At 39.2% G+C, this 72053-nt stretch overlaps 2 protein-coding genes across 3 annotated transcripts; both read left to right on the top strand.

Moving 5' to 3' along the window:
- The first annotated feature begins 11908 nt into the window (after nt 1–11908).
- Nucleotides 11909–21847, top strand: Ca3 (carbonic anhydrase 3). Of its 2 annotated transcripts, XM_028765934.1 has the most exons (8): nt 11909–12096; nt 12533–12634; nt 13286–13483; nt 15792–15910; nt 17228–17320; nt 18109–18171; nt 18953–19108; nt 20455–21847. In XM_028765934.1, the coding sequence occupies exons 2-8, from the start codon at nt 12601–12603 to the stop codon at nt 20572–20574; spliced, it is 783 nt and encodes a 260-aa protein (XP_028621767.1). In that variant the 5' UTR covers nt 11909–12096; nt 12533–12600; the 3' UTR covers nt 20575–21847. The 2 variants fall into 2 exon arrangements, with proteins under 2 accessions (XP_028621767.1, XP_028621773.1); XM_028765940.1 differs by lacking the exon at nt 11909–12096 and having other exon boundaries at nt 12509–12634.
- Nucleotides 21848–34674: 12827 nt separating this feature from the next.
- On the top strand, nt 34675–49331 carry LOC114621297 (carbonic anhydrase 2). Its single transcript, XM_028767530.1, has 7 exons — nt 34675–35173; nt 36208–36405; nt 42861–42979; nt 43400–43492; nt 44510–44572; nt 45724–45879; nt 48554–49331. The coding sequence occupies exons 1-7, from the start codon at nt 35140–35142 to the stop codon at nt 48671–48673; spliced, it is 783 nt and encodes a 260-aa protein (XP_028623363.1). The 5' UTR covers nt 34675–35139; the 3' UTR covers nt 48674–49331.
- The last annotated feature ends 22722 nt before the right edge of the window (nt 49332–72053 follow it).

Below are 72053 nucleotides of genomic sequence, written 5' to 3'. Positions count from 1 at the left end.
GCCTGCATGGAAGCAGACATGGTGCGAACTCATAGCTTAAGAATTCTACATCTGTATATACAGACAGAAGGAAAAGAGAGACATGGAGTAGTCGACTTAGAGATTTTGAAGCCTCCCAAAATGAACCTTCAGTGATACAATTTCTCCAACAAGGCTATATACCCCCAATCCCTGCCAAATATCCTCACTCCCTAATGACCAAGTATTAAAGTATATAAAATATATTAGCCTATAGGGGTCACTCTTATTAAAACCACTACAGATGTTTTTATATTTGTGTCTGTTATGAGACCTCTTTGCATCTTAATATGTGGTATTCATCATATGTATATTCAGTGGATTGGCCTTTCTTGAATCTACACTGTTCTTACCCACATTCTCATGATGAACATGTACACAATTCATTGTTGTTCATAAAGGCTCTTTTAAGTTCATCAAATATTGTTATAAATAGTTCTAGAATTTAATTCTATCTTTAAGATAAAAGTAACACATATTACCCAGAAATCAAAGGGAAAAAATATATCCTCAGTCTCAAAAGATGGCACAAACTAATCTACTTTTAAGAGACATTTTAAAACTAACTTTTGAATTGATTTTTTTGCAGATTTTATGTTGTTTCTTAAATTCTCTAGTTCTTGATAATATATCTTATTGACATATGAAAATTGTGTATATTACAAGGATATAATGTATCATATTACATACTTTGTTTTCTTATTTCTGTGATAAAATATTCTGATCAAAAATAATTTGGAGGGGTTAGAGATTTAGCTCAGTGGTAGAGCATTTGCCTAGCCAGTGCAAGGCCCTGGGTTCAGTCCTCAGCTCTGAGAAAAAGTTTATTTGGATTATACATCCCAATCTCAGTCCTTTACTCTAGGAACCCAGGCAGGAGCTGAACCACAGGCCATAAAGGAATGTGGCTTACTGACTTGTCCTTTTGGTTTGCTCATCATTTCTTATATAACCCAGAACCACCTACCCAAGAATGGCATTGCCCCCACTGAGGTGGGCCCTCCCAGATCAATCATTAATCAAAAAAGAAAAAAAATCCCACAGACTTGCCTATAGGCCAGTCTTTCCCAGGATATTCTCAAATGAGGTCCTCTTCCTAGATGACCTAAACTTGCATCAAGGTGACAAAAATTTAAAATTAGCCAGCACATACACATATACAGTGATAACCACAGCATAGCATTTCTACATGGTTACTTCTTTTGTCCCATTTGACCAACAGCATCCCATATCTCTCTCATTCAGCAGTTCTCTATTTCTGTCAGTTTAGATATCTGGGCTTCCTAATATAACTGACTCCACTCACTGTTGCTGTAAGTAGTAAGATTTCTTTTTCTTTTTCTTTCTTTCTTTCTTTCTTTCTTTTTTTTTGGTAAAGGCTGCATAATTTGCTCTCTCTCTCTCTCTCTCTCTCTCTCTCTCTCTCTCTCTCTCTGTATGTGTGTGTGTTTGTGCTCATATATATGCATATGTATAACCATTTTTTTCCATTCCTTTATCAAAGGATATTTATGTTAGTTATCCTGTAGGATAATTAAAGAGAGATACTCTTTTATTTCCTTCTATAAAAGACCTTGAAAAATCCAAAAAGGCTTAAGTACTAAAATTTCAACAAAGGTAAAACATAAAGATTGTTCTAGAATCCGAAGTACTTTTATAAAAATTCAGTTTTGAAATTATGCCAATTTTTATTTGTTTTTAGGAAATTGGCCAGGTGACTATTTCTTTCTCTCATCACCTTGGTAGCACAGTCACTGTTATTGGTTGCAGAGTCCTGAGTCCTAGTCAACAATGACCATTACTCATTCTTTCAGTCAGATATCAAGGTGGGAAGTCTTTGACTTAAGCCAAAGATGAAAAATTTGACCAGCTGTGCCTCTCTGCCTCATGTCTGACCCTTGTGTGAAAGAAAGCATAGGCTAGGAAAATGCTGTGAGTCTGAATACAATGGAATGAATACAATTTTGGAAATGCCTTGTGCATCAGCCTGGCTGTGAGCAAGGAATTCTTATGTGAACTTCTGCCCGCAAAGCTAGCCAGGTTCATCCATCTCATCAGAGCAGAACTTTCTTCATGAATTGTTTGATTTTTGTACCTGGAACTTTCAGAAAAGAAGGATTTCTTTAAGGTCAATAACAAATGACTATGTACATGAAACTAAAAACCTTTGATTTGATCAGAATTACCACTCTTGAGTACTGAAGCTCTGATAGAGTCCAGTGGGATAAACTGTCCTCAAGGTTAATGTCAACAGAACCTCAGCATTTAATGAGGGCTAATGGAAGGAAATAGCAGGACAGAGCTGCTTCAAGCCAGCCCAGGACACTCTGATCTCTGCAGCAGGGTATCTCCCTTCACTTCAAATCCCAAAAGTTCAGTTTGTCTGATTGATACTTTCTTGGCTCTCAAGTGTGTGTATGATTTCCAATTGTCCCATTTGCTGACATTTATAAATATTACCTCACAGTAATTAGGTGCTCTATCCTATGGAATGTGACAGAGTGTGTTTGTTTTTCTGAGCCTCATTAGTCCTGCCTGTCTGTCTTAAGGATGGAGACTCACTTTTGCATGCCACATAAGTACTTCTCATTCAGTTCTGCTCCTTTACCAGTAGGGCATTCTGGTAAGTTAACATCATAAAAATATAAGAACCAGCTTTTGTTTCTGTCAATTTCTATTATATTTCAAGGTCAAAATATATTAGTATAAGAAAAAAATTAGGTTCAACTTTAAATTTCTCAAAGTCCTCGTAATTCACAATACCTCTGACATAAAAAATAAACAAACTAAGAAAACACATTCTAGTACAGCTAATTCAGATATGGAACTATTATTCCAAAGATTACAAATTATAGTCCCACACTGTATTGGCTCCAAGAAAATATTTATTCTCTCATGTAACAAAACACGTATTTTAGGTATTTCCATCCATAGAGACTTATTTGGAGAATTCATGTCAGTAAATATTCATGCTGTAGTGTTTTTTACCATCACAAGAACATGATACTGTATCTTTGAGATGTGGTGAACTGGACAGCTCAAAGAAGCTGAATAATTAATGGCCAGTGATGCTGCTTGCTCTCATAGTAGATTCTCTTGGTCCCAGTGTTCTCTACACTTAAGTATATGCTACGGTTATCTTGGTGACTATATAGCTTAACCCCATAATGTTCCACAGTTGCATTTTCTTTACATTTGCATTTGTCTAATTGATACTTTCTTGGCTCTCAAGTGTGTATATGATTTCCAATTGTCCCACTTGCTGACATTTATAAATATTACCTCACAGTAATTAGGTGCTCTATCCTACGGAATGTGACAGAGTGTGTTTGTTTACATTTTCTTTACAGTGATACTTTTTGACAAATAAGTGTCTGGTTTGAGGAAATTCACTTAGAGACTTCATATATGTTTAGTTATTTAAATATCAAATACCAAATCATTTGCTAATCTATAGTTAAGATTTCAGTTGCCTATAATTTATAGCCATTGTTAATATGATATTGTGGTAATTAATTTCTCAGAAAAACATTATAGGTTTGGAGAAAACTAAACCGAATAAAGCAAAATAATGAAAGTTATTTATAAGAATAAAATATATTATTTTCCCAATATATGCTTCTTTTTATGTGTAGGTAAAATTTAAAATGTCCAAATAGACTGTGGCTCAGGGTAGCTGGAAGAAAAACACCCAAATGTCCACTCTAGCCAGATGGACCTGGAAGAAATCACCCACGCGCCCTCTGTGGGAACCTATATGGTGGAGACATGGGAGAGAAAATAAAGGTGAATTCATACACTGTGGGGAAAAGTGAAAATGGAGACTCAGTGGCTACAAGGCAGGCATGAAGAGACTGAGCAACTTTCCAAGGCCATGGTGATGTCTGGCCCAGGCTGTCACCAAAGGCCATGTATGTATCTGTGGTCTTGCTGTAGCCAAGGTTTTTGTTGATGTTTATTATGGGGCTGTAGCTCATACATGGGCATGGGTCCTGTTGGGCTGAGTTGTGGATCCTGCATGTCTGCCACCCTAGGCAGCTGGAACCGCTGCTCGGAAAGCAGAAGCAGAATTTGACTGAGTTCACCTCACGCGATGTCGAGTGAATGCTGGGCTATGAGAAGCCACTGGGCTCTGCCTGAGTGTGGAGAGGTCTCTGCCTGAAGTCCCCCGAGGGCAGAGCTCCTGGGTTGGGGGTCTCCGGGCCTAAGTGGCTAGATGGGGAGACAAGTGGTCTTTGTCCTTGGGCTCCCAGATGCCTTTGGGGGCTGTGGAAGAACTGAGACATGGGGGCATATGGGCTGGACTGGCCCGCACCCAAGAGGGGCGAGAGGGGGAAGCTCCAGCAGCACCCCGCGGGTATTGAAGCGACTCACTTGGTTAGTCATGGCTGGCTCAGGTAGCTTGCTTGAGCTGGCAGGCCTGCGTGGCTGGAATGCAGAAAGGTCCCCCACCGGAGATTAAATTGTGGCTCAGTAATCAAAGGACCCCTCCACGGTTTTCCATGACAAGTCCCAATGACATAAGGAAGTTCATGGTTTTAAAGGGTTTATTGCTATGGCAAAAAGTAGATGAATCTGTACCCCATGTCTTCAGGGTGGGCCTGAGGTTAAATTTGTAAGGAGGAGGTTCTGGGAAGGAATGCTTAATTTACTGAGCTCTCTAACATTCAGATATCTTATTAATATGGAGATCTCCTGAGGCTCTGTGGCCTGTAGTCACACCCTCTACCTATGGAGGGGCTGGTAGGGGTGTTGTCTTATGTGACTGAAAAGCACTGATCAATGGAGTTCTTCAGCCTCATTTCAGAAGCCTGGAGTCTGGGAGCATAGTGGAACGTATGTCGTCCCTTGCAGGGATACTTGTTGGATCCCCAGCCATCTCTAGCCAGTGTTCCACCAGAAACCAAGCTATCCTTTCACAGTACCACAATTCCTCTTTTTTCTTTTTTAAAAAGGAGAGGTGTCACTGGAGTGACTGTGTCATTTGTAGTGAAAATTTTGGATGAGGAAGTCAAAAGAAAACACTACACAGACTGTAGGGGGTAGCACAATTAAGTCATAGGATAAGGAGAGTTGATGGTGGGGCAAGGTATCATTGTCATGGGTTGTACAGTTTGAGGGTAATAACATCTGATTAATCTAGATAGACATTATGTTTTCCTTACTAACACATAAGTTTCTCTAAGTTTAGTAGCTGTTTGACTTTGGCAAGAGAGTTCATCTGTAACCAGAAGGTCTAGGTCTGTCTTCTGTAGGACTCAGTATGTGTCTCTGGATTTCAGTGTGTGTCTTAGGAGTCTTCAGTCAGGTGAAGTGTCTGGAAGAAAGCAGCTTGGTGTCCCAGGCAGGTTCCAGAAGATGGCATTGTCACTGATGGATCTGTGGGAGCACCTGTAGATTGATCACAACAGGGGAGCAGCACCCTGGCAGGGGGATGTCTGCCAAGGGTGAGTAGCAAGCATTAGGCTACTTGGCAACAAGAACATCATGGTCTGTTGTCATGATCTTAGAAAAGCAAGGGTGTTTGAGGAAATGTAATCCTGGAAGGCACCTTTGAGTCTGTTTTGGATGGCTGAGGAAGAAGAACATCATGTTAATTATATATCTGTGATAGCCAGCAATAATTTGTCTGTAAAAGGCCTGACTAAAGGCCATGGAGATGTTCCTGGTCTAGGCTACTGCCTGAGGCTTTGTCTATATCTAAGCAACTGTCTCCACCCTTCACCTTTGGCTGGAGAGCTAGCCTGCCTCTCATCTGCAGTGGCCAAGAGAGAGAGATGCCCTTTCCTTCCTTATCCTTCAACCTCACCACCTGGAACAGGCAGGAGGGATGGCCAGTGGGTCATGAGAGCTGGTTCACTTCTCACTGGCTACATCACCTAGGGTGAGTAGACCCTAACGTGCTTGGGAAGCACAGTAGGGTTAGCCCTGGTAGCCTGTGGGGCATAAGAGCTGAAGGGCTGACCATCTCAGTTACCACATAGACCCAGATTCACAGCTCTGTGTTGGCCTACCCCAATATCTACCCCATCTATGAACTGCTGAGTTGAATGAAGGGGCTGGTTCTACAGATCCAAAACTGCAGGATCTCATTGACACAGGACAACAGCAGGGTAACTGAGAGGAGTCCTAGTGAGGATCCAGTATGATAGTGTGACAGAAACAGAGACCTTGAACCAGACCAATGACTCATTGCAAAAAACATTTGCAAGTAAAGATGTGTGCACAAAAGTATATACTGTGGGACTCACTGTGACACACTACAGTTTCCACAATGCAGTATTTTCGTTTTTTATTTGTTTTCATTTGGTGGGTTTGAAGAGTAGAGGTCAGATATGAAGGTAGGAGATGAGTTGGATTGAGGTACATAATACGGAATTCATTAAGAATCAATATAAAGTTTCAAAATGTATAAATAACTTTCTTAAGTCAATGAAATATAATTAACCAAACCATAACTTAGTCTTACAGGCATAGAGAATAGTAATACATAATTGGTAGTATTTTCAAAGAATTTGGTTATAGTTAGATTGAAATTACTTTCTTTTCTTGTGGAACATAAGATAAAAATTTATCTTAAAAGGAAGAAGAAAAATGGAGATATACTGCATAACATTTCTATAGAAACTATTTTTACTCTTACAATATTAATGTTTCTCAAATTAGTAGTCAGCATTGTTCATTTGGATAAGCAGGATAAATAGTAATAAGATACATTATCCCAATTTAAAAGTCCTGTTACTGTTGGTTCTTAAATTTTAGAAAAAAATGAATGATGACATTTTAGAGTGGTCAGTGAAGATTATTTTTTGCCCTTTCACAAGAAAGGTGAAGAAATTCAGTCTTCAACAGTCTGATGTCTGTAATATACTGTTGTGTTTTGAGGCAGTTTGCCTGCCAACGCTTTCTGATCTGGGAGCTTGATCCCCAGTGTGATAGTGCTGGGTGACAGAACCTTTAAGAAGTGTAAACTAGGAGAAGGTGATTTAGTCCTAGGGCTCTATGCTTATGCATGGGCTAATGCTGCCTCTTGAGAATGGGTCAGGTTTCATAGGGCTAGACTAGTTCTCTAGAGGATGGTTGTTTGTGGTGAGTCTGGCACACACATAAACAACTGTTTTGTGTGCACTGTTCATCATTTCCACATGTCCTCCTCTACCCAGATTCTGTCTTTCCAAGGGCTTGTCTGGAGCCAAGTCTTTGCAGAAGTCTTTTCTTAAGCCTCTGAAATGCCAGCTCTAGATTTGGGGCTCACCCAGGTATGTCTTGCAGAATGACATTTACAATTTAAAAGCCAATCCTTTAATACTTAACTTCTTTAAATATGTATTCAATTAAATTCATAACATTAGAGTAAGAATTAATGTAACATGTTAATTTTTAAGTGTAAATGCATTACACTGTTTGCTGTTTGGAAACCCAGAGAAGGATGAGTACTATTCTGAGAAGGCATCTAACAGTCTGAGAGTCACAATACTTTATATTGTGAAGTACACAAAGAATACCATCAGGGAAATTAAGATAACTTTCTTCTAGCTCCTATAGAAATGAGGTTGGTGTATTTTTCTTTCCAAGAAACAAAGTACTTTACATGACAGTAGATACAATATTCTTTCTTCTTCCCAAGCGTGAGTCATTACAACACCAAGTGCCTTAGCCTTGAGTTAGAATGGCAGCTGGAAGCAAAAGAAGGTTGGTTTAATGCATCGTTGATCTAATACATGACAAGACCATGACATTTTTATGCACACGACACAAGTCTACATAATTGCTGATATAAACCTTTTAAAACTGTAAGATATAGAAAAATGAAGGAATAGCTGAGCCAAAGGAAACTGTATGAAAAGGTACACAGCAAGGAAGAATAAATGTCTTATGGGAAGAGTAAAAGAGGCTCTATAGATGCAATGAAGGGTGAGTCAAGAGCATACACACCATGCTTTTGAAAACATCTGAAACTGAATTAAGGGTATGCATTTCACTGGGAAAGTCTGATCATCAATTAGCATGACAAATTTTAAACCTTGTAAGGTGAGTTTTAAGTATTATTGGAGTGCTGACAATTTCATTGAGCTCTGATAGATTGATGCATTTTGTACATAATTGGCTCTCTGTGGATGAAATTTTTGCTATGGTTCCTGTGGTATAGAGGGCCAGAGCATAATGACTCCAAGTAGTGCAAGACAGTTTGTAGGAAAGGGTAAATGCTGTGAGTATCAACTTTTATTTCATATATTCAAGATATATGTTTAATGTAATGATGTCTATGGGTTAGCACCTACACTTTGCATCATGCAAGGAAGGCACTCGCTGTTTATGGCCAACAAGATGACTTTGCTGAGAGATGTTAAATTTACTGAACAAGGAAAGACACTAAATTTGATGAGTGCTCATTCTAGTATCCTAAGTTGTTTGTTGGCATTCCTTCTATGCTCTGCCCAACAGTTACCTAGTAACAGCCAGGTAGGCCTAACTTGCAACAAAAATAAAAAAACAAACACCAAAAAAAACCCAAAAAACAGTTTTGTCTCTCTTTCTCTCTCCCTCTCCCTCTCCCTCTCCCTCTCCCTCTCCCTCTCCCTCTCCGTCTCTCTCTGTCTCTCTCTCTCTGTGTGTGTCTCTCTCTGTCTCTGTGTCTCTCTCTCTCTGTTTTTCTCTGTCTCCTTTCTTCCTCTGCCTCTACTCTCTTCTCAACTCCTCTTTCCATGCCCCTAAATAAACTCTGATATGAATAAACTCTAATAAACTCAAATATTAGACCAATCATATGGCTGGTACCTCTGTGGGGGGGGGGATGGGCCCACTGAGGCACACCCCCCACATATCATACTGTGCTCTACAAAACATATGCCTGACTCTAGAAAACATAACCTTGTTTTTATAAAAACACATCAAGGTTAACTGCCTTATGTATTGTCACATAAGTATCAAAAGAACCTTGTAGTTGGCAATGTTACCTCCATTTCCCATAGGAGGTACCTTGGACCAAACAAAAATATAGACAAGCAGCCACCTAAATCCTTCTGAAAAATCACAATCAAACAAAAAAATAACACAAAACAAAAGTCTATCTGTTACATTCTATAAATAAACATCATCATTAAGTTATTAGAAACAAGTCTTGATGATACATGTTTGATCCTAGGAAAACAAATAATGAAGTTCAATCATTTTCCTATATTTAATATTCCTTAATTTAATATACTATATCTATTATATATACTATATATAATGTATCATATAATATACTATATCTGTATATTTAATATACTATATTTATGCTATTAAAGTAACAATTTATGTTTGAAAGAAACCGATTTGATTTTATGGACCTTGATGATCAGCTCTTACTGAGTGGATCTGGGAGGATTTCATCCTGGGACTCATGCTCCCACTTTCCAGTAAAGTGATCAGCCTGACATATGCCAGCTAGGGTAGACATTCAGGCAGCTCTCCTCCAGCCTTGCCAAAAACAGTGGCCAAATATAAGACCAGATCCAAATTCCTCAGCTGTCACTAGCAGCAAACTCAGGAATCAAGCCTGTCATTTTCTATAGCATACCCTTAGCCAAACTTCAACTGACACTGAAGAGGGGGAAAGCCAAAGTCAGGCTGTCCACCACAGTCAGATAGCCTTATGAAAATTTTAATTTTTGCATTTCTCTCCTAGAACTTACTCTATAAAAATTCTATAAAGTAAATGTTAGTAAAAACTTATGTTCCAAAATAAAATATTTGAGCTGAATTATAAAACTACTTCAAATTCTAATTAATGCTTTTCTCTTTTAGCAATGTAATACAAATCTAAATGTTATCACTTTTAATATTTTACATTCAGTTTAATAATATGATCTAATTGACTTGCCAAGGGCACTCCTTTGCCTACCTTTTTCCTTTCTTCCCCCGATCTCTTTTCTGTTTGCATATATTCATTTGGGGAAAAAAATCCAGAAAATTTCCTACTGCACCAACTTTCCAATGATGCAGCTGGGAGAATGGGAGGAGATAATTAGTAGTAGCTCTTTTATTTTTCTCCTGCATGTGTTCTCTTAACCGTTCTTATTCAAGTCAACTCCAAAAGCCTAAAAGTCTTGTTCCCAATTTAGAAGTGTCTTTTTCTTTGTAGATAGGCAATTTTGAGATTTATAGTTAAGTAAACTACTCAGTACCATGAAGATGATAATTTGCTGGTAGGGTTTTTTTTTTGAAAAATTTATTTGCAGATGAGTTCAGATGAAGTTTCTTTCTTCCTTCCTTCCTTCCTTCCTTCCTTCCTTCCTTCCTTCCTTCCTTCCTTTCTTTCTTTCTTTCTTTCTTTCTTTCTTTCTTTCTTTCTTTCTTTCTTTTCCTTCCTTCCTTCCTTCCTTCCTTCCTTCCTTCCTTCCTTCCTTCCTTCTTTCTTTCTTTCTTTGAGACAGGGCCTTATTATGTAGCCTTGGCTGCTCTTGAACTCACTATGTAGACCAAGCTGGCTAGGAACTCACAGAGACATGTTTGTCTTGTTCACTCCTGATCCTGGGACTAAAGACATGAGCCACCGCTCCTGGTTTTTATTTACACAGTTATTCTAAATTACATTAAATTATCATTTTCACTATTTTTATCCAAAGTACTGTTTTCAAACTTGTATTCACAATTGTTGCAAATTCTACCTAGTGTCTTTTTTTAATATGCTCCACTATGTACATTGTTAAGGTGCAAATAAAGCATTTAAAGAGATACTCTGGGCATAAACAGCAGTAGCATTATGAATTACTAGATTGCATTTATAATTCATTGCTTTTTTGTTACTCAGTATCAAATAAATCCTGGTAACTATAAGACTTAGCTATCAGTCCCCTGACCATCCAGGTCAGAGAAAAGTTCACGTCACACTTGAGAGCCTGGGATGAGACTATGGCTCACTCACACTAACAATCATGTAGCTGCAACTTTAAAGCACCTCTATTAATCTCACACACAGCAGCAGCCATCACGGGGAACTCGAAGCTCGGGCATGCATGGCACCTTAACTTAGAGCTAAGGGTACTTGTTTCTCTGTGTTTGGTTGGATCTTCCAGACTGAGAGTTCCTGATTCCACAGTGCTACTGTGTGGATCAAGTGATCCATGGTCACAAAAATACCCTAGAGACTGACTCCCCTGGCGTCCAGGTTCTGAGTGTGGTCAGTCATTCCACATACCTAGCCGATGAGCTGTCTTTGCCATGATCAGAGATTTCCTTCTCAGGTTTTGTTACCGGCAGGGAAAAGTAAAATGGAAAAGTCATTTTTAGAAAAGTAAAAGTTAGAAGAAAATGTTTGCAGAAATCTTGTTCAAGACATTTCCAAGATGTGGTGTACCTTTCTAGTCTCAAGATATTCTTGCCTAAACGAGATTTTTTTTTCATGATAGATGCATAGAATTGCAAACATCTATTATAGGCTTCTTTCATGTGAGCCATAACCAGATACTTCTAATTATACCTTTGTCATGCACAAGTGGGATATGCCAGTTTTAGTCTCCGTTTATGTGGTTTATTGTATTACAAAACACATTAGGATTGAGAGAAAAGACATGAGTCTCCCGCCCCCCCCCCCCAACCGCTTTCATAGACCGTTTGTTTCCTCCCCCCACCCCTTGTCTCTAAATATATCTTCGAGAGTGAAATTTTTATGTAGCATAACTCATTTTGACGGTACCCTTTCAAAGCTTCGGGTATCCTTAGTGTCCTGAGATGAACAGAGCATAGCTCCCAGTGTGGCTCTGTTCCAGACTGCTGCTGAGTGAGGCTGGGGTGCAAAGTCCCTTCCTAGCCCAGGATGCAGTGCTGTTCTCAGAGTCCTACTAGACAAACTAAGCCAGGCTGGATGTGAAGCCTAGGCAGTCTACCTCAGAGCCTTATCCCTTTAAGGATATTGGGACTGGAAAGCATTCAGTCCCAGACTCCTCCTCATTTCTATTCCCAGGATTTTACACATTTTCCGCAGGGGAATCACGCACTAGTCAGAAGATCAGAGGAGCTCTTTCCATCCTAACGGTATCCTGTGGGGAAAGGAACCCCAGCGTCCAGAGACCATAATAGGTCCTCCATTCTGAGGTAAACGTCTTCTGAGAGGCTGTAAGAGCCGCGGGTGCAACTTTTAGTTGCTAAAAAACACACAGGACAGCAGCCTGAGCGAGCTGCTCCTCCAGACCCCCAAGTGCATAAAAACTGGAGGGAACCAGGACTACCAAAGGGAGCTCTTAGAAAGCTCAGCTGCTTGGTAGCCTGCAAAGGGAACAGAGGAAGGAGCCAGGGCTCTGGTGAGAGCCAAGGGAGCCTTCCAGTTCTCCTCCATTCCCCCTCTGTGCCTCCCTGCCCCCTCCTGCCACCCTCTCACCCGGACAGCTGTCCAGCTCTTGTAATTCATTGGCTTCCCCAGCCCCGCCTTCCGAGTACCACCCCAACCCAGTTTAGCCCCCTGCCTCACCCGCTGACCTAATAAGGCCATGCACACTGCAGGAGACCTATATAAAAGTGGGGACTCTTGCAGACCTTGCCGGACAACAGGAGCAAGAAAAAGCAGGAGCTGTCCAGCGCTAAGAAACACGAAAGGTGACCATGGCTAAGGAGTGGGGCTACGCCAGCCACAATGGTGAGTGGGGCCAGGACACTATGGAGTGTGCCTGCATTGCACAGGTGTGCAGACAGGAATAGTTAAGAACTGGCATATGCTAAGAGCTTTCTGGTGTCCCATTCTGCTGGTCTTTTTAAAAGGGACTCACTGTTTTCTTTTCCACGGAGGAACCTGAAGCTCAGAGACACACTCACTGTAACTAGCTTAAGGTCCGATGATGCGTTTCAGAAGTCACTCAGCCAGAAGTCAGGTCCAGTTGAATCTTATTTTATGAAACTGATCAATGAGTACTTGGCCTCTCTGAGCTTGGGGTCCTGTAACAATCTTTGGTTTGATCAAGTCAGCTTTGGGAAAAAGAAGAAAAATATCTCTTTCAACCTACAAAGTACTCCAAAAATATGTGATCTGTGATTCATTTCAAATATAAGCTTTTCTGGCTACATGATTCTCAAGCTAGGGGAGGGAATGCAGAGATTGAAATTCCCTTTGAGCATAGGTAAGCAAGGTTCTAAATAGGTTTGAAATCAAAGTGCTGTATTTCTCAATCTGAACTCAAGACCTTTCTGTAATCACGATTTGGCTTCTGTATACTTTGCTGGCATAGTTCACTTGATAGAGGCCTTGGGCTGTACTATTAAATGAATAAATTCTCTTTCATTTATGTCCTAGGTCCCGAGCACTGGCATGAACTTTATCCAATTGCCAAAGGGGACAATCAGTCCCCCATTGAACTGCATACTAAAGACATCAAGCATGATCCTTCTCTGCAGCCCTGGTCAGCATCTTATGATCCTGGCTCTGCTAAGACCATCCTGAACAACGGGAAGACCTGCAGAGTTGTGTTTGATGATACTTACGACAGGTCCAGTAAGTATAGCACTGGGTCATGTGGGTGTTTTCAGTGTCTAATGGCAAGATGTCATTTGTGATACAGTAACAGAATTATGGGAAGAGGGAGTTCATCCCTGAAATGGAGATGACTTTAGACTTGGCTCTAGTTGAGAAGAACTATATTCACACAATGAAGAGGAATGTCACACCCACTTGTTGCTGCAAAATGGCCATATGCCCAAGCTAAAAGTTAGCAAAACACCCCGGAGACAGAGTATGGATCAGGAGAGGAAGGCAGGGAGCCCATGTGGACTTTCTGACCACTGAGAGACAACATTCTTATGGTTCCTGATGGTATGAAGAACAAGCTCTCCCACTCTGCAAGAAATAAAATGGCCCTCTCTTCTCTGGTGGCTGGTAGGAGGTTTAAGGCAGAACCACTGTGTGAGTTAAAGTGGCCTGGTCTCAGTAAGTATCTCACTGGTGTAAACCCAAAGAGTCTTTGTAGTGAGTGTTTCTGATGTATATCACCACTTTTTCTTGGGTCAATGTTAGTGTGGAATTGAAAAATTCATGGAAGTGTTTTTTTTAACCTACATTAGTAACCAATCTGTGAAATAAAATAAGACTAATTTGAAATACTTGAATATTTTAATACTAATTTGAAATAATTTGAAATTTCAGAAAGGCTCAGCGGCTCACACCTATAATCCCAATACTAAAGAGGCAGAGACATGAGGATTGCCACAAATATGAGGCAAACCTGGTGCTCCAAGGGAGTTCCAGGCCAGCTTGGCCCATAGACTGAAACTGTCTCTAAAAAATGCAAGCTTTATTTCAGGAAACAAGTCTAAGTGAGAATTAGTCTTCACAATTAAAAATGCAATTTCCTAGAACCACATTCCTCATTAAGCTAAAATATCCTTTGTGGATAAAGATAAATAATCATTCTGGTAATGTCATAAGAAATAATGATAGTAAAAAAAAAAGAAAAGAAAAAAGAAATAATGATAGTGACAGACAACTCCTACCTTCCAGGGTAGGAAGAGGGCTTGCTATTTCTTGAGCAATTGCTACACATTACTCTTTGCCAGTTTTTCTTTGACTTAAAAGCTGAAGTGTCATTTAGAAGAAAAAAAACAAACAATAACAAGAAAAAAAAATTAAAGTATCACTCACCAAGCAGAAACACAAGAGATAGCATTTTTAAAAGAAAAATAGTTGAATGCTAGAGATTTAATAATTAGAAAATAAATAGATCAATAATAAATAACAATAAACTCAACTAATAATTACTAATAAATTAAAAATAATTAGTAAGTAAATTAGAGTCCTACCCAAATCCTAACTATTCCCAGTAATTGGACAGGAAACTACAAAAATTCAAACTATTTCCTTCCTATATGACCGAGCTGGTTCAAGCCTAAAATTATTGCTTAAATCTGTACTGTGGGATTTCCTGTGTCACTGAGAGAAATCAAACCTTTCTAAAATAGCTGCCATTAAAGTGCTATTTGCATTGAATGTACCTTGCTATATCTTAATTTTAGGGTTTCTGTACCATTTTTTATCATCCTTGGGAAGATATCTGAACCTTTAAATTACTCTTTAGGCAGAAGGAATTGAGACCAAATTACATGGGAGATTAAGATAAGTGCTTTAGAAACCCAAACTAATGCCCAAAGATGACCATACATAGCCGTCCACCTTTACTAGCTTCCTGGGACATTTCTGAACTTTTGTCCTATCTGATTTGAGTAGACACAGTCTAAAGCAGATGTGCATGAGAGTTCTCATTTGTCATCTAAGGAAAAACACAACGAAAAGTGGGACTTGAAACAGAAATTCCTGCCTGCTCCATGACCCCTGACAGGGGCACAGTGAGATGAGCTTGAATCTCCGTTACTCCTCACAGCGGCTCACAGACTGTGGAATTATTATCACCTTCTCAGAGATTCAAAGACCAGTTCAGAGAAGTTGAGCATCTTGCCTGAGATCACACAACTATGAGAGTGTGACCTCATAATGGTACCTAAATCCTGTCAAGTGTGTGGCTCTTCCCAACAGTACTACACTGCTAACCTGTTCTCAGGGCCGTTATAGTACCTATGCTGCTTTATTATTTTTTTAAAGTGTTAAAATGACAAGAAAGCAAACAAAAATAAGAGAGAAAATTTTTACTTTGATATATTGTGGCTTCAAGTTACAAACACTGTGGGGATGGTTCCATGTTCTCAGATGGAGACATCTTTTACCTGAAGAGTCTTCTGTAGAGTGCTTGCTTCAGACAGGGCTCTGCAGTGGCAGACTGAACTCACCAGTCACCTTGTTATCTTACTCACAGTGCTGAGGGGTGGTCCTCTCTCTGGACCCTACCGACTTCGCCAATTCCATCTTCACTGGGGCTCCTCTGATGATCATGGCTCTGAGCACACAGTGGATGGAGTGAAGTATGCTGCTGAGGTAAGAGGAACTGCCCAATTCACTCTGGGTCTCTAATAGTTAAAATGAGAAAATTAGAAACAACTACACAACTCTTTCTGCTTCAAGCCTCTCACTGAAGATATTTTAGCTTTAACATCAAATGAAGCCATCAAATATCCTAAGACAGAGAAAAGTCAACAAGGGGGTTAGCATCCTCTGTGAATATTCTTCAGATTACACTGAGAAATGGGTCATAAACTTGCCTAGAACCAGAACAATAAAGAAGCAAATTCATGTGAAGCACCTATATGCATTAGCTCATTTGATTCCCACTACAACCTTATGTACTATGTTACAGACAGACAACTGACCCACATCAGAGTTATATAACAGAGGCAGAATGGTTGTGCCTGGTGTTCTTTGTATACGCTAGCTTCAGGTACCACTTTTGTGACTATATATAGTGCTTCAAAACAGCATTGAGTAATTACAAACAGTTCTTACTCTCTGTTTGCTTAAGGAAGTATGCTTATAGTGTATGAATCTCATTTAAGGCAATAATTTGCAAATGGAATAAGACAGGTCTCCTCTGTTTTCACTAGGAAGCCAAGTCTGTTTAGCATTGAGGAGAAGTGAACATATTTCTTTTTTTCTGCAAAAATGTTATATTCTTTTCCAAGGCAGATAATAATGAGCACTGGGATGAGACAGAAAATGTGGCTGTGGCAGCACACTGTATCTGATCCGTAGGGGCATCACTGGCTACCTAACTGTTGGTTAAGTAAACTCAAACTCCAAGTGCTGACCAGGGCTGGCCATGTTGGCTTCCAAATCAGAAGAGATCAGGCACATTTAGGGGGCTATAGCTGTTACTCTACAGCCAATCTAGAGAGCTAGGATAGAGAGAAATTATTAGGAATGTCTTTACTTATCCTCCACCACTTGGGAAAGTTCAGGTTATTTTTTCCAAATGTAGAAAAGGCTTTGAGTGCAATATTGGGGTCTAGAATTATCAAACATTTTTTGAACTTGACTATAACATTTTAGCAGCTATGAGCTATTCTCTTGCTATTGTAAGTTGCTCAATATGAACAACATGATTGTTTAAGCTGTGCTCACATCCTAAATTAAGATAAGCCAGACACTGGAGCTCTATCTAATTGGAGACAGGGGCTTCCATACATTTTTTATCTGAACTATTGAAATGTCATCTAAGTATTGCTTATTAATATTTAGAATTTCTTCAACTTCCATGAAGGTGTTCAGCAGCAACCTTGAGACTGCACACTTTTGGGTCTCTTGTGCCCATGTCCATGTTGAAGGATGTATCTAACAGCCTGTGTTTGGTGGTTGCAGCTTCACCTGGTTCACTGGAATCCAAAGTATAACACCTTCGGAGAGGCTCTGAAGCAGCCTGATGGAGTTGCTGTGATTGGTATTTTTCTGAAGGTGAAGTAGACAGGATACTAATTTTTTTGTCATTCAGAATGCAGTCCCTTAATAATGTTTAGGAGACCATGTGTTTCATTCTTCGCTTGTATTTGAGGCATGTATGAGGGCAGAGCAAAGCTTCCAAAGGCAAGAGCAAAGGCTGACCTGTGTTCATTTTCCTTCTCCACTTCTCTATTTCCATCACATTGGAAACCAGAAAGCCAGTGCTGGGAACTTGTGTGATGCCAAGTGCCTGGCTAGACCTCTCCTTGGTTTAAGGAGGCCACCATCCACAGGGTCTCAGGCAAGGGCGGCAGAAGGAATGTGTGTGTTGTTCAGCCAACCTCGGTTTAAAGTGGACTTGGTGTCATTAACACATGAACTTCATGGTAACCCAATCTGAATTTCAAGCCAGCAGTGAAAATCCTTTTCTTTTTTCATTCCAAATGACCTAGTTTGTTCTAGGTTCTGAATTCTCTGACTGTGAGAGGAAAGACAGTGAGTTTGGCTGTGGATACGAAGTCCATCCTGGCTTTTACTCTTTTAAAGAATGGGATGACTTTGCAGAGAGTCAAGGACTAACATGTAATTTTGTGGTTTTACACTTCAGAGAACTGAAATCCAAATTTAGATCAGAAAATATATACTCTACAATCTTTCAGAATGAATAAACTTATATTTGTCTTAGTCTGAGAATATGGAAGACATAAATACTGATTACATGTGGATGGGTCAAATCAGTTATTAAGATGATCTTCAATTATGGTGGAGGGGAAAATATCTCATTGGATGTCATTTTCTTACAGATAGGACGGGAGAAAGGCGAGTTCCAGATTTTCCTTGATGCCCTGGACAAAATAAAGACTAAGGTAAGGGCGAATCATTTTCCCTCTGCAAACCTAAGACAATATGAATTGTCATTTTGATTTTCAGATAGAGCCTGTCACTGTCTGAGGATACCCTATGTTTGCTTACAAAAGTAAATGTTGTGGCATTTTTTAGTGCTGAGACCTTAGAGCACTGTCGTAGCTGTTATTTCAGTTGTCAGTCAGCTTGTTAGCTAAGGACTTTCTCTAGGAAGAAAGTGAGAGGTTCCGGGGTCTCCTTTCCCCTTTCCTACTACGCTGGGCACAGGATCTCTGAGGTTCTCCAGGCCAGCCACGTTCACTGTTTCAATCCTGGTATCATCCTTTCCTGGTAGTCCCACATATTTTAAATATTAACAATAAACTCTTGTAACTAATAGACACATTTTAGTTGTCTTTTAGATTATTCTAAGGGGCTGTTTTTAGGTATAATATTAGATGTAAGTATTCTAAGCATGGAATGTGTTAGAGTCAAAGTCTTCACATCAAACTTCCAAGAAGTAATTCTATTCCAGTCTGAGTCTCCTCTGGGAGAAAGGGCAGACTCTCAGCCTCACCCTCCGTGTAAACAAGGAATAAAATATTGCATTGACTATGACAGGTAAAGTTGGAACACCAAGCAGATGCCTTTCCTTCTGTGGTTTACTAGCCAAGGGTTTGAACCTGTTCAAATATCTGCTTTCGCTTTCGCTATTGAAATCAGTTCTCACGAATGAATAGCTGACGCCTCTAGGGGGCGCTTGGTGTAAGTGCCCGCTTAAAGAGCCTGCTTGGTGTCTTCCAGGGCAAGGAGGCTCCTTTTACGCACTTCGACCCATCGTGCCTGTTCCCTGCTTGCCGGGACTATTGGACCTACCATGGCTCCTTCACCACGCCACCCTGCGAGGAGTGCATTGTGTGGCTGCTGCTGAAGGAGCCCATGACTGTGAGCTCAGACCAGGTGAGCCCATCTGCAGAGCACTGCATGTGAACTGTGGACTACAGATGATGTGGTCCTTAGTTGTCTCACAGTTTGGCCTGTAGAAATACCCTCAGCTTGTTCAGTTCAGTTCAAGGAAGCTTCCCAAGGGTAGTCAGACAACGCAATCCCATAAGAGCCAGTGGGATCCTGAACACATATTCATCAGTACGGGAGTGAAGGCTAGCCAGGAGACTGAGTAGCAAATTTAGGCATGAAAAGGAGAAAGGTGCAGAAATGATTTAGCAAGACACCCTTTGAGAGATGTTGCTATTTCTCTAGTTTTGTGCCAAAAAAGAAAGTGAGGCTCAAAAACAAAACTATTTCTTCACAAGGGCAACCAAGTGCAAAATCTTATCCCAGGCCGAACCTGTCTACTCCAAGAACCCTGAACTTCTCTTTTCACCCCTACCTTACTTCCGTTTATATAAAGAATGTGCTCACAATATTTACAAGACATGACTTCAAGGAAAGCTAACTGGGTGTGGCCATGGAGAACACAGTTAAAGAAGTGAACCCCACAGAGCTCACAGCTTGGAACAGAATGTCTCACAGTAAAATCAGCTTATGAGCCTGACTCCTTGGCTTAAGAAAGCAAATTGTATGTTTCTTTCAGGATGGACCCAAGAATAAAGCCACACTTAAAAAAAGAAATCAAGATTCAGCTTTAACAATCTTGTTAATTAGTATAAAGATTTTAAAAGTAGAATGAAAATTTTTAAAGGGGGAAAGCTAAAAGAAAATTTAATACTGAAGCATAATACATTTTAACATTAACAATATACCTACGATGTTCGGAGGACAAGTTACAGCCCTTTAGCTTGTGGGTTCTGGGCCTCGAACACAGATTGTCAGACTTGGCCATAAGCACCTTTGCACACTGAACCATCTCAACTACCAAGGCATAATACTTTTATGAGATTTCCCTATGTTCTGATCCTTTATGGAAAATAAAATAGCTCACAGTTTTATATATAGCCCAATTTTAATTTCTTTCTAATCCTTTAAAATTTAATTCCATAAATACTTGACTTGATTATAAAGTGGGAGCCTACTGAAGTTTTTCTTCCTTGCAGTTCTATGGTAAATCCTCATCCCCTTCTATGTAAAGTGTATATATATTTCATGCTGAACCCTTAATTTAAAACCGAAGAGAAATTCGGGTGGGGAAGGCGTTATTCAGGGAGCAGGGGATTCTGGATGTAAGAAAATGTCTATGCTATGAACTGGTGCTTGCAAACTCAAGACCTATCCCTGGAGCCTGGTTTGTGGTTTGCGGGGCCGGGTTAGAAAGCCTGTGGTTTCTAACTGTTTGCTTCCCCTTGCAGATGGCCAAGCTGCGCAGCCTATTTGCCAGTGCAGAGAATGAGCCCCCGGTGCCTCTGGTGGGGAATTGGCGCCCTCCTCAGCCGGTCAAGGGCAGAGTAGTGAAGGCTTCCTTCAAGTAAGGCTCTGAGCTTGCCCTCTTCAAGAAAGCAATTCTGCCACTGAAGAACCTGTTTGACTCCTCCTGGTGCTCCCTGCTCTAAGCTATTCTACAGTACCCAGAGGAAGAAGAGAAGCAATCACATGAAACTGCAGTACCTTTTGACACGATCTAACCCAAAAGCATGAATTTCATACCTAACCTTTCTAATAACCACCTTTTCTAAAAAAACCTTAGTATTTCTAGTATTAATTCAGTGAAGAAGAAATATATGAAATAGTGGTTTATTGAGAACACTAAATTTCTCAGAATCACAGCACTCAAAATTTTCAGGCTGAGTTACTGATACTACAGAAATGATGGGTCTGTTCTATGTATGTGGGCACGGAGGAGTATGCCAATCTTACCACATTTAAGTGAAAGTACAAATTAAGATCATTGTAGATTTCAAACACTGATTTCATAATGTGTTTTATCTCAAATAATACCAGCTATACTCCATCACTTGTTAAAAATTTTGCCTACTACCAAATTGCTTTAATTACCTATAAAACACACGCATAAGGTCAGGTGTTTTAAAATGTTTGATCCAACATTTAAATTTCTTCTTCATAAAGATGATTTTCTTTACCCAAAGTAGGGCCATTTATTTTTTATTTCATGACTTTAATCTTTGCATGCCTATTAAAAACAAAACAAGATCAAAAAACAAAAAAACAAAAAAACAAAAAAAACAAAAAAACCCTGTCTGGTGATTTTAAGTTGGAGGCTGAATGACTGTTTCCTGGAACAGGAAGGAGGGAATGTCAACACTGAAGCAGGGAGTTTGTAACGATTACAGAAACAATAAAGACAAGATGCAAATGAAAAGAGTGGATTTCTTCATAAATTGAAAATGTAGAGTAAGTCATTTGTTTTAAGGCAACATATGAAGTGACAGATTTCACTGTGGCATTTTCATGCGTGTTAGTTATAATTCTTCCCTCTTTCATTGCCCTCTCCCTGTGACAGCTGTCCCCCAACAGTCCCCTCCTCTGCTTTAATGTCACAGGAATTTCATTGTCCTTCTCCTTTAAGATGTATCTTCCTCCCCTTTGTGATCCCTTTTCTAGTTTTTCGACCCCCTCTATGTCTACACACAGACAATTTTAATCCTAAATGTTATATATGAAAGAAGATATTCAGTATTTGTCTTTCTGCGTCTGGCTTATTTTCTGTAATAGGATTGTGTTGCATGTGTACAATTAATGGAAAAGCAGTATAAATGAGAAAATGAAAGCCAGAGAGAAAACTTCCCGAGTTTGTTTGTTCGTTTTCATTTTTGTTTTTGTTGTTTGTTTGTTTTTTCTTTGTACCTGAAGTGACAATAAAAGACTCAAGTTGTGAGTTTAGATGCCACCATCCTCAGGAAAGAGACAAGGCAATCGGTAAGGGGCCTGATTAAACTGCCAACCTGGGCAATGGGTCCATCTCATCATGTGAATGCTCCCAAAGAGTCAAGTCAAAGTTGACTAGGGCTCTGGGATTCTGGCCAGTGCAGCAAGCTAGTGCTTTTTTTAGGCATAACAGTACCTTTCATATATTTTTTAATGTGCTTCAAGATGACATATCTCAACAGTACAGAAATGCATATATTTGACTTTTAATACATTTAATATTTCTAAACACAAAGTCCAGTTGAAGAGTCAAAGTTGGTTATCTTTCAGTTCTTCAGTGGCTGATATGTTAGTGACTGGAGAAAAGGGCAGCAATAAGCAATGAGAACAGTCCTGGGTCAGGAAAGCCCTGAGACGCTGGAAGTCAAACCATGTGATAAACTCCTGTGAGGCTGAAGTTATTTAATAGATTACCACTTGGGTGAAGCAAAACCAGGTTGGTCAGTGTGAACAGGATGTGTTAATTAAATCCCTTGAAATTAGGAGATGTGGAGCTCTGATCATTAGTGGTAATACACAAGCTGCTTGTCTCAGGGCATTTAGTTTGTAATGTTCAGAGCTCTGTAAAGACTGCATCCATTATTTACGCCATGTGTGGGAGGCAAGTGGTCTCACACTGATTAGGAATGGTTACTGTTCTCGTACCTGGCTGGACAAGGCTGAAGGAGGCTGTATCCCTGGACCTTAAGCTCCAAGGGGCATAGACTCTATTTCCACCACTGACATCCCACCATTGATGCCTAATACTGTGTCCATCAGAATTTAACAACTTGCCAAGTTTTAGGTGAACAGATGATGTCACAAACAGATAGAGGTCTAAAGAAGGCTTAGCCTCTAGATCCTTACAACACTTTGAATATTAATATGAATCTGACTTTTATTTATCTGAATTTATTTTACATCTTCTTGAAAAAATCATTTCATTGACTTTAGGTCAAAACTTCACCATATCCAGTCTGCCCACACTGTCAGTGTTTAACAGTGCACACAACAATCACCCATCTTACCCTGCCCCCCAATTTCTCATTGCCCTTAAAGTTTGCTGCCATAATAAACTCCTTTTGGATTATTGAAGACAGACACATGCTTCTGCATTCAAGGGACCATCATTTTCCAGATTAGGTACAGACTCCAAACAACTGAACTTCAGACTTCTGTAAATTGCAGAGCAGTTTGCCATCAGCTGCCATCAGCAAAAGCTCCAGAACTTGCCAATCTTATTCTACTGGGTATAGTTGCAGGTATTTTATCATTTCAAAGAGGGGAGAACTGATGTACATTAAGTATTTCATAATGTTCAGATGCTTAAAAGCCTACATGGAGGCTGGCAGCAGGCATTGTTAGGCTGGGAGGTACAAATATATTTTACTATATTTTTAAATGATATAATTGGGGACTCTGTTGTAAAATGTTTCATAATTAAAATAAGTGACTCATTTTGTAGACTAATAAGAACTATTCTACATAGACAGCGTATGTGTAGACATCTACAGTTCTCAGCATCTCACTGGGGCCATTTATGTCATTAAACAAATCTCATTGAGATGAACCAGTCATAAATAAGTACATCAAATACAAAAATAACAACTGACACAAGTAACATTGACTTTAAAAATTCAAATAGTCCAATAACACATTAGCTGCAATTACTAAAAATTAGTTCTAGATTTTCTTCAATATAAGAATGAATTCTGGACATGTATAGTATCTTATAAAAATTATAAAATGAGTAAGAAGAAACAAGAACACTGTATGTCAGATTTTAGTTCATATTTAACGTATGTAAACTTAATGATTTTTAATAAATGAATACCTGGGAGTAAGACTTAAATTTTAAGACCTAACCATGTTTACATGTTATTTTCTTTTTGAGCACTAGATGGCAATAAAATCTCTGATACAAAATAACGGCCCTTGAAAGCCACCTTGTGTTTCAATCATGTTGATGTTTAAGTTGCTAAGTTTTTCAAAGTTATTTTGAACTGACACTATGTTTCCTTTGCTTGCACATTTAATATTATCTATGAATAGTGATTGACCAAAAAAGATGAAGGATTTTTATTTTTTCTTAAGAATCTTAGTTTAAAAAAAGGAGGGGTGAGGCTAACTGAAGCGCACTTACTGAACTGAGACTGACAAGCACTGAGCATATAAAGTCCTATTCCATATGAAGAAGAATGGGAAATATCACACAGTGTCTGCTGGACAGGAGAGCATGGGGGATTGTAATCTGTGTGCCTGAGTGGATGGTAACAGTATCTGCAGGGAGGGTTATTTTAAGAATTAAATCAATGCACTTAAAATACAAAGAAGTGTTTTTCTGGCAAATTTCTCTGTAAGCATTAACACCTATCTTTTTAAAATTAACTTTACTTCAAGTTAGAAAAATTCTAATGGCTTATTAAAGTCCCAAAGGTCCTGCATTCATGTAGCTGTTTGCAGTGTCAGAAATCTACATCTCATCTGTTCAGTCCAGAGAAAGAGATATGAGAATTCTCACTTACTTCTGCTTATATTTGGTGAATTTCTTTTAAATTTATGTGTGTATATATACGTGTGTGTGTGTGTGTGTGTGCACTTGTGTGTGTATGCACTTAGGTAGTTAAGTGATGTGTGCATGCATGTACTTTTGGAAGTCAGTTACTTCCTTCTACCATGTGGGTCTTGAAGAATCAAACTTAGGTCTTTAATCTTGGCAGCAGGAGACTTTACCATCTGCTGGCCCAGTGTTGATATTTAAAAGCAATAACCCATGTACTAAATACGCAGCAGAGGGAAGTGTGGTCACGCTGAACCAGCACATTGCCTAAAGAGGAAGGTTAAATAATTTATCCTGAGGAAGTCTCTGCTTTGGGAACTTTGTTCTTACTCTAGGAGATGTATGATTAGTGAGACTGACATCCAGAAAATCAGGGAGAGAGCAGAGGCCAAAGATGATTGTGTCTGTTTGACACTGGCTTTTCAAATATCATGAAACAGGGTCCCTGGGGTGCTTTGTTAAGGGGATAATCCATCTTAATACTGAAAGCAGAAAGACTCCTGCGGTGAAATTAATTTTGAGCGTGCCTAGGCATGTCCTAAAGTGAGAATGCCAAATGTGATGTACAAATCACACTGGAGGAAAGCATTTATGCTTCAGAGGAGTTTCAACTCTAATAGAACAAAGTAAAGTCACGCAGTCTAAGCATAACATCTAGGATCAAGAGGTTGGCTGGTGCTAATGATCTATCTTCTGCAGATGAGAGGATGTTTAACAGGTACAACCTGTAACAGCCCGGTCAGGTGAATAATCACAGGTGATCAGCCAGAGTAAGAGCGAGTCTAACAGCACAGTCCTCAGGGACAGGGTGCGCTGCGGCAGCGCGAGCCCAGTGATCTAAAAGCTAATTTTAGCCAGTTGAGAAGGCACTCTGCAGTAAACAGGGAACCAGGTTCTCCCCTGTATTTGAATCAGTCTCAAGCAGAGGAGCCTGAAACCTCAGGGAAAATATGTTTTTCCATAAACACTTTGTCTGTTCTGACTTGCCTGTAAATTTCTGTCGCATCTGTGAGCTTTTTTGAAATTTGGATGGTTCGAAACACATTTGTTAAAGGGAAGTTACTCCCTAAAGGCCTCTCGATTCTCATGGAAGCATAATACAAATGGAAGTGCTAGAAAGTACAAGGCTCACAGAAATCATACTTCTGCTTCTCTGTGAGCAGCTTAGAGCAGGAGACTTCAGGTCATTAGGGGCATACCTGGTTAGGGCAAGAGCCCTAGGGAAACTGGCAAGGGTGATGTTATTGAACAAGCCAAGCAGAGCCAAGTTAGAGTAGGACCCAGTGATGAGAGAGAAATGCTCCATACAGTTCAGAAAGTATAAAGGGCCTATCGTTCTTTCTGTATATACTAATGGGAATAGCATATGTACTTGAAGTTTTTATGTGAAATGAAGGTTGGTATGTGTTGATATGAGTGTGATGAACAGTGGGGACTGCAAGGTTTTAAGCCAGTACAAACTTGATCTTGAGGCCTGAGGACCTAGTTAGAGTCAGACCTGTCAGAACTCAAAAGTACTTGTCTAACTGATAAGGGATGAATGGATGGTAAAGTGAGACTTGTAAAATACTGTTTGCTAGTCTTTGTCAGTTCTCAGTGAAAATTATTCCCTCATTATCTGAAGATCAGAGATACTTAAACAAGGTTTTAGAATATTGGGGAATCCAAGTTTGTTAATGAAGAAAATACATGGGAAAAAGCAATTTTACATATATCCGAATGTTCACTGCTTATGAACTGAAAACTGAACTCAGTAAAAAAGAGATGTGTTTTAGGAGATATAAAAGAATTCTGTACCAGAGTACTTATCTCCTTTAGCACTTGCACTCCTGTGTGCACACTGAAGAGGGGCTGGCACTGTGCCTGTGGGTTAGGCTCCAGTAGTCCTCACCTGTACCATCATCCTGGTGCTTCTGTCTTCCCAGGCTCATTTTCTTTCTAGAAGTTTCTCTTAATTTCTTCAGTAGTGACATTAGTTCTGCCATTGTTTCCACTTAAGCAATTCCATATACATGATAAAGAATCCTCTTCCTAGATCTAGTCTTTGCCTCATGCTCAAAAATTGGAGAATAGAATGCTTTTGAAGATTCAGTAAGCAGTCCTAACTAATACACTCCACTAAGGCTGTGAGTTCAGGAACTTGGCCCCTCTACATGAAGCACAGACAAAAATACTATCAAATATGTTCATGTACTTATAGCTGCTACTCAATACCTTCTTCTGTGTGTATGATACTGGCCTTCAAACTTGCACTCTACCACAAGCTACTTCCTGCCTCCTCGTTATTGTTATTATTATTATTATTTTATTTTGAGACAGATTTGCATTAAATTACCAAGATATATCTTGAAGTTGTAGTTTTCCCCGCCTGTCTGAAGTGTAAGTCCCCGGGTATGCACCACAGAGCCATCTTAGTCCTTATTTTTTAATAACTGAGAATATTTTTGGAAAAATAAAAACTGAAGTTTGACCTTAGATAATTAATTAAGAGAAAGCACTATTATTTTGTCATGGGAAGTTTAGGTCATCCTTTGTGTCTTAGCTCATAGGTCAATTTGTAGATTTCTAGTTGCCTGGAATAAATTCTTTTCTTTTAAAGGAATATTTTAACGACATATCATTAGAGAAAGTCTAATTTCTCCCTTTTACTTTGTTTTCTTCAAAGTGCCTGTTGTCAAGATTGTGAGGTATGCTGAACCTCTTGTCCTTAGCAGCCTAATTGATAGAAAACATAGATTGGGCCCCAGGAGGGAGGGAGAGTTCCAGAGGAGTTGAGAAATAAGCAAGAGCTCAGAGAAAAGATGTGGCTAGAAGCAAGGCCTTTATCTGAGCAAGCATTCAATATGAGACACAAGTGAGTTTGCAAAGCCTCCTCTCAGAATGAGTCTGCACTTTCTAATGTGTTTATGTGTCACGAGTACAAGAGATCATACAAGATCAATAAACTACTTGGATGCAGGAAGGAGAAAAGAGCAGGAAGAGAAGAACAGCCTCTGAGCATTGCATGAGAGAAAGGCTTATTTGGGCTGTGGCTACCAAAAGGAGAGCTTATCAGGCATAGGCATGGCCAGCAACACAGGGGAGTGTTCACTAGAGATTATCAGCACCCACTGGAAAGGACGTTTAGATAACAGGGCTTGGGGCAGGTGACCTGAAAAGCATGGTTGGGTGTCAGCAGGCCTGGGAGCCCACAATGGACTCCAGGCATATTTAGGATGATTCCAGTGAGCCCTGAGGCACACAGTCCCCAAAAAGGACTTTTTAAAGTTACATAGGCATATATATTGTTTTATACAACAGATACTAAGGTATCTGTTATAAAATAAAAGTAAATAATTTTAGAGAATGAAAAAATTAAACATAAACACAAGTTTCATTTTCTTCCTGCCCTGGAGGAACACACCATGGACACCTCTGAACTGTGGAAAGCTGGGTGGAGTTTTCTGCTTACAAGAGCAGCAGTGTTCTCCTGTCTGTCTATCCAACCCGTTTTGCCCCATGCTTTCTCCCTCTGCTAACCCATTATTTCATGCACAGCCTTACTAAGCGGGTACCTGAAAATAAAATCAAAAAGAGTTTTGCATCATGAATATTAGAAAAGCAGAAAATCTTGCTATAGTACAAGAAGGGAAGCATGTAATTTTGTCTCTTCAGCATTAGCATTTGGTGGGTACATCTTAAATTGGTTATAACCCTTTCAGTTTGGTCAGACAATATAAAAAAGAAAAGTTTAAAGGGCACACATTGTTGTGGAGGAAAGGAGGAAGAAATGAATGAAAGAGAAAAGAGGAACTGAAGGAAAAAGAGGAAAGAAAGCAAAGAAGAGAAGAGACAGAAAAGAGAGAAAACATATTTTGTCATATATAAATGCCAAGTGACATTTTATCTGTCCACTAAAATAACATTCAGCTATTCATTCAAATGTATGTATTTATCTTTCAGGTACTGTACTGAGGTGGGTCAGGAAGGAAAGACAGAGGCATAGAAATACTGTTGAAAATTACAGAGTATAATTTTGAAAATTTTGTGTTAAGTGGTTAAAATGCATAGAATTATTTTATGAAACAAAAATTGCTTAGAGAAAATGCTGTCAGCGTTCAAAGTCAGAGCAATTTTCTTAGCTTATATACGTTATTTCTTCCTGAATCCTGATTTTGAGTAGTACAAAACTTTTAAAATAATTTTTGTCTAAATAAAAATGCATTTCCTTTCTGCTACTGAATTAATTTGAGAACACATAAAACAAGAAAACTACAGTTATAAAATGTAGCTATGTCCATTCTCTGAAGCCTGGTCATCAATACTACAGGACTTGTGAAGGTGCTGGCTGTTTGTGCTGTCTGCTATCCTGTGAGTAGACTGCTAACTCTGGCCTCCTGCCCTTAAGCAAGAGGAAGCATTTAGTTCTGATGCCTTTAGCTCTGCATGGAAAGTGTTAGCTTACTTGTGTTAGTAAGAGGAAGTCAGAAATTCCCCAGAGTGGTGATTTATTGGTAAAAGAGAAGTTTAACCATGCAGTGAAGCTAATGCTCACCTAACAAGCTGTTAGGATCTGGGTAGCACTGGGTGCATACTCAAGAAGCATAAACTGACAATTTTCACAGGATGCAGTGGTAGGTCTGATTCTATTCTTTTCTCCCCAATCCAATGAACCAAAGATAAATGAGGGAATATTAGGAACATAGTACTGTTCTAGGTCTCAGATGTTTTTAAATACAAAGATAATTATCATAATTGTTTCCCAGACCTTTGAGAAAAGAATTATCTTATAGTGTGTGTGTGTGTGTGTGTGTGTGTGTGTGAGAGAGAGAGAGAGAGAGAGAGAGAGAGAAAGAGAGAGAATGAGAGAGAGACAGAGAGAGACAGAGACACACAGAGAGACAGACAGAACCCAAGATTCTGAAAATGCTAGGCAAGCATTCTGTGTCTGGGTTTTCTCAGTCATTTACAGTACAGACAGTCTTGTGTCAGGAATTTACAGAGTGACATAGTGAGACTTCCTTTATTTGAGGGGATACAGGCCAAGACTTCTAGTCCTACCTCAAAATGTAGATAGAAAACTCACACACACACACACACAGACAGATACACACACACACGAATATTCGTATTCTTAAATATTCTGCAGTTTGACACATAGCTCCAGAGTTCTTCTGTCTACTCCTTGTTCTATGTCCTGCTCACTACTTTCGTGCTATGGGTCATCACTAAGTAAAACAGATGTTGCCTGAACAAAATGCTATGATACTTAGGCAGTTAATCTGGTAGCCAAGATGTCTGCTAAATAGCTATTGGCAGGTAGTGTTTACAGCATGGCTATACTGGACAAAGGATGGTTCATGTCCTGGGTGGGATGTTGAATTTTGTGGGAATAGTGGATGATACAAATCTTATAAATTGTCTATTTCAGGAATTTCCCATTTACTACTTCCTGTATATGGCTGACTATGGGTAACTGAAGCTAATAAAACAATGGGTAAGGAAAGTTTTACTAGATAGATGGCATTGGAGGTTCATAGTTCCCAGTGTCTTTCCTGTATATTGGAACATATGTAGTGAATCTTTGGAATGTGTCCATTGGCTGCCAGCCACATATCACCCCTGTCTCCCAAACCAAGAAAGCCAGAAATATATATAGTGGTGGTCAATGTTCCTTATAAGGCAAATCGGTTAAGAACTGATGTTCTAAAAAGAGATAGGCCTTTATTTAGAGAACTGTGTATGGTAAATGGCAGCTTCCCTGAATCACCAAATATTAAAAAGGTATAATTAAAATTAAAATATTAAAAAGTTGTTACAAAATTACAAAAATTAAAAAGGTATTACAGACACGTCAAATTTTTTCACTTACTATTTCATTCCATTTCTGTGTAAAATGAAAGCTTGTTGGCATACTTGAGTTCACTGACTACTTTGGATGGATTTAGCTTTTTTTTTTTTTAATCTAAAAAACAGCTTGCTAAGGGCAGTTGAACTCTACTGTTTGTAGATGTAACGTTAGCATTATCTCAGATCCATAGCTTAGTTACAGAGACCTTGGCAGGCTGCTCTAAAAGTATCTGGCATGTTGATACAACTTGTCTTTATAGAGTAGGATTACACATACTATCTTCATGCATTGTTATTCCAGCACCCTGGAGCAGGGTCCTGGAAGGACTGCACTGGCTCTCAGGGGGCCAAAGGGCAGTTGGCTGAGGGTTCAAACCAGGGTTGTCAGTTTGGTCTATGCCTGGCTCTGCTGCTTGCTGGCTGAGTGACCTGTACTGAAAAAAATTATTTCTGTTGCCCAGTGTCCCTGCTTCAGAGGTGACTCATTGAGAATGGTATTGGTAGATACATAATTTTAGTAAGTTATTTTTTAGAATTGTGTTGGTAACTTAATACTTTTAGTACATTTAGAATGTAAAAACTCAAAGATGCTAATTAAATGTTCTTTTTCCATTCAAGTTAGTGGCACAGAAAAGACAATCTGTTATTTCTTAGTGAAAACTGTTCTAATGACCATGATATTATTTATACAGGCCTGAAACGACTCCAGGCCTTTGAGATCTTCCAGACCCTCTTTCTTATAATGATATTCTGGAGCTAGAAATCTTCCTCATCAGTTTGCAGTGGAGCAGGGGAAGTTGCCAGAGACTGCCTATCTTGCTCAGAGCTATACTGAAGCCCTATGGTGGACTCAGCTCACACTGAAAGCTTAATTCTAACTTCACAAATAGGCAGTTCTCCTTACAGTAACAAGGACACTAACAGAGGAGCTAATAACATTGGAAGCCACAGCTAAGCCACATAAAAATTTAATCACTCAGTAGCCCTCGGTATGTAACATACATTCCACATATGAACATGGAGGCCTGAAGACTACAATAAATCATGCAGGCTTATGCAGTAAGTAATACCTAGAGACCCAGTACAAACCCACAAAACCTGGCTCTCACTTCTTAAGAGAGATGCTGGTAGATTTACAGGCCAAAAGGGAAGCCAGAGCCAGAGTTAGATAGCTTTCTATATATCGGTGGGACTTGGATTCTTTTTCTGGAAGTGATTCTTTGAAAGGCGCATACAAAGGCATGGGTACCAAGAGTCACATAGATCCTCCATCTGATTCTTGTCTCTAAAAATGAAGAGTTGGAGTGGATTGCTTCAAACTCTTAGTTGTCTTAGTTAGTTTGTGTCGTTCTCTCCTTTGCATCTGCCCTCTGGCTTCCTTGAACACTTAAACAGAAGACTTCTCCTTGGTACAGTGTTCAGAATGGTTCTTCGGACTGCAAGTCCTGCCTGGCTGATGCCAGCCACTACTTGTTTTCTTTTTCTTGATCCCAGTGACAAAGCTACAAACTGCCCCAGCCCACGGTAGATTTCATGAGACCCTAGGGAAGGGGGTTATGGAATGAAGGGACAAGAGACACAAAGAATTAGAGCAAGTCGAGGATTCTGAACAATCTCTCCAACTTTACTTTCAGGCTGCAGATTATAAAGATACAGCAAAACGGGAAGTTTAAGCAGGGGTCATTGCTTAGGGCTATCCCACTATTGAATCCTCACTGTCTAAGACCATGCAAAACCGGCTCCCAGGAAATACCAGAAGTTCTTTAAGTTCCTGGGACCTGAGACCAGCGAATGTCCTTTCTTAACCTTGTACTTTAACTGACTAGGTTTTCCAGAACAGCAGGTAATTTCATGAGGTTCTCTTAGAACAGCAGGTAATTTCATGGGTTTGGTTCGCGGCAACAAACTTTTGTGTTCTAGAAACTTCTTTGTACAGGCCTTTATACCGACTTCCTGTACTTGAGATATTCTGTTCCTGCTCATTCCTTATTGGCTCTTTAAGGGCCTCTTCTCCTGTGCTGTTCTACCTCATTCCTGGCTCATGTGCTTCACACTCGTTGGCACAGCTGGACTTCACTTTGCTTGTGTTTGCTTACTCTTCCCTACAACCTCCATATCCATTCGTCATGGACTCCAACTGGTATTGAGTTGACATGGCAGCAGCACTTGACAAAGTAGCACTTGAGATCTTGGGAAGTGAAGGGGTGTACCTTATATAGCCCCCCAAAATACTGAAAATATGGAGCACTTAGTAGGGGCTCAAGAAATACAATAGTAAAATGATAACTCATATTTAATAAGCTGTAATTGTTGGCATAATGTCAAACTGTTTTATATATGTTATGTCATTTAGTTTTCACTATGTTCTTAGAACATGAGTACCATTATTATCTTAGAATTATGGGTGACATGCTGAAATATATATATATATATATATATATATATATATATATATATATATTATGTTCTAAATATTTTTCATTCTTCCTACAAAGAAAATACAGACAGGTGGAAGCTCTCTCTCTTTGGCCAGATGTTTACTTTTTATGTCAGTTGCATTGTGTTTTGTACAGCCCTGTTTAAGACAAACTCTAAAGTCGTAATTTACTGATGGCTTCAGGTGGCAGGTGATTAATGTGCACTGAATTCTTAGGACAACTCTGGCTGGGTGTGTGATTATTCTCACTTCCCACATAAGCAACCAACAGCATATTGGTGTGGTGGGTTACAAACCAACAGTTAGTTTCGTAAGCTTAGAATACTGCATCGCAGACAGTAGGCTAGGGAGATGTCTACATATTGGACTCTAGGAGTCCTGTGGAGTGAATGGTTCTCAGTCTCCCCCCAAAAACTTAATACTTTAATGACTATGAAACTACCTACTTATTTCATTAATTATTGAATATATCATATATATTTCTTTGTAAATTATATTAACTAGCTGTAGTTAGGGTAAATCAAATGTTTTCTCATTTTGTTTGAAAATTTTGTTCTGATTTCTCTTAAAGACTTTTTATTATAATAGTTGGAACATGTTTTAGTAATTTTATATGCCTTTTATTTATTATGTTATATAATATGTATATGTTCATATGAATATACATACATATATATGTAAATTCCCCCCACCTTCTTGGTTAGAAAGAGGTACATTTCTTCCCTCTAAAAAGACAAGAACACATAAACACTGGTTTTATTTTTGAAAACCCAGTGTTACTCTCTGGCAGCCAGTGAATAATGACAGCCTGGAAGGGATGTGCCCAGCACAATAGAGCTAGACAGTGACTGATCCACACAACACTACAAAGCCATCTCCATCATGAAAACCTGGAAGAAAGAAAATTCCTACAACCTCTGTAATTTTAAAAGAAAATGAATATGAAATAGAATACCTGATATTTTCCTGACTGTCCAAAGGTGGGCAGGGGAGTCTGTCTAGGAGGAGCCTGGCTCCCAGTAAAAATTACCAGACACGATGAAGATTCCCATAGTTGCGACCAGACTGGGTGGGGTCTGAAGCCTTGAGAAGTGCTTAATCAAAATCTGTTTATTCCATGCTTGATGGTAATGGAACATTGTGCCTCACAGGAAACGAGAGACTGTTAGCAAATTATGTAGCTCTAGTGTCACAGAGGGAGGGACTGTTTGTGCACTGCACTTTGTAATGGTCCTAGAAACCTAAAAGTGTAATTGAAGATTCTTCATCAAAAATTTGCTTTGACATCAACCTGAAAAGTCTTGTATACAGAAGACCGTAATTTTCAGTCTTAAAATAAGAACAAGGAGATAGATATATGTGTGCATCATCTTTGTGTGGCACTGGCTGAAATAAAGGCACATGATGATTCTGAGAACACTTAAAAAGTAGTCAGATGTTAGTGTTAGTACTCAGTGTTAGGTGAAGAGAATTGTTTAAATAAAAATGCACAAAAAAAACATTGAGAGGCGTGTCCCTGGAACGCCCAAGGTCCCTGGAAAGTCATAGAGCTACCTTCCTTTTTTATTTTTATTTTTTAAAAGTTATTTTCATTAATCATTTTGGGAGTGGGGTGGTATAGGCATGCCAAATACAAATTTCTTTGCCAGAAAGAGAAAGTTCTCATCTCCTTGGAAGACATTTTAAAAACCCAATTCCAAAGAGCAAAGCGATTTGGGTTAATTTTTAGGGCAAGAAGGAAGCTAGAGGGCTCCTGGCGGCAAGGCCGGGTCGTCTTCCCACAGCCAGGCAGCAGGGGGCCCCCGCTTCCTGCTCTCGGCTCCGGGATCCCCGCTCCTGGCGCCTCCAGAACGCTCCCCGCCCAAGGTCAAACTCCACAGCCGCGTGCGTGCGGGCCGCGGCCGGGTGGCTGGCTGGGGGGCCGGCGCTGGGGTGCGGAGCCGCGCTGTGCGGGAGGTTGGCTAGGTGTGTGTTCACAATGGGGCTGAGGGGTAGGGGCGCTGGCCTGGGAGGCAGCGCCGCGCCCGGGCAAGCTGGAGAGCGCGCAGCTGCTGCAGAGCGGGTCGGACGCAGAAGCGGAGAGCAGCCGGAGGGTGCCCCGCCCCAACCAAGGTGCGGGGGCCCTGGAACACCGAGGCCTCCGCCTGTCACCTCTGTCTGTCACCTCCGTCCGCCACCTCCACCGTCTCCTCCCCTTGCTCAGGTCCACTCCGTCCCTCCCCTGAGCCGCCCAGAGCACCAAGTTGGCGGGAGCCTATAAAAGACGGACGGTGCGACCCGTGACACACACTGCAGCACCGCTAGACGGACGACAACTGCTGCTCTGCCCCAATCACTGGCCTGACCATGTCCCACCACTGGGGATACAGCAAGAGCAACGGTGAGTGCGGGAGCCGCGTGCTCCGGGCCGCGCGCTCCCGGTCTCGGCTCAGGCACCTGCCTCGCTCCGCAGATCCCCGAGCGCAGCTTCGATGCCGGGTCCCTCGCTCTGGGATGTCCCTGGCATCGGACTCAGGGCGCTGTTGAGAATCTGATCTCAAACTTGCTTGGTGGTGCACAGGGGCTGAGAGGGATAACCCAACGCAAGACCAGACGACAGTACCTATGGGGATCACCCAAGGCCAACCTAGGCAGCATCGGGCAAGGGTTATTACTAACATTTTAATTGTGGGTCACAGAAAGGTTAAGGCGAGCGAGCCCCTTGTACCCTTCGCATCGGTATCTGCTGAACTGTGGCTAAGATTCCCAGCGCACTTTGTTGTGGCATCTTCTGGAGCCCGTTTGGATCTAATTACTCTGGCTCCAGAATTTTCCATTCATCTCTCAACTTATAGAGGGTAAATCGTAGATACCTAGACTCCAGATCAAAGGCCTTAGTATATGAGGCCATCTGAGGGGAAAGGAAGGTGCACCTGGCTTGCGGTTGTGTGGGCTCCCTAGCAAAGAAAATTCTAAAGGAGGTGTCTGAGCTTGAGTTTTGGTCTATATGTCACCTAGTGTGGCAGCACGAGGTTCTCGGACCTGTTCATAATGCCTTTGAATCTATGTCTCAAACTCAAGAGGATTTATATCCGGTCTGACCACCTCGTTGTCGTAGTTCTGTCCAGTTTTAGTCACTGAATTTGAGTAAAAAAAGATCTCAGAAAGGTTAATGCTGGTCTGACAATGTTAAGAAATAAGATGTATATCGAGTCTAATTTTCGTGCTGGCATTCTGAGGTAGACTTGAAATATTATTACCTCATTTTACAAATAAAAGGACAGAGACACATTTTGTTTTTATAAACGTTACGTTAGTAAGTATCACCGCCGAATTTGGAACTGAGCGGACTGTGTCTAGAATCACCGGTGGCTCCCAGTGGCTGGTGTCCCCTTTCTCACAGCGATGACCTCATAGCTGTCTTCTCATCTCCAGGACCAGAGAACTGGCATAAGGACTTCCCCATTGCCAATGGAGACCGGCAATCCCCGGTGGACATTGACACGGCTACTGCCCAGCACGACCCTGACTTAAAGCCTCTGCTCATATCTTATGATAAAGCTGCTTCCAAGAGCATCGTCAACAACGGCCACTCCTTTAACGTTGAGTTTGATGACTCCCAGGACTGTTCAGGTCAGTGTTTAGGAAACAAAAGACATTTTAGCCAATAGTTATTTTCCACCTTAATGGAAAATACAGGAGCATGGGCAGGAGGTCCTGGGACTGCCACCACAGTTTGTGTCCAAAAGCTAAAATGTCACTCTGATTTTATTCATATGTCCTAGAAGTAGGCTAATTGCTGTGAGCCATCCTCAGGGGCTGTTTTCTTCCTTGTCAGACTGTCAGATATGTAGGGCATGAGGCAATGTGCATGTGGGAAGTCACAGAAAGCAAGTCAGGTCTTTAGCAATACAGAAAACAGGGAATTCGTGGAACTTCTAAACTTTTCAGAATCTCTTTAAAACATTTGTCCTCCTAGATGATAGCTATCTTCACAGGTATGTCTTAATGGGGACTGCCTTCAAGTCAGCAATGCAGAAAGTGATTACAATCTCAAGATTTAAAAGGTTGAAGTTCTCGGTAAACATTGTGTGTCAGGGTCGACATAGTGTGAATATATAAAGACATCAGTATCTCGTTAAAAAATTTACTCCACAAGTGACGATTTTTCAGAGTTGTTTAGATATGCTAAGGCAGCTCCTGAAAAAAAAAAATCCGATTACCATAATTTATTTGTAATAGGGCCTGTTGACAGTATGCTGGTGAATGGTTTTCTTCTTTATTTAGAAAATGGAGACCCAGTCCCATTTAGACACAGTGGCTGCCCTTATGGCTTGCTGGTTGATTTAATTGCCAGTGTCCTATTTTCCTGAATATTTTCCTTTGAAGGTCACTGAATGAAATGAGGCTGTAAACACACTGCTGGTGGTTTGGAGTAGAGGGTATATTAGAGGAAAAGGACAAAGACAGAGGAGACAGGTACGATTGCTGTCAGAGTTGGAGCTAATGACCATGCTAAATAACAGCACACTGTGTAATGTGTAATTAAAGTATTATAATCAGGTTGGCCATTATATTTCAACAGTAGCAGAGAAAACGCAAATACTTCAGTCAGAATTAACAGTTGAAGAAAGGTGGGTGGGTTTTAGAAAAAGATCTTTTGCAAAGAAGAAAGGGGGAGTGGAGATTAAAAAAAAAAAAAGTCTCTTCTTTCTCCAATGCAGGGGGTTTCAGAGCCTGTCAAGTCATCCAGGATTGGTCAGTTTGAAGGAAGCTAGGATAGTTGATTGGTCTAGAACTGTGTGTGACCAGAGTAGGCTTTAGAACTTGTTGAGCCTGTCCATGAGCAGGGCCTGCAACTGGGAGACTGAAATCTTACAGAGTCTTTGTTTTAAGCTGCCAGACTTTTCTCTCAAGTCATGATGGTGCCTTCAAAGTGGGCCATCCTGGAAATTTGCCGCCTTTGCTACCTAGCACCCTCCCTGTGTGCCTAACAGGGATTCTTTGTCACATCAGTTTACATTTCATAAACTAAGGGTCACGAGGGCAGGTGAGCCTGGTTTCTTTCAGGTGTCCTCAGAATCCAGCATATACTGAAAATATCTAAAAGAGAATATAGAAATATAGGCTCTGACTGTAACTTTGATACAAGCAAAAAGAATCTGTTCAAGGAACTGTGGGCTCTTGATTTGAGTTCCAAAAGGTCATTGAAATAGATTGCGGTAAGAATTCTCTGAAGGAGAGTCTGAGGCCTTACCACCAGACACAGACAACATGGGTGAGGGGGTTTTGAAGATAGGAATGTGGGCTCAGCTGGCACAAGTCAGGGTTCCAGAGCTTTTGGAGTCTAGGGTAAAGGAGCCGGTTTCATAGCTGGAGCCTGCAGCTAAGCCCTTGGAATTCCAGGCAGGGAAGTGGGTGAGGAGCAGGATGTGTGGTTGCTAATTTCTTTTGACTTAAACTGCCTTCCTTGGTGGGAAATCCTGGATTTAAAAATCTGCTAGCTAGAGATTCACAATGTCCTCAGTTGGGTGTCTATCAATATCTGTGAAAAGGAAAGGCTGTCACTTTGGTACTTGTAAACAATGATGTGGCAGTAGGAACTGTGGAGGCTTAGTAGTCAACATGATACTTCAGTAAAGGCTTTCCAAAGCAAATAAGGCTCATTCAGAGAAATAAAGGGTTTGGGTGTTTTGGATGAGACTCCAGCAAAGGGCTTTAGGAAACTCCAGAGGATTAAAGAGGGCACAGGATGTGTGTCTGTGTGCCCTAGATAGCAACAAGGTCTAAGAAAAAAAGGATCAGGAAAGGTTAGAGTTCTCCTTTGTCCACGAAAAAGACTCCTTTGTAATTTGGCCAGTATCTCCTATCTCTTTCAGCTACTTTGGTTAAACAAGAATCTAGAATGCATTAAAATATTAATATGAAAGGAAAACCCACTTACAAAATATGCTAAATACTAGTGTGTCACATGGAAATACGCTACTTAGGCTTTCTTTTTAAAAGATTCTTAGATTCTCAAAGGTTTAACAAATGAAAGTGATACTATAGTCAGCCCACAGCATGAAGAAAGAAAGGAAGGGAGAAAAAGAAAGAAGCAAGGAAGGCAGGAAGAAGGAAGGAAGGAAGGAAAGAATCACTTGCTGAGGCTGTCTTTGCAGCACTACTTTCTAACTAGCAGCTGTTTAAAAAGAGAATACAAGTAAGAATCTTCAGATGATAAATATTATCAATCTTTAGTTGTATGTACCATGTTTTTAAAAGCCAGTGCCATTTTTCTTTACATTTAAAGTCTAAAAGTAATTTATTTTGGTTACTTGATATTTTATTTCCAAAGTTAACATTTTAACAATGCTTTATTGAGTTATTTTTGCTCGTTTGTTTTAAGCATTTTTAGAGTTTTTCAAATTTTTTACTTTCTGCATTTAAATGCATCAGTCATTTATACCCCTCTACCCTCCCCCAACTCCCCACCCCAGCACTGAGACCTCAGCCTTCTAGAATTTACCATGAAGTCAGGCATTGCAATGTGTTCTGAATGTTATCTTACACCCAGACTTAAGTACCTGGTGGTAGAAACTGAGCTAGCTGGGTTTGGTGTTGTATTTATTTACTTGGAGGTAATTTTTTTTAAACATAGATTTAATAAGTTTTAGACTGAAGCTCACAATAAAGTTGTCAACATTCCTTTAAAGCCAATAATCTTAAATTAATGAAAAATTGCTAATACATTCTTTTAAAAAGTATTATTAAGGAAATAGCCTTCTCTGCTTGAGATGTTTTCTTGCCAGCTTTTTTCTGGTCCAATAGGAGTCTAAGCATTAACCATTCCTAACTTATTAACTCTTGGTGACAAGTTTAAACCTCTCTGCTTTATTGCAAAGTTAGGGAGGAGTGATGAGAGCAACGTTAGAGTTCTTGGGTCAGCACCCACGTCTCCTCTCAGTTAGCTCTCCTTTTAAAAACAGAAACACTGTTTATTTGTTTATCCTACTTCAAGAAGAAAGAAAGAGGCTGAGTGACTCCATCTGCCTTTGAAGCCGACCATTGTCTGGATAACATAATGGGGCTTTGTACCTGGGTTCTGTTGAACTTTCCAGGGACTTAATTTTGAAGCTCTAAATTTATCATCCACAAATGATCATAAACAACCAATGAAGGGTTTCCATGCACTTGGTTAGTGATGTTAGAACAATTATTAATACCTAGGACACGGACCAGAGTTTCCTAAGTACTCTGAGTGGTGAAATTTACTCCTAGAAAGTTTCAAGTTTAAACCTGTGTAATCCCTAAGTAGGTTGAACTAAAACTGCTGTACACTTTTGATTTTTAGCTGGTTAGAAGAAATGGAACATGGGCAACCCCTCTCAGATTGGTTTGCATGAATATAGTCCTAGGATTATTTGCTGTTGTCAATGCAAAAGTATGCATAATCTAATCAATACTAAAGATTGTAAGCATGAATTTTAGAATTTCAGAGAATTTGTGGAGCAAATGTTTCAGCTATTAACGTTTAAATCTTATCTGCAGAAAGTATTCATTTGTCTGAAAGGAAATTGCTAAAATATTTATTTATGGGCAACACATTGAGAGGATGTTTACTTGTAATTTGGGATTAAGGAAGATTTCTTACCTCAATGGTCTTCAGCTTGCTGTTCAAATAGATCTTAATAGTGACTAAAAAGAAAAATAGTAAAAAATAGTAAATTTTTAATAACTTTTATATGGGTTCCTAATTTGCTTCGGTAGTATAAAATCTTCTATCATAATGAAAATACAGCTTAATAATTTATTTAAGTCCAATATAAGAAGACATTATTACATACCGTTATATGGCATTTATATTGTATTTAACTGATCACAGATTATAACGATTAAAATTGAGACAAGTTTTGATATGAAACTTAAATTAAAATTTGAAAGTCCTCCTCCTATATCTGCCACCTGGTGGAACATGTTTCTATGGCACACTGAGAGCATGGACTCAGCCAAATGCCTGACCCACCACCAATGCCAGGATTTTTATACAGAATAACCATACAGCCAGTAATTTCTTGGTTTCATTATAAACTGAGACAGTTTTAAAAATGGTATATAGTAATCACAATGAATAGATGTACCTTGTAATATATTGTAGTCTATATTTAATCAAAGTGTTATAATTTTTATTTCTTAGACAAAAAGTAATACATGTTCCATCTATCTGAGATAAAAGAACTGTGTGATTATAACAAGGTTTTCTAAGCATAAAATCAACTCCATTCTCACAATTTTCTGAAACCAGAAATGCTGCTGTCTGTAGCAATTCAGTTCTAAAGATTTTATAATTTTTTTCTAATTACAATGGACTTCTAATGTGCGTAGCAACAGTTTTATTTTAATGTGAGCTAAAACAGCTGTCTAGTGTTAAAGATTACCAGTGGGTATGTTTAACCATTGAATCGTTCCTTTTGGTGTTCACAAAGCCTTTCAAAATAAAGGTGTATGTGGACTCAAAACATATTTGTACTTACAATATCCCCTAAACCAATTGAAAGATGATTGGATTTCAAGGACTGAAAGAACTAGTGGGAACATTTATTCACTTTACAATGTGAGATGATAGCTTGATTCTCTTCCCAGGGATAGCAGATGCTCTTACACTGGTAATGCCTAATTCTTAGGGTAGGTTCGCTGAACTGGAGTTGCTCCTTGGCTGGGCTAATGACTCTATAAATGACATTTTCTGTGTATGATCGGTCAATTGGTTGTGAGCATTGAAGAAGTAATGTACAGAAATTTTCCCTCATACTAAGTTGCTTTGTAAAGATGATTTCTTTGTTACACAGATATTATTAAGAAAAGTGTTCTTTCATTTCTGAGAAAACAAACAAAAAACCAAATAAACTAGTATGGGAAGCTGGGCTTAATTGTTTTCCCTGCTGATTCATCAGATAGATAAACACAGTAGCTTCTGTGCTTAAGGGACTTGATCTTAGCATAGTATATATACAAGTTCATATTTCTTCACATATGGGTAATATAACGCCATTTATGATTCATTCTTCCTGTTTTCTCTTGGCCTGTTGGAAGAGTCTGTAGCCAGTGATTGTATAGTTGCTGTGGAAAGGCTACACTGCATATCTCTCAGCCAGACTGACCCTTTACTTTGAATAGATGAACACGCCTTGCTACTGGCTAAACATATTTAAGTGAAATGAAGCAAATAATATTTATTGTACAGACTCTGTTCTATGCTTTACAAAGTCACCATGGAGTTAAGCTCATTATTTTATAGAATTATTGTCAAAGGCCAAAATATGTACCTGAAGTAACAGATGCTTTAATCCCAGTCTTAGGAAAATAAATTAGAAGAACTGAGTTACTTCTGAAAACATTTGACTATATTGTTTAAATATCATAGATACATACAAGTAAGGTAAAAGATTTAGTTGTTTACTTCTAAACAACTCTACCAAGGCACATGAATGGAGAAATTGAAGCATGTGGCTTCTATGATGATTTTTATTAATTAAAGACTACCTAATTCCAGGATAGAGAATCCAGGATAGTTCCTATACTTATAATTTTAGCTTGTGGGAAAAAAACAAAGCACCTTGAACTGTACATACAGATGATAGAGATGATACAGATGATTATTAGTGAAATAAATAACTGAATGCACACAGATTAGGAAGGACTAGTGGTTTGATACAAGTTTTCAGGGGACAAAGCCAGTTAGCCTAAGCATAGTTAAATTTTATAATATTTTGATTTTTTTCCCCAAATTCTGGTATTTGACTAGCAGCAAGTCAGGACAATCTTTGGGCCACAAAGAAAAGAGGCCCTTGGGTTCAAAGATCGATCGATCCACTAGTTCTTTCACTAATTGTAAATCTCCTCTCTCCAGATCTTTACCTATAGGAGACATACCAGTAATAAGCCCAGCAATGATGGGCAAGGCATCTATTGTCCATCAGTTAGCATATAGGAAAATAAAACAGTTGAAATATCTTTAATCAGCACTCTATTAATTTCTTTTCTGTGTGTGTATGCATGCATGCATGTGTGTGTGTGTTATGTTTTACATGCATGCATTATAATTCCAGTGCTGAAAGAAGGACCCCTCAGTGGCTGCTACAGATTGATCCAGTTTCACTTTCACTGGGGCTCATCTGATGGCCAGGGCTCTGAGCACACCGTGAACAAAACAAAGTATGCTGCAGAGGTAAGATCATTTTTTGTTTACAGGGAAACTTCTATTTAGCATTAATGTCCAAAGTTTTTTTATAAGTCCAGCCCATACTGAATGAACAAACTCTCTGCAAAGAATCTTCCATTGGTTTCTTAGGTGTTTTGTTATCATCCAGTTAAGGCTGCAAGAATAGCATTGAGTTTGTTTTACTATAAATCCATTAATAAAATCTGCCTTTTCTAAAAATTCTACATGTCCTTGTCTTAGCATTGCTCTTGAAGTTATAAGCTACTATAACCAGTATAACTAGAATTAAATCAAGTTTTGTTTAAAATTACCCACATTTTATCTATAATAACCGTTAGCTATAAAGGGAAGAGTAGTCATTAGGTAAGATCTGTTGGCTTGTATCCTGTGAATCATTTAATGTGGTTTTGTCTCCCATGACTTTAGCTTCACTTGGTTCACTGGAATACCAAATATGGGGATTTTGGAAAAGCTGTGCAGCAACCAGATGGATTGGCTGTTTTGGGTATTTTTTTGAAGGTTAGTTAATGGCCCAATCCCTTGTTTTTTTCTGTGTTTACGGTGATTGACTAGATAAAATATTTATAACAGGGAGAACATTCTACACGAATCAGAGGAAATGCTTCTTATGCTAAAGTATTTTCAAGTTGAATTCTCTCTCCATCTCTCCATGTTTTCCTTATGGATATCTGAGAGACATTTTGGGGTGTGTCACTTAGAAACCAGTTAGATATTAATGTGAAGAACAAACAAAGTTAAATTGAAGATGGCCAGTAGGATACAATTTGTTTAAATTGAACCTCAGTGAAGGTTGCTACTCTGTTTTTTTGGGATAGACAATGCTAAATTGAGATCAATTTCTGATGGAGTGGTTCTAGGACAAGACATCAATGTTGGCAAATTTCAGAAACTGTGGGATCTCAGAGTTCAGCCACCCCTAGCAAGTTGGAAAGGGGAGTATAGAACACTGTGGGATGGACGTTCATGAGTGTCCCATGCTGACGTGGAAGCTCTAGGAGCTCCTTAAGTCACTCAAAGGCAGCAGAAAGAAAAACATGCTAAAAGGGCTCAGGATATAATCCTGAGAAACTGCTAGTGTGAAGCTTTAAGGCACTTTAGAGTATGGTTACAGGTGATTGAAAAGAAACAGGAGTCAAGAGACTTCTAGGAAGACTAGAGAGTGGGGGGTGGGGAGCAGGAAGAGAGTGTATGTAGGAGGGTAGGCGAGAGTCTGAGCTCCTCAAAGGCTTCCACTGAGAGATCTTGTTCCTTCAGCTTAGTGGTTGGAGGAGACAGGACATCGAGCAGGCTAATTCAAGGGAGTGAGTTACAGAGACAGAAGCTGAGGTGGGTTAAAGACACAGTAACAGCTGCCTAAAAATGTTTTGACAGTATATACAAGCCACAAATGTTTAAGGGATAGACATGTTTTTCTTGTTGTTCTTCATTGAGTAATTTTTGATAGTATTGTTCAAATCAAAATTGTTATGGTGCCAGTTGACTCATAAGGCCTTATAAACCCCTACATTTCTGCAGATTGGACCTGCCTCACAAGGCCTTCAGAAAATTCTTGAAGCACTGCATTCCATTAAAACAAAGGTAACTCTTTTAATACTCGTGATTTTAAAAAACTTCCTTTGATCAGAATGAATAGTCTTGTTGATGACATAGTGTTTAGATGAATAGTTTACTGAAGGTAAATAGTTGCTTATGTGTAATGATTTATTTTTCTTTCTGCAAAAGTAGATTCTAATTCTGGTAAATAGTGTAGTTTGCAATGATTTGCTATTAGAAGCATACATATACAAGAACCAGAGAACATCAAAGAACCAGAAACATCCTCTGTACAAACCACTCAATGATTCATATAGACAGTGCTTGTAAGAAGCTTGCTGTGTTATGATTACTATGTTAATCCAAGATGTGTGGGATGGACAAAGGCCTGCTCCATGGAAATTCATATTTGATGTCCTGAGTTTATTCATTCTGTGCCTAAATCTTCTGTGCAGCAGTGATGTGCTGAGGCTTTTGGGTATCCTCTTGCAATGACTGCTCATCTGGCAGGCTGGCTGCACAAGGCTCATCTTCAAACTGATATACCACCCAGCTTATTAAATGTACATCTTTGCACTTATCATTCCCCTCGTTGAATCACAAGTGATAACTTTGATGATGCATTTTCCATATGGTCCTATTCTCTCTCCTGATTGCTAATTATGTCTAGTTTTGTTTATTTATTCTTATCATACATTGCTTCATTTTGCAGTGACCTTATAAAGAATAGAATGGTGCGAAATCTCACATTTCCACCAACAGCTACTGCTTTGAAAGTGCTGTGTCCAGAGCTGAATACTATATTTTAATTGTAATGGATCTGTGAAATATCACTGCAAAATTATCACCTTGTTATCAAAGATCCTACATTTCTGTTATTGTGATCTAATTATATTTACCATTTTAGTGGTAAGGATATAGCTTTAAATTCAATATGTAATCAGCTAAGTGCACTGAAAAAAACCTAAGGAATTATTTTGATGACAAGATCAAACATAATAAGTAATTTTCATGCTTTCACTTGAAAATCTATATTTCCAAGCAAAATGTCTAGTGCTAGTTCTCTTCATTTTGTTTGTCAATAAACTTGAAATCCTGCACAAAAGCCTTGCAATAAGGACTGACTAGACCTGTGAATGATAGTCTTTCCTACTGTGGATCTGGTGCTGACTGTTTTCTGTGTCTTTGCCCTTCAGGGTAAACGTGCAGACTTTGCTAACTTCGATCCTTGCTCCCTTCTTCCTGGAAACTTGGACTACTGGACATATCCTGGCTCTCTGACCACTCCACCTCTGCTGGAATGTGTGACCTGGATTGTGCTCAAGGAACCCATTACTGTCAGCAGTGAGCAGGTTGTTTTTCTAAGGAGTGTTCTCTGTTAGTGGAGGCAGAAAGGCTTCTCTTCCCAGTCAGGCCTGGGATTTAATCCTCCTGTGATGTCTTACCCTGTGGCTGTTGTCACAGAGTTCTTGGCAGTTAGTAACTATTTGCTGGTATTATCCAGCACCTTTGGCAGTGTTTAGATAGGTTGTTTAATCTGTGAAAGTGTTGGTTATTGTGAGGATTATATGAGAATGATATCTGTTTATTAGCTTATTCCTTTTTAAAAGCTAGGAGGAAATAGAAGCATTGAAAAACAAGATTTCATGTTGAAAGTTATATAGATATCAGTGATAATTCCCAGCCTCCTGCTCACTGACATAAGAGATTAGCTCAGTCTTGTGAATGTGAGATGCACTTCTGAATCCTGACAGTCCTCCTGACTTCCTTAGCATAAAGCCAAAATGTGGAAAATGGACATTTCTCAGGAATCTCAAAAGGCAGATCCAGGCAATATAACAGAAAGCTGTAGCCAGTTTTGAAGTGACAATTATTTGAGTACCTGTGTAATTTAAACCTGAAAATTTTTGGAATCATGAACGTTCAGACCTGTAATATGCAAGAAAGGTCACATTGGCAGAGTTTATTTCACTGTCTGGAATTTGCCAATAAAAACTATAAGCACAGGAAACTGGAAGTGATTCCATGAAGTTCCTTGGGGAGCACCAGTTGTGGCTGAGAACATATTTACTTTCTGTGCTCTCTGATAGAATTTTAATGTGTTAATGATAAAAATAATTCACACTTGTCCTTTGAGGAAATCAATATACAACTAGAAACTCAGATGTAATGTAATCAAAGTGGGCTACAAAATGGTTTGCTTGCCTGATATCTGGCTTGAAAATAAAACTGGGAATTTTAACAGTTGAGTAAGGACCGTGAGGTAGCAGGAGGAAAAGATGGAAAATGCCACTTCTTCTTGTAGATGGGATGCTTGAGATACGGTGCAAAACGCCCGCATTCCTTTCATTTCTCCACTAAGAACAACTTAGATATTTCAAAGCCTTTTGTCACTAGTGGCTTTGATAGGTAGATTTATTGCCGGCACACACTCTAGTGCCAAATGCTACGGACAATGAGTTTTCCCTTTACTCTAGAAAATGGTGTGAAACTACACATATGAATTGCCTGTTTTGTCGAGATCCCATAGAGCGTATGGTACATAGAATCTAGAGCTCTTATGTACAGCTCAGAGCCACAGCTCTGGTTTCTCCTCTGAGATTCCCTTTGTTTTGCTATGCTTCTTGGCTCTCTTCAACCTAAGTGGCTGAAAAACTCTTGAGCATCATATCCAGGCACACCCACCTCTGAGGCGCCCCCACTGACTTCCTAGGAACACAGAAGTCTTCCTTGTTTTAAAGATCAGAGATGCACAACAAATTGTGCCACCATGCTGACTAGCATTGTGCTCCTTGCTCATTTCTAAGTCAGACTTCTGCAAGAGAAAGTGTCAGCATGAAAGATTAAAACTTATTGGGGTTACCTATTGTGATGTACTTTGTCTTCTCTTAGACAGAAAACTGATATTAGTTTAAGAGAAAATGTGAGGGCTGGGAGTTTTTCACAGATGAATAAACAATCTGTTGTATTCTGATACCTTATGTCTCTATACACAGCCTTGTCTCTGATCCTAAAATGATGGGTCAGTGGTATTGACATTTGAATATAATGTGGGTGACAGAAAGGTACTACAATGGAACTATCTATATCAACTGATCAAAGTGTTTTAGTACTGAGAAGTGGCTCAGTCAGTCTGTAAAGAACTTGTCTTAGAAACACTAAGACATGGGTTCAAACTCCAGAGATCATGTGACAATGCTGGGTATACTCATATTAATTTGTAATCCTAATGTTAGGAGAGGGAGGACTGATGGATTTTTAGAGCCCACAAGCTAACCAGCCTCTCCTACTTGGCAAGCTCCAGGACAATGAAAGACCATCTTTGAAAAAAACAAATGGCTAGCACTTACGGAACAATATTCGAGACTGATCACTGGCCTCCACGTATGTGTAAGCGCATACATGTGCACATATATCCACAAACACATTAACACGCACACACAGTGATCTGGTGCGTGTTATAGCAGGACTTTCCACATTTGAATCTGCCCATGTTTTTATTAAACCAGGACACTAGAACCGACTCAAAGGAGGAAAAAACACATCGGTTACCAGACTCAGCTATGCAACCTTAGGGTCTAAATATCTAAGTCCATTCAGTCTCCCATTCTTCCTGGGAGCAAGTAGGCCATCTCCTTTACCCACTCCAACACTTGATGTACATTGTCTTCTCTGATAGAAAACAAAACTTTTTAAAACTTCACATTGCTTTACATGTCATAGGTATGTCCAGATTTTTGTGTGATTTAAAAGGAAAGCAAGAAAAGATAGCTCATGAAAATTTTTATTTAAAGAAAGACTGCAGTGGCTTTTTGTATTTTATGTAAATAGATTTCTCATGTGGAGGCTGCATTTAACTGCTTTTTTTTTTTTTCTTTTCCTTTCTTGTCTACCTCTGCCTCCCAAGTGCTGGGATCAAAGGTGTGCACCACCCAGTTTTGGAGGCAGAATTTAAATCTAAAACATGCCTCTTTAAGTATGTAGTATTGTGAAACTAATTTTTTAAAATTACATTTTGTGTTTTAGATGTCTCATTTCCGTAGTCTGAACTTCAACTCAGAGGGGGAGCCTGAAGAACTGATGGTGGACAACTGGCGTCCAGCTCAGCCGCTGAAGAACAGAAAGATCAAAGCGTCCTTTAAATAAAATGACCCTGCAGCCAAGGTCCAAAAAGCACTGTAGCTGAGCACAGTTCCACCTTGGTGATTCAGATCCTGACTTCGCATCTGGTATCGTAGGCCTTTTACCTCTCACCCATTGTGCTAACTAATAAAATGTGACAAGCAAGACCCAGGTGTCTCATATGGTGGTAGCATGGTGGCAGACTGGTGGTTCACTTAGGGCATCCTTTCTCAGCCATAGCAATGCAAAGAACAGACATGGCCTCTTGCTTCTCTTCACAGCCATAGAATAATGAGTACTCAGGCATGTTTGTTAAAATGGTATTTTTAAAACCATATGAAGGTAGAATGATTGATTACAAGTCCACATCATGAGACAAACTGAGGTAATTTAGGCAAATCAGGTAAAACAATCATAGTTTTATGATTATAAATTAGATGAATGTTCACTCTTCTAAGATCTTATATTAAAGAAAAAACTTTTTAAAAGCTTATATATTTGTAGCAAAGTTATTCTTAAATATGAATTATGTTGTAACTTAGTGACTTTTGATTTCTAGAGGTGTAAATGAAGACGTAAAAATTGATATAGTTGTGATACAGAGTATATTTCCCTTCAGATAACATACCATCAAATGGATCATGTATTTTAGATATATTCTCTAATAAAATTCAGAAATCTATTCTGTGTGCCTTATTGTCTGTGCCACAGGGACAGAAATGGGTGAACAAATGCCTGCATACAGGGTTCATGTCAATTAATTATTGATAGTCAGCCATTACAACAGGCTTACAGTTGAAGCAAACCCTGCAGCCATGTGCTCACTGATTACCAGTGGTGCTTTCTGAGCACTGGTCTGATCCTATAAGATTCCTGTGAAACTCATTCAAAAAGAGAGTCAGGACTGATGGGGCCACAAAGGGAGAGGCTTCTTCCCCAAATGCTCCTCCATAACATTTTCCCTTGTTACATGCCCAAAGTCAGGGGAGAGGGATCAACTAACCATAGACTCAAAATCTCTGCATCTGTGAGCCAAGAAAACTTTTCTTTTAAAGTTGCATGTCAGACATTTTGTTATATATAAGGCTAATTACCAGACAGCTTCATTGCTTTTTAGTAAGTAGGCTGTTTGTTTTATAGAATGAGACAAAAATGAGCTGATAGTTCTGAAACTGAAAGATCCATTTTCCACAAATAGAAAACTACACAATTTATTTTTGATGCCTGGCCATGCTGCCTTCAGGCTGCAAATTGCTCCACCCACTAACCATTAAGGGATATTCTGTAGAACCTCAAGGTGTGACATCAGAAAGTAAGGACTTACCTCAGATATTAGAGAAGACTGTAGGAAGGATTAGGAATAGAGGTCATTTTTCCTGAAGAGGAGCAAGGTTACATATGAAAAATGTCTTGCACAGTTCAGGTAGCCTTGCACCCTCTGGGCAAGGCCAGAGATCTTGAGAGTTTTCCATCCACATCTGTCTTTTGTAAGAAGGTTGCTTCTTGGAGAAGTTATGGATCCCAGTTTTAGCACGTGGTTCTGACTTATTTGATAGAAAGCACTGCCTTCTGAAAAGTACTGTCCAGTCTTTGTTTCCACAGTCACTGGATCTCTCTTCGTCTCCCACATTCCCAGTTCCTAAAAACTTTGAAGTCTGTATGCTTCATGACTCAAAGTCAACCCTCAGAAATGTCATTTGGGGCCAGAGACCTGAACACTGGATGCAAAATTTCAAACAAGTATACACACATACATACACACACACACACACACACACACACACACACACACACACACACAGAGTGTGGTGGCAAAATGTGTATTCATTGACATGCAAGATTTTATATAGTACATGGATCTATTCGTGACAACTGGTTTCTTCAAGGGCAATGTAGTAAGGTTTACCCCTTCCTTATCATATTCTACAAGCAAGACAGAGCAGTATTTGCTGGAGGTATCAGAAAGTAGTGTACATTTACCCACATATGTACAATACTGTGGTTCAAACTTCTCACCCACAGCCTCCTTTTTCCTCAGGAACTCTGAACCTATCCTTACTATTTTACTTAGCTTGGTCTCATTTTTATCTATTTGTAACACATAGCCATTGCTTTAGTTCCACCTCTTCAGCTACATCTCACCTATGTATACACCTATGTGTACTCAAACTTACATGCTCCTGCACACTTACATCATTCAGGAGCACATGCATACATGTACACATGTATATATAGTGTGTGTCATTCAAGCAAACTATGCAAGTTCTTATGCTTTCAAATCAAGACTATTCATCTTGATGATAGTTACAATATATATTTTTCTTATTATTTATCATTTAAAATTCTTTTCCTACACATCTATAACTTGTCATATATGGAATACAATGAAATAAAATTATTGAATTTTAGAGTTGAAGCTTTGATGCCATAAGAATTAGTGTTTGTATTCCCTTTATGGTACCTACGACATGTGACAGGTCCAGGTCTCCCTGTCCAATTTTATCAAATCATAATGATACCCATTTCTTTTCTAAGCAGCTGGTGTTAGCCACCAAAATACAATACCAAGATTGTCTGGACATCTTTACAAAGGAGATTTGAGGATATGAAAAGGACCAGACTAAGCCCAGAAGAAAAAGATTCAACTAGACCCCTCAAAGATTGTTGAATGCATAGATTTTTAGAGTATTTATTTTTGAAATTATACTATTTCTCCCTTCCCTTCCATCTCTCCAAATCCTTCCATGTATACTCCCCTGTACTCTCTTCCAAAATTGTGGTTTCTTTTATTAATTGGTGTGTGTGTGTGTGTGTCTCTAAATACATAAATACAACTTTTTCAGTCTCTATAATGTCATCTGTACAACCTTAAGTGAGGATCACATGAGCTTTTATTTGTGTGACCTCTGTGTAGTTAAGTAGCAGCTTGTATGGGATTGGTTTAGCCAGGTTGCAATGCTGGGATCCTGGGCACTATGATTACTTAAATGTGTGACTAGGAAAGATATTAGACTGTCTGGGGCTTCAGTGTTTCCATCCTCTAAGGGAATATAATAAAGGGATTCTCACAAAAGTTGGTTTGAGGATATAAAAAAAGGCAATCTGAGTAAAATTCTTAATTTAATTTTTCCCTTTATAATCTGCTTGAAGCCCCCTCCTTCTTTTCCCAGTCCCATTCTCATACCCCCTCTTCTATTCCCCCATTTTTTTTAACCTTCAGAGAATGAGAGGCCTCCAATGAGTACTAAGTCACCCTGAAACATCAAGTCATAGCAGGGCTAGGCACATCCTTTCCCATTGAGGCTAGCCAAGGTCAGCTATGGATTGGGGAACCAAAGGCAGGCAACAGAGTCAGAGACAACCCCCACTCTAATTCTTAGGGAACCCCCATCAATAACAAGCTGCAGATCTGTTACATATGTGTAGGGGGCCTCAGTCCAGCCAATGTGTGGTTGTTGGTTCAGCCTCTGTGAGCCCTCCTGGGCCCAGGTTAGTTTACTCTGTAGGTTTTCTTATGGTGTCCTTGACCTTTCTCAATCCTCTCAATCCTTCACTCTACTCTTTCACAGGTCTCTCTGAACTCTGCATATTGTTTGACTGCAGGTCTTTGCATCTGTTTCCATCAGCTGCAGTAGAGGGAGAGGCACTACAATCCCACAAAACATTCTACCCAAAATTTGTCCTGCCTACAAGTAGTTCGGGGCTAAAAAAATGGAACTAAGATGAAGGAAATGGCCAACCAATGACAGGCCCAGCTTGAGATTCATCTCATTGGAGAGAGTCAACCCCTGACACTATTAATAGTACCCTGCTATGCTTGCAAACATAAGCTTACAATAACTATCTTCTGAGAGGTGTCATCCAGCAGCTGAGTAAAACTCTTACATTATGCTTTCTTCACAGGAAGTGCTCAATACATACATTAATCTTTGAAGAAAATTCATTGGCTCATAATGTATGAATAAGCAATTAAGGAAATATATAGTTGATTTTACTGTTAAACAGACTTTGACATATGGTAAACCTGTGGAATGCCTAATGCCTCTGGGAGTAGCTTGGGGAAAATCCACACTGACAACTCTGAAAATTTCCAAACTCCAGGATATACACGATTCGTTAATTATCTGGCAGTCCCTGATATAAGATTAAGATAGAAGAGTCTATCTCACTCAGTGTAGACATAGAGCAGTCAGTTATCAGGGTCCAAAAAGCATGTTTGTCAGGATGGTCTCAAATGTCTTAGCTTAGATTTGTTTTTCTTTGCTTACTTTTTAGTTGATTTTGATGAGTAATTACAAAATAGTCAAAAAAGCCTTATGTTTACAATGTGTTGTTTTAAATGCCAATGCCTTTGTAATAATATATCTTACATTTAACATATATTTAAATATTAATTTTTATGATTATATGTATTCTTATACGAGTTTATGTGTACTACCTGCATGTGGGTGTTGGATCCCCTGGAACTAGACTTATAAATGGTTACGACTTGTCATGTGGATTCTGGGAATCAAATCTTGTTCTTCTACAAGAGCTTTTAACTTCTAAATCATCTTTTTATCCTCTAATATTTATGTCTTAAGTGAACTTAAAATGTGTGGGGAGACAAACCCATGAAATAACCTGCTGTTCTAAGAAAACCTCATGAAATTACCTGCTGTTCTGGAAAACCTAGTCAGTACAAGGTTAAGAAAGGACCTTCACTGTCTCATATCCCAGGAACTCAAAGAATGTCTGGTATTTCCTGGGAGTCAGATATAGGACAATGGAATGGTCTTAGACAAGAGGATTCAATAGTGGGATGTCCCTAAGCAATGACCCTTGCCTAAACTTCTGGTTTTGCTATGTCTTTGTAACCTAACACCTGAAATTAAAGCTAGAGAGCTTGATCAGAACCCTCGACTTGCTCTCAATCTTTGTGTCTCTTGTCCCTTCATTCTTTCACCCCTTTCCCTAGGGTCTCATCAAATCCTCAGCTGGCCAGTGCAAAAATGTACCCTAGAAAGATTGGTATATCCAGCTTTGCATACAAATCAGAAAAACATTTACATTAGTGTTTACATTTTTGATGTTTTCATTCTATATGATAGAATTTCAGGATGTCGTGTCTGTGAAAGATTCTTCACAAATAATTGGTCAGATCTGAGATATCTATACATTTATTTTAAAGCTACTTCTTGGTCATAATTAAATGTGATTGCTTGTTAAAATAGTGGGGAATCAAGAAACCCAGTGTACACAAAATCCATAAGTGATGGGTTGATATATAGGTTCCTGATTTTGGGTCCATTCCTTTGCTACTAGTCAGGGACTGGAACTGAGAGCATGGAAGTCTCTGCCAACTTGTAGCTTTCAGCAAATCCTGATAGCTACATGGGCTTCACACATACATCTTCCACTCAGCTTATGTTGATTGGTCTTGACATACCATAGTGCCATCTCTCTTTCTGTACTATCCTGGCTTAGAACTGTATGTGCCCCAAAATGCTACAAGCCAGGTTCTTTCAACATACACACACACACACACACACACACACACACACAGGCACATGAACACACAAATGCTTGTACACAGAATCAATGGTTTCTAGGGATCTCTCATAGCACTGGGCCCATGGATCCTCATGCTGTGTGTAGCTTAGACCCAGATTCTGTTTCTCTTCATGGTGGTTGGCCTGTCATGGTTCATTCTACTTTTAATCACATCCCAACCTAATTTTTTTGTGTTGGAAAACTGGAACCCTAATGAAGTCAGTGATTCCAGGTCTTTTTCCACAGTCAGGAATACTTTCAAATTTAATTGATTTTAAAATATATACATATGAGAATATACAACTCTGCTTCAAAGTATATCAACTTACATTCTTCTGGATTTACATATGGGGGAGGGCTTCCTAAACTACTCACCAGCAGTGCTTGGCTAGCTGTACAGGGTAGGTAGGGTTTCTGTAACAGTAAACTACAACTCGAGTGAATTAAAAATACAACTTAATCTCATGTCTCTCTACCAACTGAAGGTGTTAGTATATTGAGCAGCTCTCTGAAGATGGTCAAGGGAGGTCTGTATCCTAACCTCCACAGGGTATTGTTAGTTCTTTGCATTTTTGTGCAAACTCATTTTTATACAGACCATATTGGATTCTGAACATACCTATCCTGGAATAAGCACATCTGAATAAATTGACACTACTTTTAAATAAGGGGTTATCTCCAGAAACTGACAATAGGAGTCTAGATCCAACACATCCTTTAACAATAGGATGCATCCTTTAACTTCTAACACTGTTCAAAATAGCTTTTTTTGTAAGAGTTATTTTACATGAAAGTGACGTTATAAATTATATTCTCCACTAATTCTGAAGTAACAAGTGTTACTTTTTGAGAATGGATTTTATGGATTATGTAAAATAACTTTTAGTCATGGTAATAAAAATCCAATATAAAGTTTAAAGGGGAAATGTAAAATGTAGAACCTTGTATATTTATATTATATAAACTCAAGCCTTTTATAATAGACAGGATTTTTCAACAGAATATTTTTGTAGGTACCCAGCAAGAAATAACAAAGTTGCCAAGCTATATTCATACTCCTCATGTCTTTAAATGTATTTTACTACACATTTTCATTATTTTATAAAGCATGTGTCTCTGGCCTATATCTTATGCCTCACCAACCTACCAGTTATCCTAGACAGTATGACTAGGAGATAGGTTGTTTTCTAATGAGGAAAAAGCTACTTTGTGACATGAGCATATGATATTGCCACCAGTTGGTGAAGTAGAGCCCTAATAGCCTTGTGAGTTGGCAAAAATAGTTGATGTTTAAACATGAAAGTCAACATAAATTCAATTTTGTACCAACTCAGTCTAGGAAAAGTACTCTTTTGAACTTCATTATAACCTCAATATATTGGTATACCTGGACTTCAAACATTAGTCTTATTTCATAAAGAGTACTGAATATATAGTTTGCATAGCTTTTCTTTGCTCCATAAGAACAAAAAATAAAAGTTTCAAGCTTGTACTGGGAAGCACATGCAAAGAGTTGGCAAAACTAAATCTGATCATGGGGTCAGCAATCAGAAGAAAAATCAGTACCTTAGCCATGCTCTTTTCATCAGATCTTTCCAGTTGTTCTTGTACTTCATGGTTTCTAGTTTACAAAAGCTGATTCCTCTAATTCTCTGAGCACCTAGGGGACACATATTATGATCATGCCGGGCAGACTTCTTGTATGTGCTGGGCTGGAGCTTTATAGAGAATTGTCTAGTAGAGAACGACTCAGCTTGCTGTGCATGTAAGACAAGGACAGAACTGCACAGGAATGTAGGGAGAAGCTCGTCCTTGGAATTGTCTGGCTCTTACTCTTCATACTTCTCTTTGTGAGTTAAGGTGGCCTAAGTTATCAGTGTTCCATGAAAAGTGTCTACTCACACAAGACAATGTTCTCTAACCACAGTCAGGACTTCCCTGGACACAGAACTCCTGAGAACTGCACTCTGAACTGGGATGGCTAGTCTTCTATGTATAAAACCAGGCAAAACCCTGTTAAGATTATGTTTTTGAGGAAAAGAAGCCACTTTCATGTGTAATTTCCACTAATAGAGTACAGATATGCTATTTACTTCCTAGTCCCATGTTCCCGACAGTTTGAATGGGTTTCAGACTGAGTAAAGAGTGGACTATTTCTTTCACTATATCTCATGCTCCCATGAATGCCTTATTACAAGCACTCACACCTAAGCTTAAGAGGACACAGTTTAGCACAGGTCTAAGAATTTCTACAAAATTGATTTCTTTTTAAAGCAAACAAACTTACCACCAATAACAAACTCACCAGGAAGTAAAGGAGCATGCTAGCATATAATGACAACATTTTGCTAGTTTTGTGATCACATTATACTTTATTGTTATAGTTAGAATTTGGTTAGGCCATACATATACTAAATCTGTGTATCACATATTATTTTAAGGAGATGACTTGTCTGAATCTCACTTTTTCCATGCTATTAAAATATGTCTTTGAAAGACCTTTTTTTGAGAACTGAAGGACCATGCATTTGTGCTGGCGCACTCATAAGCAATCATTTTCATGCTTTCGTCTTCCCTCCCCTTTGTTGTATCTGTTCTTGGTATTAATAAATTCACATTTGATTTAAAGTCTACTTTCAGTGCTACACTTAAGAACCACTATCACAAACCTCAATGGCAACATAATTTACTATTCTGAAATAGCTCCCCTTGGTGTGACATTCATTTCATGCCTAGTGTATATACTGACCTTAAACAGAAGTTGTGCAGAAAGCATTTCTGAGGTGTGTGTCAGACATGAGTTTGCAGATGAAGTTTGTGGGATCACTTTTACCTTGGCTTCTTCTATAATATGGTTAGGAAAAGAGAAAAAAATTCAGAAATGGCCTGATGCAGTTCTGTTCCTTCTGAGAGGAGAGGATCTCATCTCAAGCCTGTATTATACTTCTATGGTCATCTCTGAACCCATTCCAGCTACCAAGCTGCTTCTCCAACAGTTGATTCTGACACTTTCCCAATATCCAAAACTGACTGAACTGCAGTATTACTGATTTACAAAAATTAATCATTTGAAGCTAACTAAACACTTAGAAAATACTCTAGATATCAATTAAAATATAGTTCAGTTATTTAATAGTATAAATACTACTTGAGGTTGAAGGTCTGACCCATTGCTCTGAGCTCTTAGAACACCTGGGTGTGTTTCGTCATCCAGGTAGTCCAGGTGAACTCGTAAATTTATGCCTTCCAGGCAAATCCTAGTAGTGCTCTACATATTTGTCTCCACTTCCTCATTCCTGTCCCCCTGTGTCTCAATTGAGTCAGATCTCTGCAGCACTGGATCAGTTAAATGGTGCTAGTTAGCATTAGAGTTAGACCCAAATCACAGAAACATAAAAGAAGCTTTCCTTCTTTATCCTCTTCTTGCCATGGCATACATCTGTTTTAGGGATTAGTCTTTCCGAGACTCAAGAGTAGTAGGCTGTATGTTTTACATTAGCCTCCGTGGCTAGCCTCCTACTCTAGTTTTGTTTTATTTGTTTTGAGCTTTTTGTTTTGTTTTGCTATGATAAAATACCTCTCCAAAAAGCAACACAAGCAAGAGAAGGACTTACTGGCTTCTAGTCCACCGTTTTGGAGAAATCAATGCAAGAAACCAACAGTTTGTCATATCTACAGTCAAGAGGAAAGACAAGTAAGTTTATTCTTGCTTGATCGCTCTCAGATAGGTTTCCCCTCACTTATAATACTTAGGATCACATTCCTAGGCATGAGGTACCACTCAAAAATAGACTAGGTCATTCTGCATCAATAACAAGACAATTCACCACAGACATAATCCATGAACCAATCTGACTGAGATAATTCCTCCAAGACTCTCTTTCCAGGAGATTCTAGGTTGTTTCAAGTTGACAGTTAAAACTAAGTAATATACTTCTTTCTTTGTTTCTCTTATTGATGGAACTCTCCATAGAGCTTTGTTTCTTCTCCAGTCACATTTTTTAGCTAGGTGATCAAGACTTTTAAATGTGAACTTCAAGCTCCTTTAAAACATTCTTCCTAGGACTACGAACACCAGTTAGTAGGGGTAAAAGCTCTAGATAGGCACCAGCTTGACTTCTTTTTGTTCAGCAAGTTGTGTAGGTGATGTCTTTAACATTCATTTGTAGGGAGCAAGCAACAGCCTTGGAAATAGCTGGGGTTGTTTGGAGGCTTTCCATGGTGCTTCTTTGGCCAGCAACTCCATTATATGGATGTAATACATACTTGGATCAGGAGGTTTTATTTGGTGATGAGAGATACTTTGTTTTAACTTTGGTCTCCAGCCCCCATTAAACCTCCTGTATTAGGTTTCCATATGAACTCTCCAATGGCTTTAGTTTTAATGGTCTCTCCATGCATTCCTTCTCTTATCATCCTTTTCCCTTCCTCTCCCCATGTGATTCTCTTCTTCTAGCCCATCCTCTATACATACATAACTGTTTCCCTTTCCTAGGGAAGTTTATTCCTCCTCTAGCCACTTACATTGTATGCAATAACTTTGGTTGTATGGATTGTAGAGTTTGCTTATTGAAGACTTACAAGCTATATATGTATATGTGATATATATATATGTATATATATATATATATATATATATATATATATATATATTACACATAATTTGTCTTTTTTTAGTCTGGGTTACCTGACTCAGGATAATTTTTTCTAGCTCTATTCACCTGCAAATTATAGTTTTTTAAGAGCTGAGTAATATTCAATTATATAAATGTATAACATTTTCTTCATCCATTCAAGATGCTCTGCCTAGTACAAAAGGGAGAGAGGAAAATAACAGTACAGCTGCCAACTTTCAATCTATAATGATGACCTGTTAGCAAATTAAGACGGTGCTATAGTGGCACAATGCTTATAGGAGTGACCAACCAATATCTGATTGGATTTAAGGCCCAATCCACGAGATGAAATCCATTCCTAACAGTGTTTGGGTTTCCTAGAACCTGAAACTAGACAGGCCAGAGACATAGGGAAAAAAAATCAAATACTACTATTCTGCTAGAGAAACTGTAGCCATCAAATGACTCCTAAAGACATTCTGCTATGGTCATAGAACAGTGACTGGCTCAGCCATCACCAGAGAAACTTCCTCCTGCAGTAGGTGGGAAAAAACTAGAAGCACAATACAATGTGCAGAGAGTGAAACCGTGAAACACTCAGTCTTTTTTTTTTTTTTTTTCTGAGACAGGGTTTCTCTGAATAGCCCTGGCTGTCAAAGAAGAAATAAAGAAAGAAATTAAAGACTTTTTAGAATTTAATGAAAATGAGGACACATCATACCAAAACTTGTGGGATTCCATGAAATCAGTGCTAAGAGGAAATCTCATAACTCTAAGTGCCTACAAAAAGAAACAGGAGAGAGCATACACTATCAACTTGTCAGCACACCTGAAAGCTCTAGAACAAAAAGGAGCAAATACACCCAAGAGGAGTACAAAGCAGGAAATAATCAAACTCAGGGCTGAAATCAACCAAGTAGAAACAAAACAAAGCAAAACAAAACAAAACAACAACAACAAAATAACCTATATAAAGTATCAACAAAACCAGAAGCTGGATCTTTGAGAAAATCAACAAGATAGATAAACCCTTAGCCAGATTAACCAAAGGGCACAGAGACAGTATCCAAATAAATGAAATCAGAACTGAAAAGAGAGACATAACAACAGAAACTGAGGAAATTCAAAAAATCATCAGATCCTATCACAAAAGCCTATACTCAACAAAACTGGAAAATCTGGATGAAATAGACAATTTTCTAGAAAGGTACCAGGTACCAAAGTTAAATCAAGAGCAAATAAACCATCTAGACAGTCCCATAACCCCTAAAGAAATAACAGCAGTCATTAAAAGTGTCCCCTCCAAAAAGAGTCCTGGACCAGATGGTTTTAGTGCAGAATTCTATCAGACATCCCAAGAAGAACTAATAATACCAATTCTCTTTAAACTACTCCACAAAACAGAAACAGAAGGAACACTAACCAATACATTCTATTAAGCTACAATTACACTCATACCTAAACCACACAAAGACCCAACAATGAAAGAGAACTTCAGACCAATCTCCTTTATGAATATCGATGCAATAATACTAAATAAAACTCTCACAAACAGAATCCAAAAAATCCATCAAAAAATCATCCATCATAATCAAGTAGGCTTTATCTCAGGAATGCAGGGATGGTTCAATATTCAGAAATCCATCTATGTATTCCACTACATATACAAACTCAAAGGAAAAAATAAACACATGATCATCTCACTAGATGCTGAGAAAGCATTTGACAAAATTCAAAACCACTTCATGATAAGAGTCTTGGAAAAATTAGGGATTCAAGGCCCATACCTAAACATTGTAAAAGCAATATACAGCAAGCCAGTAGCCAACGTCAAACTAAAGGGAGAGAAACTTGAAGCAATCCCACTAAAATCAGGAATTGGACACTGTCTCCCTACCTACTCACTATAGTACTGGAAGTCCTAGACAGAACAATTAGACAACAAAAGGAAGCCAATGGGATACAAATAGGAAAGGAAGAAGTCAAAATATCACTATTTGTAGATGATATGATAGTATACATAAGTGATCCCAAAACTCCACCAAAGGACTCCTATCTCTGATAAACAACTTTGGCAAAGTGTTTGGATATAAAACTAACTCAAACAAATCAGTAGCTTTCCTCTACTTAAAGGATAAACAGGCTGAGAAAGAAATTAGGGAAATGACATCCTTTACAATAGTCACAAATAATATAAAATACCTGGGTGTGAATCTAACCAAATAAGTGAAAGATCTGTATGATAAGAACTTCACGTCCCTGAAGAAAGAAATCAAAATGGTCTCAGAAGATGGAAAGATCACCCTTGCTCAGGGATTGGCAGGATTAGTATAGTAAAAATGGCTATCTTGCTGAAAGCAATCTACAGATTCAATGCAATGGCCATCAAAACTCCAACTCAATTCTTCACAGAGATAGAAAGAATAATTCTCAAATTCAATTGGAATAACAAAAAACCCAGGTTAGCAATAACTATTCTCAGCAATAAAAGGACTTCTGGGGGAATTACCATCCCTGACCTCAAGCTGTACTACAGAGCAACAGTGAAAAAAAACTGCATGGTATTGGTACAGAGACAGGCAGGAAAATCAATGGAATAGAACTGAAGACCTAGAAATGAACCCATACAACTATGGTCACTTGATCTTTGACAAAGGAGCTAAAACTGTCCAGTGGAAAGAGGACAGCATTGTCAACAAATGGTGCTGGCTCAACTGGAGATCAGTATGGAGAAGAATGCAAATCGATTCATTCTTATCTCCTTGTACAAAGCTCAAGTGCAAGTGGATAAAGGACCTCCACATAAAACCAGATACACTGAAACTAATAGCAGAAAAGGTGGGGAAGAACCTCGAATACTTGGGCAGAGGGGAAAAGTCCCTGAACAGAACACTAATGGCTTAGTTCTAAGAGCAAGAGTTGACAAATGGGACCTCATAAAATTGCAATGCTTCTGTAAGGCAAAGTACACAGTGAATTGGAAAAAAAACCAACAGATTGGGAAAAGATTTTTACTAATCCTACATCCGATAGAGGGCTAATATCCAATACATACAAGGAACTCAAGAAATAAGACTCTTGATAATCAAATAACCCTATTTAAAAATGGGGCACGGAGCTAAACAGAGAATTCTCAACTGAGGAAACTTGAATGGCCGAGAAGCACCTAAAAAAATGTTCAACATCCTTATTTATTAGGGAAATGCCAATCAAAACAATCCTGAGATTCTGCCTCACACCAGTCAGAATGGTTAAAGTCAAAAACTCAGGTGATAGCAGACGCTGGTGATGAAAGATGGTGGAGAAAGAGGAACACTCCTCCATTTTTGGTGGGATTGCAAGCTGGTACAACCACTCTGGGAATCAGTCTGGTGGTTCCTCAGAAAATTGGATATAGCATTACTCGAGGACTCAGCTATTCTACTCCTGGGCATATACCTATAAGATGCTCCAACATATAACAAGGACATATACTCCATTATGATCATAGCAGCCTTATTTTTAATAGCCAGAATCTGGAAATATCCCAGATGTCCTTCAACAGAGTAATCGATACAGGAAATGTGGTACATTTGCACAATGGAGTATTACTCAGCTATTAAATCAATGAATTCAAGACATTCTTAGGCAAATGGATGGAACTAGAAAATATCATCCTGAGTGAGGTCACCCAATCACAAAAGAACACAGATGTTATGCACTCACTAATAATTGGATATTAGCCAAAAAGCTTGAAATACCCAAGATACAACCCACAGACCACATGAAGCTCAAGAAGCAGGAAGACCAAAGTGTGGTGCTTTGGTTCTTCTTAAAAGGAGAAACAAAATACTCATGGGAGCAAATATGGAGACAAAGTGTGGGACAGAAACTGAAGGAGGGTCATCTGGAGACTGTTCCACCTGGGTATCCATCCCATCTGCAGTCACCAAAGATAGATGCTGATGTTGATGCCAGGAAGTTCATGCTGACAGGAGCCTGATATAGCTGTCTCCTTAGAGGTCTGCCAGAGCCTGATATATACAGAGGTGGATGCTCAAAGCTAACCATTGAACTGATGATGAGGTTCCCGATTGAGGAGTTAAAGGGAAGACTGAAGGAGCTGAAAGGGTTTGTGGCCCCATGGGGAGAGCAACAATACCAACCTAGCAGAGCTCCCATGGTCTAAACCACCAGCCTGGGAGCACGTAGGAAGAGACTCATGGCTCCAGCTGTATATGTAGGTGAGGATGTCCTTATCCGGCATAGGTGGAAGAGGAAATCCTTGGTCCTGTGAAGGCTGGAAACCAAGGTGTGGGGGAATTCGAGGGTGGGAAGGTAGGAGTGGGTGGGGGTGTGGGAGCACATCCTGATAGAAGAAGGAGGAGGGATGCGATGGGGGTTACTGGGTGGAGGGGAATGGGGAAAGGGGATAACATCTGAAATTTAAATAAAATATTCAATAAAAAAACAATACCCTTGGTTTAGGAAAAAGCCAATTTTTGTTGTGGTGATCAAGAGGCCAAGCTCTCTAGCGAGAGAAATGAGGGCAAAGCCAGGCATACCAGGAACCTTTCTGGAGGGCGTGGAAGTCTAGGGGTCGACCGTAGGGGGAGGCAGGGGAGCTGACAGCTGTGTCGGTCTCCTGCGGAGTCACTTCTGGATCCTCTGCAATTTTCAGCTGTTGGTAATGAACTTCAACTGCCTTCTTGATGGCAGCATCAACCTGGTTCCGTGGACGACAGGTCACGGGCGATGATCTCTGTCTTGCTCAATCTTGATGTCGTGCGCACATCCTCTCAATGAGGGTCAGTCTGGATGGGTCCGTGCCTCGATCCCCACGTCTGGGTGCCACTTGACCCGACCGGCGGGTCCTGGTTATTCGTGGGGGCGTGGAGTACTGCAACCTGCTATTCTTCAGAAGATATGGTACACTGCTTGAGTTATGGTCTCCCTGCTATTCTTAAGAAGACATGGTACTCTGCTTTGAGTCTATCTGCAGTTGCTAAGCAGGATCTTGCAGTTGCCCAGCTTCAGGGGACCTTGTGCAGGTGGGAAATGGTAGGGGGTGAGGGTAAGGGCGAGGCTCCTGGCTTCTGGTCCATCTGGGTTAGAACTTCTAATAGCAGGCATCACGGGTGATTCAATTTTACCTGGAAAGAAAAAAGAAGGGGATTCTCAGGGAGATTTCTCTTCCCTGGATGTAAATTGTTATTCATCGTATTTATGATTGGGCCTGGCTTTGTGAGGGTATCTATTTTTTTCATTAATATTTGTGGTAGCCGGTTAGCTGTGCCTTCTGTGGTATTGGGCAGGCATATCAGTCCTCGGCTCCATAAGGGAACTGGGACTGGGGCATTCCCTTTATGGGTATGAGGGTCCTTCCCCATATCTGTGGCAAAGTTTTGTTGGTCTTGGTGGTGCCCGAGGTCACCAACATGGTCAGCAAGAGCTTGGCCTCTTGATCACCACAACAAAAATTGGCTTTTTCCTAAACCAAGGCCACCCTTGATATGGCCACTAACATTGGGGAGCCTTCCTTTATGACAATATTACACCCCAAACTGACAAATGGTTGGTAACTTGAACATTTACAAGAGACTAGGATGGCTGTGAGTTAGTCCAATGACGGGATTATTGTAGGTCCACTTCCCAGGGGCCCACCCAATGCAGCCGAAAAGGAGTGCGTGGTGCTGGGAGTGGGTGCAGCCTACATGGCCTAAGACAGGGCTCTCACCCTCCTTTCACCCACATCAGTCCCTTGACGTTGCCCATCGTCGACAGCCTAAAGCCTTCGACCATCGATGTGACTCGTCTCACATCAGTGTTTTGGGGTTGTGAACTTGTCTAAGACCCCCCATAATTAGACATCCAAATTCAAAACTCACATAGTTGGGATTGAACATAAGACGCCTTCTCTAACTAAACAGAGAAGGGGGAGATGCCAGAAGCCAGGACCCTCGCCCTTACCCTTACCCCCTACCTTTCCCCACATGCACAATGTCCTCTGAAGCTTGGCAACTGCAAGATCCTGCTTAGCAACTGCAGATAGACTCAAAGCAGAGTACCATGTCTTCTTAAGAATAGCAGGGAGACCATAACTCAAGCAGTGTACCATATCTTCTGAAGAACTGCAGGTAGATCATAATTCAAAGCAGTGTACCATATAGACCATGACATGTTTCAAGGCACAGGCCAAGAAGATTTTGTACTTTTCCACCACCTGGACCCTCTTACCCCCTCCCCTTGTAAAACATGCTATAAAAAAGCATTTCGTGTTCAAAAAAAAAAAAAGAAATTTAAAAAAAAAGAAAAAAAAAGAAAAAAAAAAAAAACCCTATAACAATGTATCACTTTTCCTGTGTAACTTCTGTTGTATTTTTGGCAAAACACTTATTGGAATGACTTTATTTACTTATCTGTTTATATACCTTGTTCATGGAGTTTGTCTGGTTTTGTGTGTCAACTTGACACAAACTGGAGGAAATCCCTCCATGAGATGAAGCTGTAAGGCATTTTCTCAATCAAGGATGGGAGGGCCCATTGTGGCCGGTGCCGTTCCTGGGCTGGTAGTCTTGGATTCTATAGAAAAGCAAACTGAGCAAGCCAAAGAAAGCAAGCCAGTAAGTACCATCCCTCCATGGCCTCTGCATGAGCTCCTGCTTCGTGGCTTGCTTGAGTTCCAGTCCTGACCTCCTTGGGTGATGAACAGCAGTGTGGAACGTAAGCTGAGGAAACCCTTTCCTCTCCAGCTTGCTTGTTGGCTATGATGTTTGTGCAGGAATAAAAACCCTGACTAAGACAGAGTTTAATGGCCTATAGTTTACAGGCTTTGGCTGTATGCAGTTCTTTGGTGCATGGCTGTTGGAAGGTTAACTGGACACTTTGATTCTCTGAAATGTTATGGCAGAAAGGCTTAATGAGTCAGGATCCTTTCTATAATACATATTTGTACTTAACTTAATGAGTCAGGATCCTTTCTATAATACATATTTGTACTTAAAGATAGGTGCACCATAAATGTCAGCTATCATAATTACGAAGACACCAATTTTGATGTAGAAAACTAGCTAGAAAAAAAAGGTCTTTATTAATGGATACTGAAGGGGGTACAGTGACATAAACTTTCTCATGTATTGCTCATAAAAACATGGACCCCTTTCAGAACCATATTTTAAATCTGTGATAGAAGATATTAGTGATTTTCAGTAAGACCTGACCTTTCAAATGAAAGTCCATTTAAAGATGAGCATAGAAATTTACAGCAGTGGAGTAATTAAAGTTATTTTTTATACGTGATTTTCTTTTATTCCCAACTTTCTCCTATTACTTATGTTGATATTGAGTGTATGACAGAAAAACATGATGATTTGGGGTACAGTAGAAGTTTTTTTAAAGTTTGGCTTTTGGTAATCTAGCTTTCATATACAATTATTTGAAGGTTTTCACAGTGAACAACTACATACACTTACCAAGAATATCATAATACCAATGTTTTCACTGCCTCCTATTAGTGAAACTTAGTATTGCTTTTCCTCCCTTCTCATTTCAGTTACAAATGTAAAGCAGCAAACACAAAAACATGTCTAAGTACTAGACATAAAAATCAAATTATTTTATTGATTCTTATGAGGTTTTTCCACAAGTTTTAATTCCTCTTTCCTAGGAAACTGAGTACTTTCAAGAAGTACAATGTATTTATTGATTCAAAGTCCTTGATTCTGTAGGTAAGTACTATTTATCTTTGGCTAATAGGCTGTCTTTTTCACATCTACAATTCCCTTTAAATATTTACCTCTGAAATCTCAACCATGCCCTTACCCTTCCCTCTTATCAAACAACCTCACTTTCTACTTCAGTGAGAAAATGAAGGCCATTTGGCAGGAATAGCATATGTCCTTTATTAGGACCCGAGGTGAGCCTGGAATGAGCATTTCCCCAGAGACTCAGCTTGCTCATTTCAGTCCTTCCAGATGATTGTGTCTGCTTCTATGTGATTTCTATTTTGAATACTATTTCTGTCACCATATCAAAAATTACCAGTGTTTTCTCTCTTTTGATTTAGACATAAATCTCACTCATAATCAAAGGATGGCTCCTGTAACTTTTCTCTTCATTTTTCCCACATGTAAAGTAGACTACTCTCCCTGTCTGTTGTGATCCTTACCTGATATTTGTGACATATTCTGGCTCTTGTCTTCACTAAAAATAAAATAAAATCCATCCAGGATGGCTGTGGCTAACTTTCTTTGTTTAAAACATAGAAGTAGTTTGGAGAACTCACAGCTAGCTAAGACCACTGAGAGAACATACTGGAAATTTTAAGGATAGCAGGCAAGAAATTTCCAACTCATTCTAGCATGATTTCTCTACATCCTGCAAAAAGTTATGTACTGTCTTCAGCAACATATTTACATCCTCTGGCTCTGTTGGGTATCCAAGGACTGACACTTGATTCTTTGGGGCATCTCAGGCCTCCCTGACCAACAATGCCAACAAAGCTAGCCCATGCCTGGGATTGGAAACTTTGTTTAGTAATTCATGGTTTCTAGGAGCACCATCATTATGGAACCATGCGGGGAAGCAAACTTCAATCTCTCTTTTAGAGGTTTTAATTGGGTTAAATAATAGTAAATGTCCATATGTCTTTTTCATATATGTTTTTTGTTGCTTAACTGGCCTTTCCGTGTCCATCTCCCTGCCCCTCCACCCTGAACCTACCTGTCTGCCCTCAGAAGTGTCATCTCTATCCTCCTTTTATGTATGTTCACCTACTTTTCCTTCTTTAAGGCATTGCTCACCCCCAATGCCTGCTTCCTATCATCCATAGGTAACACACAGGCACTTGTTTGTTAAATAAACAGAACAAAATAGTGGACACTAGGATGCACATGAGATAGGATGCACTAGGATACATGACATTTGTTCTAGTAAATCTGAATCATCCTATTCAAAATATCATTTTCTGTTTTATCTATTTAGCTTCAAATTATGTGATTTCATTTTTTAAATACATGTACAAAATTAAAGTTTCTATGTGCACCATATTTTCATGATATATTAATCTGTTGACGATCATTTAGGCTACTTACATTTCTCAGCTATTATGAATTGAGAAGCAATGAACATGAATGTGTAGGTATATCTGTGGTACAGTCCTTTGGATATATGCCCAGGAGTGGACTAGATATATACAAGAGAAATGTGCAATTTAGTAATGTACAGGAAAGAATATGGAGATTATGATCATGATGCCTGTTTGATTCTGAAATACTTTGGGAAAAGACATCGACTCAAAGAATAGGTAGAGAAAGTAACAATGCCATTGTATATGATATTCTGTGATGCTTTGTTTGCTTTTATTTCTCTATATTGAGTGTTTGAACTTTTTTAATCAACATGTCTTTTCAGAAACACCTATACAAATGTGCTTCCTTTGTACGTTTCTCCTTTCAAGGTTCATTCTTATCTCTCATTTTCTCTTGTTTTCTCATGACAATTTTTCAACCTTGTGGCTAACCACTGCCACTTCCTTGTTTGCCTACAGCAACTTGCCTTATGCACATATGTTTCCTGAAGCTGACTCACCAGAAGTACCTTGCCTTTCTGTCATCTTCAAGGTTGTTCTCTAGCTCTCTGCAATGGCAGATTTGCCCAGAGAAGGAAAGAGGGCAGAAAGCATGGTGGGAGAGTGGGATTTACAAGGACTTGTCACCTGATGCTCTGACTTACATGCTTTATTAACTTCCAGAAAGGACATTAGATTCCTTTGGGAAAGTGCACACAAGCTATGTGGACTATAGAACTGGTCACTGAAGCAAAGGGTATTTCTCTTCAGCATTTGCTAATGGTTCTTTGAACCAGAACAAGTAAGATGTGTATTTGTCTTCCCATCTATCTTGTTATAAGAACTGAAGGGTATTTGGCTCAAAAATAAAATGTGTCCTTAACTAAAGTACAACCACTGGCCTCTCAGGCCTGGCATGCTGAGTTCCCTATGATATGTATGTCACATGGCAGTTCATCTTCTACAAATACTGCACATGGTCCTCTAATGCATGACTTCGCAACTGCCCTTGTTCCATTCTTTTTCCAGGCATTAGCAAATGCAGAACTCAATATTACTTTCTTAACATCTTACTTCACTTGTGACCAATGCTTCCCACACCATCCTTTTCCATTCTCTGTATGACTGCTTCTTATCTTTATTAGCCTATGATTTTACATGGTTGAGTTAGTGAGAAAGCATGTTCTCGTTATAGGATGAGTGTATAGATTCCAAAAAAAGATCATATTTTAATTCTTACTCCTAATCTTTTCTTCACATCCTTTTTTTGTTTAATAACTCTATTTTTTGAGAACTTCATATTACAGTACTATATGTACATCACTCTTGTTCATTGCTTTTCTTTCACCAACTACTGTCCTTTCTCCAAAATTAATAATCTCTTTATCATTGTTATTTACACACACACACACACACACACTCACACACATACATACACACACACACCTGCACATATAACCTGCTGAATACTAATAAATAGCTTTACTATTTTCCAAGTAACAGCACTTAATAAATCCTCTGTCAATCTCCTAGAGCAGAAGTCTTAAGAGTCATTCATTTAAGTTCTCTTATCTCAGGCTGTTCTGTTCTATGCCTTTTGCTTTTAATTCATCACCAATCTATTTCTCAGAACAAATCTAAACCTACAGACAGCATGGTCCTTGTGTACTCTGAGATTAAAAAGTTGAGTTGTCACTTGACATTCTAGTCGATGTGTCAGCAACAACAGAATATGCTGTTCTCATTTATTTTTGGTACAAAGTTGTCTGTCTGACCTGCTTACTTCTCACATAGAAGAGTTTGACATGTTCTGTCAATGCATCAATGATTTCAGTGTCATGTGGACCAGTGGCTTCACAGTCCCTTAGTTTTTTGCCTCCAAAGGAAGTAAATTTCATACCAGTGCTGTCACCTTTTACTCTTACCTACAGACATGGGTCATTTTCAAGTCTCAGTTTGCTTGACTACTTTGAAGCATTTCACAGTATTCCTTACAAAATTATCAATCAATCAATTAATCATCCATTCACCCATCTTTCTATGCACATATGCTATTTTGACTTTACAACTTTGGCCAAAACTGAATAGAAAAATTATTTTTAGTGTCTTCTTTTGGGTGTAACATGTGCTCTTCAAACTCACTTGTCTCATTTTCTCCTCCTTCGTCTTCTTGTCTTAATGGGATCTCCCTCCTAGATCTTTTGGTCTTTTCATGGTTCAATCATGCTAGTCAGGTAACTGTGAATCACCTGAATTCCTCCTACTCCTCCCCCTCTGCATGTCTGAATAATCACAAAAAGTCTCTCTGTAAGTAGTTTGAGTCAGAGTCCTTTTCCTGTGTGAAACATTTCTCTCACTCATTGCTCACTATTTCTCTCATCTGAGATATTACAATAGCCTCCTACTTTTGTTTACCTCCCACTGATCTCACTTATTATTTTTCATGAGAAACGTACAATAACCTTCTGCCTCCCTTTTATCCTGGGAAACTTATAAATTCATCTTGCATCCTGTCACCTGGATGCTTCATCTAAAGTACCACACATTCAAAAAAAAAAATAAAAAACCTTTTCACAATTCATTTGCTTTGTGTGAGATGAAAGTCAAGGTCTAAAATACGATGTGTAAGATTTACCCCTACCAGCTTGTCCATCCTAGACTCTTATTTATACAAATATCAAACTGGATGTCACTTCATTCAAACTATTTTCTACCATTATCCTAAATTACAGTTTCAGAATTTATAATATTGGGCAATGGCAAAACTATTCTAATGGCAGTCACTTGCTTATACCCACTCCTGCCTGAGAATTCATTTGCCAGATGGTTTCACAATTGCCTTACTAAAGTATTGATACAACCATGTTATCGTCCATTCATTAACTAGTTAGATTTTCCAAAACCAATTCATCAATTATCTATCTAGTTACTTAACAAATGGTGAGCATTATAAAGAGCTCTTAGTAATTTAGGTTTTGTGTGCTGAGGTCAATTTGTACTTCAGTTTCAGATCCTTTCTTCTGGACTCCATGCTTGTCATTTTTTTTCTGTTTTTTTTTGGGGGGGGGCATTACTAGGGGATTGAACTCAGAAACTCGTCCATACTGGTTAAGTGCTCTTCCCTTACTCAACTGTCTCAGAAGCCCTCTGCTTGTCACTCTGTGGCAATATAGCTGGTTTGATGTCTTCTGTCCCCTTTATGATCCAAATTAAAACTTCACTCACTTAATATAATTGAAATTTTTATTTAAATTTTATTCAAAACATTCCAAATATTGCTGGTTCTTATTTACATAATGTCTTTTTTACCTCACAGAACTACTGTCCATGAGGACCCAAAACTATCCTGTTGATCCACACTGATACCCTGTGTCAAGCATAGCTCAGTACAAATAGTTCAGTAGTTTGTATAGAGAAGGAACAAAGTATTTCAAATTTATACAAAATAGATGTAATGTGTATAGGTAGTCTACATGTTGCTGTTATTTTAGCTGTATTCTGTCACTGTTGAGGGTATTCCAAATATTTCCATCTCCAGCCTCTTTCCACAGCCTCGACCTAGAATCTCAGCCTCTTTGCCAACCAAATGTTACCTCTTCATTCTACATGATCTAATCTTTCAACAACAGAAACATGGACTCATAACTATATACTTTCATAGTTGTAGTATACATCTGTCAGTGTTTGTAACATAGTACACATGTTCCTAGTCCATTTGAGCTCCTTAAAGCTATTTTGTCTCCATGTCTAGGGCAGACAAATAGTTGACTGTGCTTTTCTGCTAAGTGTCTGCATGCCAGCTATTATATTTAACCATCCAGAGGGTGCTCTATAAGGCAGATTAGTGTAGCTGACATCCAGAGATTTTAAGAGCTTGCCAAGGTTAAAACACGTTAATAGGCTAATAATTAAATGAAGAATATGCTAATAATTGGTAGACCTAAGCTCAGCTGAGGTTAGTTTTTCAGAATAAATGTCATAATGTTTGTCTTACTTCCTCATCTTTGAATCTACAAGAGTAAAGCAGTATCTTTCACATAATGAGGAACAGACAGACCATAAACTCAAAGTGAATAAAGAGAAAATGCCATCCCCTCTGAAGTTCACTAGCTCTGTGGTATAAATTATTTCTTCCCATAGTTTTGCTCATTTTTTTTTTTACTGCATATACCAAAGGTACATTATTACTTTTAATGTTTGCCAGCTCATA

Source organism: Grammomys surdaster, unplaced genomic scaffold (assembly GCF_004785775.1).
Source record: "Grammomys surdaster isolate TR1022 unplaced genomic scaffold, NIH_TR_1.0 63, whole genome shotgun sequence".
Classification (NCBI taxonomy): domain Eukaryota; kingdom Metazoa; phylum Chordata; class Mammalia; order Rodentia; family Muridae; genus Grammomys; species Grammomys surdaster.
This window is presented reverse-complemented; position numbering and strand designations above follow the sequence as displayed.

Excerpts from the sequence above, each read along its gene's own strand:
- Ca3 (XM_028765934.1), top strand. The coding sequence starts at position 12,601 with ATGGCTAAGGAGTGGGGCTACGCCAGCCACAATG. Across the intron at positions 12,635-13,285 it reads GGGCTACGCCAGCCACAATG|GTCCCGAGCACTGGCATGAA; the intron begins GTGAGTGGGGCC and ends TTTATGTCCTAG. Across the intron at positions 15,911-17,227 it reads GAGTGAAGTATGCTGCTGAG|CTTCACCTGGTTCACTGGAA; the intron begins GTAAGAGGAACT and ends TGGTGGTTGCAG.
- LOC114621297 (XM_028767530.1), top strand. The coding sequence starts at position 35,140 with ATGTCCCACCACTGGGGATACAGCAAGAGCAACG. Across the intron at positions 36,406-42,860 it reads TGACTCCCAGGACTGTTCAG|TGCTGAAAGAAGGACCCCTC; the intron begins GTCAGTGTTTAG and ends TTATAATTCCAG. Across the intron at positions 43,493-44,509 it reads TTTTGGGTATTTTTTTGAAG|ATTGGACCTGCCTCACAAGG; the intron begins GTTAGTTAATGG and ends ACATTTCTGCAG.